This window comes from Oryctolagus cuniculus, chromosome 9 (genome assembly GCF_964237555.1).
Source record: "Oryctolagus cuniculus chromosome 9, mOryCun1.1, whole genome shotgun sequence".
In the NCBI taxonomy this organism is placed as follows: domain Eukaryota; kingdom Metazoa; phylum Chordata; class Mammalia; order Lagomorpha; family Leporidae; genus Oryctolagus; species Oryctolagus cuniculus.
In genome coordinates, this window is record NC_091440.1 from 75924232 (window position 1) to 75996320 (window position 72089).

At 34.6% G+C, this 72089-nt stretch overlaps 1 protein-coding gene across 6 annotated transcripts; it reads left to right on the forward strand.

The window, feature by feature from the left end:
* The first annotated feature begins 15071 nt into the window (after window positions 1-15071).
* POSTN (periostin) lies at window positions 15072-50128 on the forward strand. Of its 6 annotated transcripts, XM_002721081.5 has the most exons (23): window positions 15072-15392; window positions 16685-16783; window positions 20744-20808; window positions 22446-22603; window positions 23603-23767; window positions 24988-25134; window positions 25631-25772; window positions 26841-27053; window positions 27638-27772; window positions 29098-29246; window positions 30712-30848; window positions 31363-31493; window positions 33192-33322; window positions 33463-33565; window positions 33671-33738; window positions 34448-34493; window positions 37405-37485; window positions 40545-40634; window positions 41705-41794; window positions 42487-42564; window positions 42940-43023; window positions 48293-48334; window positions 49357-50128. In XM_002721081.5, the coding sequence occupies exons 1-23, from the start codon at window positions 15274-15276 to the stop codon at window positions 49392-49394; spliced, it is 2511 nt and encodes an 836-aa protein (XP_002721127.1). In that variant the 5' UTR covers window positions 15072-15273; the 3' UTR covers window positions 49395-50128. The 6 variants fall into 6 exon arrangements, with proteins under 6 accessions (XP_002721127.1, XP_002721129.1, XP_002721128.1 ...); XM_002721083.5 differs by lacking the exon at window positions 42940-43023; XM_002721082.5 differs by lacking the exon at window positions 37405-37485.
* Window positions 50129-72089: the final 21961 nt, after the last annotated feature.

Here is a 72089-nt window from a genome sequence, read left to right on the forward strand (position 1 = left end):
GGACAGAACTGACACTGGCACCAATATGGCTCTCCAATCAGCTTGAAGATCACAGAGCTAGGGTTGCTTTCCAGGTGAGCCTAGGCCACACTCGGGAACAGTTTACCTAATTGGCAGAAGGTTAGGGTGGGGAGAAATGTGCCTAAGGGTTCCCACCACCTGCCAGCAGTCAGGCTAACTGCATGGGCTAGGCAGGTAGCCTCACGAGATTGCCCACAACAAGTTTCTTTGGAACTTTCCCAAACTTTCCTAGAAGAACCTAATTCCAAATTAAAATATCATAAACTCATTCTTTTTTTTTTTTTTTTTTTTTTTGACAGGCAGAATGGACAGTGAGAGAGACAGAGAGAAAGGTCTTCCTTTTCCGTTGGTTCACCCCCCAATGGCTGCTGTGGCCAGCGCACCGCGCTGATCTGAAGCCAGGAGCCAGGTGCTTCTCCTGGTCTCCCATGCGGGTACAGGGCGCCCAAGAACTTGGGCCATCCTCCACTGCCCTCCCGGGCCATAACAGAGAGCTGGACTGGAAGATGAGCAACCGGGACAGAATCCGGCACCCCGACCGAGACTAGAACCTGGAGTGCCGGCGCCGCAGGCCGAGCATTAGCCTATTGAGCTATGGCGGCGCCGGCCTCATAAGCTCATTCTAACATTAAAAATAAACAGTTGCTAAAGGGCATTTGGCCTAATTAAGAAGCCTATATCCCATTTCAGAGTAACTGGATTTGAGTCCCACCTCAGCTCTTGATTCCAGCTTCCTATCCTGGTGATGTCTTAGGTAATTGAATTCCTGCCACTGACATAGAAGACCTGGACTGAGTTCTTGAATCCAATCTCGTAGGCTCACTTGGCCTTACCCCTAATGGTAGAGCTAGAAACACGCCAGGGGATTCTAATTCAATCCCATCAAGGTGGCACATACCAATGCCATCTTGCTTGTTAAAGTGGTTAGTTTAAGTTCATAATTGACCAAAAAGTTAGGATTAAGTATCAAAGGGATTACATAAATAAGACCAGTGTCTGCAAATAATATTTCATTGAATTAAAAAAGGAGAGAATGATCCTACATGGGAAGCAGGAAACACAGCAGACTCATAGAATGGCAAATGCCCTAAACAGCACTCTGGCCTCAGAATCAGCCCTTAAGGCATTTGGATCTGGCTAAAAAGGCCATGAGAGTTTCGCAGGCATGGAAAGCTAAGACAATGTGGCAAAAAAAATAAAATAAAAAAATAAAAAAAATAACAAACAAAAAAAACACCTAAATGAAAGATCTCTGTGAATGAGATCCCAGTGGAAAGAATGGGCCATCAAAGAAGGAGGTACCTTTCTCTGAAGGGAGGAGAGAACTTCCACTTTGACTATGGCCCTGTCTAAATACGATCGGAGTTGGTGAAGTCAAGAGGCTTCCACTACCTTGGCAGCTCATGACAAGAGCCTCGGGTGATTTCTGATGTCATAAATAAGAATATCAATTGTTAAATCAACAACGGCAATCTCTGTGCACCTACTCCCCATGTAGTGTCTCTGTCCTTAATGTGTTGTACTATGCATATTAACAGTAAAACTACTACTCAAACACTACTTTATACTTTGTGTTTATGTGTGGGTGCAAACTGTTGAAATTTTTACTTAGTATATACTAAGTTGATCTTCTGTATTTAAAGATAATTGAAAATGAATCTTGATGAAGAATGGATGGGAGAGGGAGTGGGAGATGGGATGGTTGCAAATGGGAGGGAGGTTATGGGGAGGAAAACTGCTATAACCCAAAAGTTGTACTTTGGAAATTGATATTTATTAAATAAAGTTGAAAAAATGACTTCTATACATTAGAATTTTGGATATGAAAATAGTTGTAGGGTACTAGAAGGGTGAAGAATTTGTAAGGGAAGGAAATTATGTATCTGTGATCTCTATTAGTAGGATAGTAGGATTTCTATTTGTCTATCCAATCTTCCACTCTTTTTGTGTTCGGGGTCACTACCATTTGTTAGGCGAATCCCAAGCACCACTAACTTCATTTCCATAGCTTTCCACTCTTTGAACTGATGTAACATTTTGTAAATCAAAAGAGATCCTAAGAACAATTTAATTTGGGGCTGGCATTGTGGCATAACAGGTATAGCCACTGTCTATGGTACTAGCATCCTATGTGGGCACCAATTCAAGCCATGGTTGCTCCATCTCTGATCCAGCTCCCTTCTAATGGCTTGAAAAAAGCAGTGGAGAAGCCCAAAGCTTTGGAGCCCTGGACCCACGTGGGAGACCCTAATGAAGCCTCCCATCTCCTGGGTTCAGCCAGGCCCAACTCTGGCCATTGTGGCTATCTGAGGAGTGAACTAGCAGATGAAAGATCTCTCTCTATATATATGACTCTGCCTTTCAAGTAAAATAAAAAAAAATTTTAAAAAGGATAATCTAAACATTTTAAACAAATTTAACAAATTTTGAAAACACAATGCTCATCTTTCTTTGTAAATATTTTATCTATTTAAGAGTTATTTTCAGGGCAAGCATGTAGCACAGTGGATAAGGCTTCCACTTACGATGCATATCCCATATTGTTACAAATCTGATTCCCAGCTGCTCCACTTCTGATCCAGTTCCTGCTGATGTACCTCAGAAAGCAGTGGAAGATGGTTCAAGTCCTTGGGCTCTGCACCCATGTTGGAGACTGGGATGAATTTCCTGGCATCTGGCTTCAGTCTGGCTCAGTCCCTGCCATTGAGAATTTAGGGATTGAACCAGCATATGGAAGATTTTCCCCCTTCTCTCTGTTTCTCCCTGTTTCTCTGTAACTGTGGATTTCAAATAAAATCAATTAATCTTTAAAAAAAAAAAAAAAGCATCAAGGGGCCAGTGCTGTGGCATAGCTGGTAGGGCCACCAGTTCAAGTCCCAACTATTTACTTCTAATTCAATTCTTTTCTGTGGCCTGGAAAAGCAGTGGAAGATGGCTCAAGTCTTTGGGCCCTGGCACTTGTGTAGGAGACCTGAAATAAACTCCAGGCTCCTGGCTTCGGATCGACCCAGTGAACTAGTGGATGGAAGCACTCTTGCTCGTTCTCTCTCTCTCTTTGCCTATGTGGCTTTACCTTTCAAATAAATAATAAATAAATATTTTAAAAAGCATAGAAGGTGTTATAAAAAGAGTTATTTTCAAATATTTTTATCCACCACACTTAAAAATGTTATTAGTAATAATTGTATGTGCAAAGGAGGGGCAGTGTGATATTTCAATCCATGTATACTATGTATACATATCTGTGCTGATTAAGTCAGGGTAACTAACATTTCTGTCTCTTTGCCATTACTTTGTGATTATGTCCTTGGAGTTCCTCTCTTCTATTTGCTCAGAAAATATATAATCAATTGTTGTTAACCATAGTCACCCCACTGTGCTGAGTAACACTAAGACTCCAACATTACTTCTAACTGTGGTTTGGTACCCATTTTCCAGTCTCACTTTATCACCAACCCAAACCTTCCTGGTATCTGAATGATCACTATTCTATGTTCAGATTAAAGTTTTTTAGTTCCCACAAGAGGAGGAGCACACATAGTATTTGTCTTTCTGTGTCTTGCTTATCTCATTTAACATGCTAAATTAATTAGTAATTGAAAGCATTTGTACAAGTGAAAAAAAAATCTAACAAGTATGCTTTTTGTCAGAATTACCTGAATTTTTAGCCCTGCCTGCTGTTCTTTTTCTTGGGTTATAGCCTGGCTATTTGACTTTAGAGAAGTTCTTCAGATCATTCTGATGAGCAACTGGGATTCACAAGCACTGTTGCAGACACTTCATATAGCAGCACTTGGAGCCAAATCATCTGGAGGATGGTGGAAATATTTTCTTCCCCGTGAAGCATAAACTTCCCACACTTATGAAAGCCTAACATTGAATCTAAAGAAGATAACTCAACTTTTAGGATTTTTATTTAATGAAACTTTAAAAAAAATGATTTGACAGATTGAGTCCTCGGAAAGTGCTTCATGTTAGATTTGGTCATCTCTGTAAAGGCAAATATGGACAGTCAGACAAAATTACAAAATATTAGGGTTTATATTTACTAAAGTTCAGAATAGAAATCAACAGTAGCTCTTAACTCTGGAAAGGAACTTAACTCCAGATACGAATTTTCAAATTATAACTTATGTCATAAATTATGTGATAGTCCAATAAGGCAAAAAGAAAAGAAACAAACAAAAAATAATAGTTACCTAGAAAACCCTTGATTAGGGGAATACACATTATTAGGAAAAAGAGTATGAAGCAACTGGCCACGTAGTACAGTGGGGTAAGCCTCCTCTTAGAACATCAATATTCCAAATTAGAACACCGATTTGAGACCTTGCTTCTCTGCTTCCAATCTAGTTCCCTGCTAATGAATCTGGGGAAGTATTTGGGTCCCTGTCATTCATGGTGGAGTTCTAGGCCCCTTAATTTGGTCTGACCCAGCCATTGCCATTGTGGACATTTGGGAAATCAACCAGCACAAAGAGGATCTCTAGCAATTGGTCTAGTAGATAAGACCTGAGTTTGAGTCCTCTCTCCATTTCCAGTTCTAACCTTCTGCTAATGTACAATCTCAGAGACAGCATGTGACTTGCATAGTTAGATTCCTACCACTCATATGGGAGACCTGGGCTGAGTCCCTGGACCCTGGCCGCAACCTAGTTCAGCATCAGCCATTGTGGACATTTGAGCACTAAAGAGGAAGATGGGAACCCCCCACAACCCCGATAAATGTTTACAGTAATATTTTAAAAAACTATAGAGGGGGCCGGTGCTGTGGTGCAGAAGGTTAAGCCTCTGCCAGGATCCCATATGGGTGCTGGTTCTAGTCCCGGCTGGTCTTCTTCCAATCCAGCTTTCTGCTATGGCCTGAGAAAGCAGTAGAAGATGGCCTAAGTTCTTGGGCCCCTGAACCCACTTGGGAGACCGGGAGGAAGCACCTGGCTCCTGGCTTCAGATCGGCTCAGCTCCAGCCCTTGTGGCCATTTGGGAGTGAACCAGCGGATGGAAGACATTTCTGTCTCTATATATCATTATCTGTAACTCTACCTCTCAAATAAATAAGAAAATCTTAAAAAAGAAAAAGACTACAGAAAAAATCAAAGTCCATAGTGAATTGAGAATTATGGAAAATTGTGAGCAAAATGTTTTCTCACTTATTTTCACAGAAAAAGACCTATTCATAGTAAATGATTGTTGACACAGATAAAACTCTTCTGAGCATTTTTGTGTCTATTTACTCAATTAGAATTATCCTCCATCTGGATAGGGGTGAAACAGATTTATTACGAGCAACTAAGGTAAGCGTCAAGAACAGAAGAGAATACCTAATTCTCTTTAATTGCTTTAAATATATTTAAACCCACGAACCAGAATGAATTCTATCTCATGTTACTAAGAGGAGAAGCAGATGAGACTACTGAATGAATATCATTGATCTGTGATGAACTATGATGAAGAAGAGATAAGTTGGGAGGTAGTGTACATGTAAATGAAATCCAGATTTGAAGAAGAAAATTCTGAAGTTGATATTATATAGAAGTGTAACCCTAGACCTCATTAATATGTTTCATAGTTTGTGAACATCTAGAAAAGGAAAAATGATGATAAAGATTAAACTATTGCATTTTGTCATCTGTCTCCACATCCAAATAAATTCCTGAGTGGACAATCACATCTGCAACTAGACAAAGTTATAAGTGCAGACTTGAAACTTTTGTTTCAGGAGTTGATTTTAAAAATTAATAAATCATAAAACTGATAAGAATATTGAGATATAAGCAACAATATCCATCAATTTAATTTTATTGACATCTATAAATAGTTTATCCAACAAATGTGGAATATACATTCTTGGCTCCAGAGAGATCATGTGTTGGACCATAAAATAGTCACAATTAGTATTAGAGGCCTGAAATTGTACAGGAAATACGGCCACAACCAGAGACAAAGAGAAGCAGACCCTCCTCCCAACACAGAACTTGAAAAGTGGCTGCTCAAAATTAACTAGTGAAGCAGCTGCCCACTGTTATCTTGTCTACGGAGGGAAGAAGTCCTGTTCTGCTTCTGTAAACTCCAGTCATAAATCTGTCATAATAAATCTCCCCCTGGTATCTCTTTTACAAACATACCAAGCCCACTGACCTTTGGAAGTGTGGTCCTAAGTCACGTAGGCTACAATTTAACCCCACTAATGCTGTAACAGCTAAGGTATGATGCTGATGAATATTGTAAGAAACTCAGGATTGTCGCTCAATTCTCAGGAAATGATTCCAGCTGAGCCTGCTGCCATAATGAACTACTTCGATCCTCCACTGTCTCTGGTGTCTGTTTGAACAAAAGGAGTCTTACCACCTCAGATTTCTGTAACAAAATCATACAGAGTGAGGCAAACATTTGGTACACCAGTTAAAACCTCATTTGTACAAACCACAACCCACATCAGAGTGCCTGAGTTCAAGTCCAGACTTCAATACCAACCTTAGCTTCCTGCTCACATGACCTTGGGAGGTAACAAGTGAATGATTAGTTACTTGGATTCCTTGTACTCACATAGAAGACCTAGATTGAATTCCTGGCACCCACCAGGTTTAGCATGACCCAGCCCTAGCAGTTCCTGGCTTTTGGGGAATAAACCAGCAGATTGGTGATTCATTCATTTCTCTCTCTGTTTTTTTTTCTCTCTTTCTTTTTCTCTCCCTCTCTTTCTCTCTCTCTCTCTCTCTCTCTCTCTCTCTCTCTCTCTTTCTCCTCTTTATCCCACTCAAATAAACAAAGTACACAAATAACAATTTTTAAAAAAAAAATCACAAAGTATTTCTATGACCTCCCAAAATGGAAACCAGTATTAATAAGATATACAGAAAACATCCAAGATTACATATTGAAAGATACATATACACACTAGTATCAGAAAATTGAAAGACTAAATTTAAAAACCTACCATTTTGTGATGTTGACAAACAGTTTATACTTTCTGAAGAAGCTTCTTTGAAAATTTACAGTTGCAAAAATTAGTTTCAGCCACTAGAGGTCAGACATGTAAATCTGCAACATGATTCTCAAATCCTGAAACCATCCAACTTAGAGTTTTGTAGCCTGATTTTAAAATATTTTCTAAGTTCTCTTTCAATGTAAAAAAAATCCTTTTTCTTTTAAAGAGCCATGTCTCAGGGGGTAGGTGTTTAACACTGCATTTAACTCAAGCTGCCAAATTGCAGTGGGAAAGGCAATCCAGAAACAATGAAACTTCACAAATAGGAGGATTTTCTGCAAAGAAAATAATAAAATAACAATCAAATGTATAGTATGTAGCATATTTCATAGCAATTCCACAAAACATTTGACTATTCTTATTTATTAACTTTTAGATTTTATTTTATTTAGTCATGAGAGAGATGAGAGATGAAAGAGATATAGAGCTCCCAACTGCTGGTTCTCTCCTCAAGTGACTTCAACAGCCAGGGTTGAGCCAGGCTGAAACCAGGAGCTAGGAACTTAATACAGGTCTTCATTACAGCAGCAAGAAGCTGCAATCAGAATGGAGCCAAGATTCAAAGCCAATCTTTCCTATACTGGATGTAGGCTTCCCAAAAGGCATCTTAATCACTACAGCAAAGACTTGCCCCACCATCTGGTCATTAACCTTGTAAGAGTGGGAAGAAAGAAAAACTCTGGAGATAAACCAGGTATATGATAAACATACATGCTAATAGATTGACAACTGAGAATTGATCTAATATTTTTCAAAATTGAGGCTCCCCAAATACTCTGTTATGCTGAGGAATCATTAATTGGCTACATCTCTGGATTATACTGTTTGGATATTAAATTAACTTTCTAACTTTAACATCACTAACAACATTCACCCCAATATTGGTTTTCCTATCACATTTTACTGTGTATATGAATTTCAAAGATCACTAATATACATTAAGTCAATATGATGAATATGTTATTCTTCTAGTAATTGTCCTCTTAAGAGTTCATTTTTATTAATATGACAACTCAATATAATATTTACAATTGTATGCATGCATTTCTATGAAGACTCAAAGGATCAGAGTCTTTTCTCATTTAAGGTCAAAACTGCCATAATTATCATAGGCCTTATTTTTTTTAAACTTTTATTTAGTAAATATAATTTTCAAACTACAGTTTATGGATTACAATGGCATCCCTCCCCATAACTTCCCTCCCACCCGCACCCCTCCCATCTCCCGCTCCCTCTCCCATTCCATTCACATCAAGATTCATTTTCAATTATCTTTATATACAGAAGATCAATTTAGTATATATTAAATAAAGATTTCATCAGTTTGCACCCACACAGAGCATAAAGTATAAAATACTGTTTGAGTACTAGTTATAGCATTAATTCACATTGGACAACACATTAAGGACAGAGATCCCATACGGGTAGTAAGTGCACAGTGACTTCTGTTGTTGACTTAACAATTTGACACTCTTGTTTATGGCGTCAGAAATCTCCTTAGGCTCTAGTCATGAGTTTCCAAAGCTATGGAAGCCTCTTGAGTTCATTGACTTCGATCTTATTTAAACAAGGTCATAGTCAAAGTGGAAGTTCTCTCCTCCCTTCAGAGAAAGGTACCTCCTTCTTTGATGCATAGGCCTTATTTTTTTTTTTCTAAATAAGAACCATAGGATTAGTCTCTGTGCCCACTTGAATAATTTTCCCTTTATCCTTTACCATGAAATTTCTCTAACAAGGTCAACTTCTTTTTTATTGTTCATTATACAGTAGGAAACTCTAACATCCAAATCCCAGTGCCTATAACTCATCATTTATTTTTTTACAAGTGTGTCTGGGAATAAGATTGAAAATATAAAGAATGCTGCAAATTCATTAGCATTGAAAGGGCAAATCTTTTTTTAAAAAAAGATTTTATTTATTTATTTGAGAGGTAGAGTTATGGACAGTGAGAGGGAGAGACAGAAAGGTCTTCCTTCTGTTGGTTCACTCCCCAGATGGACACAAAGGCCAGAGCTGTGCCAATCCAAAGCCAGGAGCCAGGAGCCTCTTCTGGGTCTCCCTCGTGGGTGCAGGGGCCCAAGGACTTGGGTCATCTTCTACTGCTTTCCCAGGCCACAGCAGAGAGCTGGATTGGAAGAGGAGCAGCTGGGACTAGAACCAGTGCCTATATGGGATGCTGGTGCTATAAGCGGAAGATTAACCTAGTGTGCCACAGAGCCAGACCCAAAAGAGCAAATCTTTTCCACATTCTCCCCATTCTAACACAGTATCCTAAGTTTGATATGCATATAATTATAGCAAATAAAAACCTTTATCAGATGCACACATTTATAGAAGAGGAGACTTTTTTGGGTGGAAGTTTGAATGAGAAATCCAGAAACTCTCATGTGATACAAGAAAAGGAAGAAGGCAAATTCTTGAAGGTAGCACTACTCAATCTCCAGAATTGGAAAATCATTGTATAAAATCAGTATCTGGAGAAGTGGAGCAGTAGTTTATTTTAGAACCAAATATAGCCAATGTCTTTGAGGAGAGAAGAAATATTATTGAAAAATGAGAAATAATTCATTTGGTTGGTAGTTTTCCTGTGAAGAAGTATAAACAGCTTTTCAGATGTATTTGGAATATGGATTAAGATCCTGGAAACAGATGAAGAGAATCGGGGCAGGGTTGGATGTGGACAAGTCAGTAATGAGAAGATATCAGTAAAAAGATGAGAGGTCTAAGCCTGAGAGGTGAGAGTATTGCCATATTACAGGGAAACAGTCTGAGAAGAATGATAAATAGATGATTACAAATTATAATGGGGATACTATCATTCGTGCTGTTTTTTTTTTTTTTTAATTTTTTGACAGGCAGAGTGGACAGTGAGAGAGAAAGGTCTTCCTTTGCCGTTGGTTCACCCTCCAATGGCCGCCGCGGCCGGCGCACTGCGCTGATCAGATGGCAGGAGCCAGGTACTTCTCCTGGTCTCCCATGGGGTGCAGGGTCCAAGCACTTGGGCCATCCTCCACTGCACTCCCTGGCCACAGCAGAGAGCTGGCCTGGAAGAGGGGCAACCGGGACAGAATCCGGTGCCCCAACCGGGACTAGAACCCGGTGTGCCGGCGCCGCAAGGCGGAGGATTAGCCTAGTGAGCTGCGGCGCCGGCCCTGTGCTGTTCTTTTAAAAGATGAAATGTGCAAGATGGGACATTGAAATTTGAGTACTGTAAGAGATGGCCTGCTAGAGAGCTCATGTAATTGCAGCTATTGCCCATCCCTTTCATTGATCAGAAGAAATATTAGAAGTTATTTATGGGCAGGAGATGGATGATAATGAGGATTTTAATTGTCTCTGAAACAATGTTTTCTGTATCCAAATGAAAGAGAAGATGAAAGGCATAACGTCAGTACTATCAGAAGTGCCAAAGGTGAAAACCAGTGTATAATGCGAGAAGGAACCAATGAATGAAATCTGAGTGGAGAAGTGACTATTTCCAATCATATATTTGAAGTTTAAAAATCCAATAAATTCAATCATAATTCCTCATTCACGTGTTGCTATCCTGTGTCAGTGCAGAAAAAAAGCTCAGATAAAAAGTGAAGCCACTCATTTGTTAGTCACACGCATGTGACCAGAATTTTTAAACTTCATTTCAGATTTGACATCATTGTAACCAGTATTAATCAAACATAAGATACTTTTTGTGAGATAGTATTTATTTTCATTTACATTGAAATGTGTGTAAAATATTTACTGTTTTGAATGAATTTCCCATTGATTATTATTTTAATCGAAATGTGAAGATATCTGTGCTTCTGTAAACCTTGTATACTATACTTTCTCCACTAGATGTCTCCAGAGAAATACAAGTAAATACTGCTAATACAAAATAATGTTTAATACACACTCAGTTTTAAAATTGCAAAAAGTACCCAGCTCAATAGAGTCAAATAGTTACATCGATTGGTTAATATGAGAGTAAAAAAAGATCTGTCACTGGATAGGCTTTTATAGCTTGAGTGTAAATTTATTAGGGAAGATGGTATACTATCCACATTTATCTCAGAAAACTTCTTGTCTTTCTTCTAAGGGAATTAACATTAAAGAAACGTCATTTAATGTCTACTTTGGAAGGTGCAGTTAAACTTCTCTCTGAACATTATTTCACTAACTTAAATTTCATTGACAATATGTTAAAAAGTGGGACTTATACATAATTTGATGCAAATAATCATTCTGAATCATTCAAAATCAAAGAAATTTTGGTTTTAAAATAACTGCATATAGTTTGAGTATTCAAATTTGTTTAATCCATAGCTCTTGTCCAGTCCCAGGCAGTACAGTACAAGTTTAAGATTGGTGACAGTGTCACTTGCTGGCGACATTAAGCAAGACATTGTAATGACTTCATAGGTTCCAGAGGTCACAGGCTTATCACAAAGATCTACTATATTTCACACTGCTAGTAAATTAGCATCCTGAGAGCTAGAAACAAATGTCTCTGTCTTGCAGACACATCATTTTCATTCAGTAGCATAATAAACCATTTCTTTTCATTAATGACTTATATTTCCGGGTCAGATTTTGTAACCTTGGAAGTCAGACTTATCTTTTTGTAACTTCACTCTTCCTCCCAGCTGGTAGTAAGACTTCCTGGCCAACTCAAGGTCAGGAACTTTTCAAGGAATAGATGAATGAGAGTCCTGTATTAAAAAGAGAGGGAGAGAGAGAAAGCAAATGAATTTCTTCCTTGATGAATACTCTTAAAGGGAAGAATTGTATCATTGACAAGATTTTCCAATGTTTTATCTATAATTTGGACTCTTTTCTTCCTATTCTCTGAAATTATGTCCTTCCCTCACCCTACCGGCAAAGTGTCAGTTAAGGATTGGGGATCAACTATTAGGCTTAATGAAATCAGGATCAAAGCTAATGTAGTTGCTTGGGCTTTCTCTCACTATTCAGCATATATATACTATCCTATTTGTAGGCTGGCGTGGGGTTTTTAAGTTACACCACTATAGTCTTTTCATATTCAACCTTCTCTTGGGATGTTCTGCCATCTCCAACTTCTCAGGTAGTTTGTATGCACAATCTGGCCCCCATTTTCAAGATCCTCCTTGAAATCATTGCTAATCCTAATTGCAAATATTTGTTAAGTGCTAATAGTTGTTGACTTCCATGGGATTTATACATGTTCTAAATAATTCTCATGATGGATAAATTTAAGATTCTTATTATGTGAAACTCCCAAAGAAAGATTTAAGAACCTCTTTTTTTATTGGATGAGCATGGCTCATGCTTTTTACAAAAGTAAACTATATTCCCTGTCAGCAGGAAACAATCATCTATCTTCATTACATAGTTTATGCAATTATTTGTCCATTTAAACCACTCAGTATGGCATGGAAAGCCAAGACACGGTGGCAAAAAATGACCTAAATGAAAGATCCCTGTGAGTGAGATCCTAGTGGAAAGAACAGGCCATCAAAAAAAGAGGTACCTTTCTCTGAAGGGGGGAGAGAACTTCCACTTTGACTATGGCTTTGTCTAAATAAGATCGGAGTCGGCGAACTCAGGAGGCTTCCATTACCTTGGCAGCTCATGACAGGAGCCTCAGGTGATTACTGACGTCATAAATAAGAGTGTCAATTGTTAAATCAACAACAGGAGTCACTGTGCACTTACTCCCCATGTAGGATCTCTGTCCTTAATGTGTTGTACTATGTGAATTAACGATAAAACTAGTACTCAAACAGTACTCTATACTTTGTGTTTATGTATGGGTGCAAACTGTTGAAATCTTTACTTAGTGTATACTAAGTTGATCTTCTGTATTTAAAGATAATTGAAAATGAATCTTAATGAGGAATGGGATGGGAGAGGGAGTGGGAGATGGGATGGTTTTCGGGCGGGAGGGTGGTTACGGGGAGAAAAACTGATATAACCCAAAAGTTGTATTTTTGAAATTTACATTTAGTAAGTAAAAGTTTTCTAAAAAAATAAAACACTCATTATGAATAGAAGGCACTTATTCCAATGAATAAATCTGGCAATAAGGGGTAACTAGTTCAAATGTGCCCTTTAAAAAAATATTTTCAACTGATTGTGGGCTTCATAACAAAGTAGGTAATATAGCAGGAATTTTTTTATGCCTTTGCCTATACTCAAGTCAGTCTGTTATCACTGTGAATAGTTCTTAAGTTTGTTTTTCTTCTTGATACCTGCTATCTAAGTCTGAATCTCTTTCTCTCTATACCTCCTTCCCTCCCCTCCTCTAAAACCCCACTGGATTTGAGGAAATCTCAGCTTCATCATGAAAAATCTTGTCAATAGTTGCAACTGTATGAAAATTAGAAGTTTCCATGAATAGCAGTGAGCATTCCACTGATGATTAAAATGATTATTCATAGTAATGCTATTGAAGGTACATATTGTGATTTTTATTTATTCTTCTGCAATTCCAAATTCAACTATTATGTTTTAAAAGGTAAATAATATATTTATAGTGCATCACAAGTCTAGAATTAAAGACTTTTTTATAGCTATGTGGTAAAGAATGTTATAAAATGCTAATTTACTGATATTAAATAGAATCCTTTCATAAACAACCCTGTCTTCTACTCAATAAGCACCTACTGACCACCTACCGTTTGTACAATGTAACAGAGATAAGAAACTATTATATAAACCAAACCAGTACCATACAGATAGTGTTGGGATAGTTTCAGTCAGAGAAATATAAATGGTAGGTTAATATTCTTTGTACCACAAGAGACTATGCAAGGAATATAATTTAGTTTTGATGGTATCTTCTATTCAGCTCTCCTTTTGAATTGACAGTTCATTTTTTGTATTTTAGCCCAAGATTTTCAAATTGAAAAGAGGTATTTACATCATATTTCATTATTTGTTATTTCATTGTGTGCTTTCTTAATAAAACTAGCAGAAGTTGCAAAATTATCTTGACACCAGAAGGCAAAATCTCAGAGGAAGCTTACACATAATACTTCTGATACTTGGAATTCTTTCTGGTCCAATCCAGCCCTCTCTTAAAAGCGCTTCCAATCTGACAATATGCAGAGCACAAGTGAGTTTCTCTAAATTGCCAGTGTGAAACAAACACTGATGTTCCATTGTCGGGGAGCGCTTTGCAACAAAACATATAGAAATTGCATTTTCACAGTAGGATGGTTTATAACTTGATATTTAAAGAAACAGAATGCAGTTATAATTTCACCTTATTGTTGATTTCTGACCCTCAGTTTTCCTTTATCCAAAATGTTCGAACATTAGTCATATTCTGTGTGGCATTGTAAGAATGTATTGTCTTTTTGCTAGGAATTACATAGTATAACATTGAGAGAGTTGAGTTACTGTAAATAAAGTAATAAGAAGAATGCTGGTAATGATACCACTTTAAAATATGTATTTAATAATCTCACTACTTTTAATTAGTAATACTTGTGTTCAATAGGGACTGCTTTTATTTGTGCGTATCAGTCCATGTGCTGCCTAGAGATGCCCAATAAGCTGTGCAATATGTAGTCCAAAAACAATAAAGCACAAATGGTTATTGCCTTCCGTTTTGTTTCAAATGTTAGAGTGACTTGCCAGAAGTAGATTGCTGTTACTTCTACTGATTGATATTCTTAAAGAAAAAGGAAATGGGAGGTATTTCCCCATTTTAGTAGAACTGCAAAGAAGTTGTGGATTCTTCCATATTCTTACTTCCCATCTCACACAAGTCTTGAATCTATCTAGAATTTATTTTTAACCAACAGTCATTATTATCCTCTCAGGATGAACCAAATGCCTTTGTGTTCTGGTGACAATTAATCACCTTTCATTTCTGATGTGGGCTACTTGTGACAAGATGTGGTAAAGTCAGATAATGATCTCAGTGAGCACAAGAGCATGTACTTTTAAAGTAGATTACAGAACAGTCTATAAAATTCAAACAAAATTATTTCCATAAAACAAATCTCTGAAGTACAAAAGAATAAAATCGAAATAGAAACATGCAATAAATCAGTTTCCCTGTGAATATAAATAAGTATCTTCTTTATAATGAGAAGAAGCTCACTGTATTCAGTGATGGTAACTAACCCTTACGGAGTTGAGCTGAGGACCTCAAGTTGCTGATGTTTCTTGGAGAGAGTTCTGTTCCCAGGTTGATGCAGAGTTCCCGCCCACAACTGACATGCATATAAGCTCTGAGCTCTCCAAACACCACTGCCAGTTCTCTTCGGGGACTAACTGCAACGGAGAGACAAAAGATGATTCCTTTTTTACCCATATTTGCTGTCCTCCTGCTGCTTGTTGTTAACCCTGCAAACTCCAATGGTTATTATGACAAGGTCTTGGCTCATAGCCGTATCAGGGGCCGGGATCAGGGGTAAGTCAGTGGTTTGGTTTTATGAACTTTTTTCCTCCCTTTATCTCATTATATGTGCAAGTATATAAAATGTTCCTTACATATAACTCAGTGTTTGTAGGTTTTTTTTTCTACTTGTTGTAAAATGACAAGAAAAATGCAAAAGGAATTGTATATGATTTAGATAGGCAGTTTAACAATTGTTATCATGTTGTCTATAAAATATAATTTATTTTAAGTAACAAGATTTAACAGGGCATGCATTTCTGATTCAGTTTATTTGTGTCATTATTTCCTTCCAGTGGCCTGGCAATGGGGTTTTCCAAATTAAGGAATCTGTTGTTAGTGGCTATGTAAACATATGTAAATAGCTTTGCTATCTCACATGTTGTTAGAGCAAATTTAATTTAAATTATGTATTAAAATTAAGTGCTTGTTATATAACTAGTTCTCTGAATTCTTTGAAGCATTTAAGTAACTTTCAAATTTGATTTGTGTAAAATTCGCAAAAAATGTATTTCATAGGATAAATGCATTGACACCTTAGCAATTTAAATAATTATCAGACATAATTTACTAACTTAACCAACCATTTCTACTTCTTTTCTGAACTGGACCTTGGCATTTCTTCCTATGCCCTTACCTAAACCCAGGGGGATTCTTATGATGCTCCAAAGCTACCTTGAGTCACTATGAAAATAAAACTTCTGTCTCTTTAAGAAAGAAAAACGTCTTAAATTGTGACAGAATATATTTTGACCTGTCACGCACCTCCATTCAAAGAAATACATTTTCTTTTGTGCAACCATATTGCTTAAAGGTTAATTTTAGCTCTCATTTACTTCCATAATCACTTAGAAAATTAATGTCTTTGTACATAGGAAAGCTTGTCTCCTGTTCTCTAATTTCTCATTGTTTCAGAGGAAATTAAAGCCAACCTGTTCCCAAAATGAGCACATATTTGGTTTGACAAGGTTCAAAGTATTATGCACTATTAAAAGTAGCAAGAAATAAAAAAGTGAAATTATGGTAAATTTAAATCTGTCTTAATATTTCAAATAGGTAGGTTAATTTTTGCAACATTTGTGCACTGCTTTTAGGGAAGTATGATATTCTCTATGTCTCACAAATTTTTAACTCTACAGGGATTCAGTAGGATTGGATCAAGAGTTAGATTTGAGGAAGACTTGACTCACATCTTAGAATGTCAGATCCTTGTCTTAAGATTTTATTTTAAAAATCATCTGACCTCTAATCATAAAAAAGCAAAATAATTAGGACATTAACAATTTTTTCTTCCCTCCATCCTCCAGCCCAAACGTCTGTGCCCTTCAACAGATCCTAGGCACCAAAAAGAAATACTTCAGCTCTTGCAAGAACTGGTACCAAGGTGCCATATGTGGGAAGAAAACGTGAGTATATCTTTTTCACAATAAGCCAGTTCCAAATATGACATCATGATGCATGTGTCTTATGGTGAAAGTATTCTTCTTGAAAATACTTTGTAAAATTGTGAGTTATTTTAAAGAAAAAAATCAAGTATGTGAATAAAGGAATTCTTCCTGCATCTGTACTTTCATGAGTGAAACTCAGATTTCTCCCTGAATCTACATGTTGTTGTAAAGTAAAAGAAAGCAGATCACAGGACAATGTGACTTGGGAGAGAATCAGTGAAGAAAGTGACTGTCATTTCTACTCCTGGCTTTGTTCTCTTTTATTCCAGGCACGTCAGTTAACCTCTGTTCCTCAGTTTCCTCATCTTAGGGGGAAATAGTGAGCCAAAAGAACAAATTGACCTGAAATATAAGGGTTTTTGAAGCAAAAATTAATGTTCTTTCAAATCATTTAGAAATTCTTTCAAGTACTCCAATTCAACTCAGAATTTTCATCAGAGCTTACAGTTGGAAGAAACATGAGTTTCAGCTCTTCATTTAATCCACTGATTCCAAGCTCAGGCTGTACATCCCAGGGGCCTGCAAAGGTGATCACAGAAGCCCATTACATCTTTTAAGACTTCAGTAGTCCAAAGGACATGACTCCTAACCTTAGTTATGTATGTCACTTCTCATTTCTTCCTAATTTTTTAAAAATATTTTATTTATTTATTTGAGAGGTAGAGTTACAGACAGAAAGAAGGAGAGACAGAGAGAGAGGTCTTACATCATCTGATTCACTCTCCAATTGGCCACAATGGCCAGAGCTAGGCTGATCCAAAGCCAGGAGCCAGGAGCTTCTTCCAGGTCTCCCACGTGGCTTCAGGGGCTGAAACACTTGGGCCGTCTTCTGCTTTCCCAGGCCGTAGCTGAGAACTGGATCGGAAGAGGAGCAGCCGGAACAGAAACTAGCGCCCGGATGCGATGCTAGCGCTGCAGGTGAAGGCTTAGCCTACTGCACCACAGTAGTAACTGAGTACCCATTTGAATGGCATAATGTTATCTTTATTTCCAAGCAAGCATCATGTCTACTAGGCATACGACCTTAAATGGACAATGTCTCCCCAGTCTAGGACACCACAGAAATTTGCTGTGGTTCCTTGTTCATTGACTTAACGGAGTTTCAGCTTGAGGGCCTTGTTTTCCCTAGACCTCATTCCTATTGGTTTTCAGATATTTGCTAGATGTGTGAGTCATTCACATATTTATAGTGCAAGTCGGTGTGTGCAATGTCTCCAGTATACTGCAAGCCAGGCCCCAGCTGGGAACTCTGAGGCTCTGGGTTCTCCTAACTTTGTTCTTCATGCTTTTGGATACTACAAGGCTTATTTGGAATGCACACTAAGTACAGAAGAAAGGACATGCTCTGTGAAACTATGGAATCTCTTTATTACATCCTTCCTAGAGGGTTAGGAAGTATACAACAATCTTACATTAGTCATCTAAATATTTTACAGACAGTGAGGCTTATATGGAGCATATGCCAGGATTCTTTTCTTGCTTTACATTAAAAAGAAATATCTGATTTGCCTTCTGGCTTTTTACCAGAAACCTAACAGTGTCCCCTTTGTTTAAGTATAATAGTTTATTTTCCCAAGTAGCTTCATTTTTACAAACACATTTACGTCTGTACACTGAAATAAGTATAAATGATAGTTACAAATAATACATATAAAATCAATAATATTGACACAAACATGTGTGGTCTGCCACCTTTTGCTTCTGCCATCTTTAAGATTTTATGTATTAGTCGACAGAAATGTTTGTCTTTCTGTTGAGCGGTTGCTTGGGGAATTTGGGAGAAGTAAATTGGGCAGGCCTAGTGAAAAAAATGAAGTTTCCTAGGTTTAATATTTCTCCACAGTGAAAGTTCATTGGTCTAGTAAAATATTAGTTTGCAATATCTCCTTAGAAAATGTCAGTGGCATTTTCAGTTGACATTCCATGAAACTTTAGATACTATTCAGTAAATAATGATACATTTCCCACATTCACAGCTGTGCATCGTAATGACTTTTCCTTACTCTTGCTTTGTCCTATAGACCATGTGGAAACACTGAGTTTTATTAATCATAAATGTTTTCCAGATAAAATGAAAATTGTTAAAGCCTCTACTCAGATAACTACATTATTCAACTATCAGTTGAAATTACAGTTAACTGTGTTGAAATTTTCTAACATGGTGCCTAAATTCTCTATATGAAGCCTGATTCATGGATTATATAAGCATGTGCTATAGATAATTTGTGATTATTATTTTCTCTCAAAATATAACTAATAAGGAAAGGTGTTTTAAATGTCATATTTTTAAAATTTTCTAACTTTTTGCCTTCATAATACTACCTTTAAACTCAACACACTGTTAACTTTGAACAAGGTAGTGTTTTCTTGAATACTTAAATTTTCTAACTTTTTGCCTTCATAATACTACCTTTAAACTCAACACACTGTTAACTTTGAACAAGGTAGTGTTTTCTTGAATACTTACGTAAACTGTTGTTTCAAACTTTACAATTAAAATATATAGAATATTCTAAATGTTGCATTGCACTCATATAGATTGTTTGTTGTTGTACTTATTATATTGTATATATTAGCTACCTCAAATCAGACAACACATGACGTTTATCTTTTTTGGGTTTGGCTTTTGTTGCATCCAAGTGACAGGGTTTCATTTTGTTTTACAGCTGAGTAGTATTCCATTGTGTGTGTGCGCATTCATTTTCTTTATCCAGTCATCAGCTGATGTGTGTCTGACATCTTGTGATTCAATTATTGTTTAAAGCCCTTGTCTATACTCCTGCAGAAGGGTGGTCTTTCTACTTTTTACTGGCAAAACTCTTTATTTAGAGGAGCATTAAGCCTGGGTTTATAAGGTCAATTGAAAGTACAATGTCGCAGTTGAAATTGTTGTAAAGCAGAGTATATGTGTCTAATAAGCCAGTTATGCATGAATAAGGTAAATTATCTTACTGTTTTCCTCCAAACAAAAATCACACATAGTGTCTCAAATGGTTTTAAGGATAACATCTCAGGAAAAGATTCTTTTTTAATTTAACCAGCATAAACTCTCATAGCATATCAAAATTTTTCTTTCATTTTAATGTAGAATTTTATTCATTGTAATCTGTTGCAATAAGAAAAAATATGATTTTCCAATATATGTTATTAGGAATACAGAAGTCAAAATTTCAATTTTATTTGTAAAATAAAAGCATCTTTCACTTAAAAAAAAGAAAGTACATTGTCACAAAATATTTAAAAAAAACATGGAAGGGAAGAAGGTAAGAGGAAGGGGTGAGGGACAAAAGTATCATTATATTCTTAGACTCATATCTTTGAAATACGTGAAATCTCTTGTTGATATTAATAAATTAAAAAGTGAAACAATAAAAAGTTACAATTCATATGAATAAATTAATAAAATTGCTAAAAATTTAATTCTAAAATTGTATTACGTATTTCAGTGATGAGATAGCATTTTTTGACTAAATGGATTAATGTACTTTCTTTTTCTGAGAACCTTATACTATTTAACATTTATAGCACTTTGTAGTTGACAAAATGGTTTTAAAAGCATTGTTTTATTTGAGATTCACAATTACTCTTTGAGTAGGTATTATAGCTCCATATCCATATGAAATAATTGGGGAGACTTGATCTCAAATTTACTAAATTACTTGTTCAAATCACATGTTTACCAAGTAGTGAAACTGGGACTCAAATTCCATTTTTCTGGATCAAGAGTCTAGAACTTTTCCATGGTCAATAAGACTGTAGAGGAAATCAAACATACAAATATCTTGGTACCAGAGGGAGAAATCCTCATTTCAAGACTCTCACTAAATTATGCAAACAAGTGATATGCTTTGTCAGGTGTATCTCAGAATCTATCCTTGTAGTGCTCCATTTTAATATTGATTTTCTTCCAATATTCAGGACTGTGTTGTATGAATGTTGTCCTGGTTACATGCGAATGGAAGGAATGAAAGGCTGCCCAGCAGGTAAAGCATCCAACTATTATAAGTCAAATGACAAACTTGTTTTCTGTGAAGAAAAGAGTTGACATAGCCTTCGGAGAAACCAATTGTGTGTGTGAAAGTGTCTGTGTGTGTGTGTGAGTGTTCTTAGCACCACCATAAATCTGAGATATGCCCCCATATTTTTGTGTTAATTATACATGTAACACAGTGATAAATATTAGAACAGTCTTTGCATGCTCAGGATGCTAAACAAAACAAAATAAGCTTAATAATAAGTAATTCAATCTCCCTTCAAGAACAAAAATCCTCTCCGTAAGTTTGTTTAGAAACAGGACACTCAGCTAGTTTTCAAGGCATCATCCCTAATTGAACAGCTCTAAATCATACATTAAAGTTGTGTTTCCTATAGCTATGAACAAATACAGAATGAGAGTCCATCTAGTTCTTCCTTGAGATGACAGACATTCAGATTCGTAATGCCAATCACCACCCACTTCCTCCAGCTACTCCCTCTTCCCCAACAGAATCTTGTCTTCTCTGATTTAATCTCACTTCTCTAATGTGACATAGACTCTGATGCCCTCATTATCATGGCCACCCAGCCATAGAAAGTCTGTAATCTTACTATCATTTTCCCTGAGTGTGATCTCAGCGTGGTATGTACAATCCACTTGTGTCTGAGCATTTAGGGAGACCATGCACTTTAATCGATGCCATTGGTGACCATTTCAAATGATTACTTCATCTTGGATCTGTTAGCAATTAAGATTGATTACAATTATTGCTTTTATACATAAATAAGATCATGACAATTCTCTAAGATTTGTTTTTTCAATTAGGACATAAGAATTAAATCATACCTTATTAAATTTACCTTGTCCATTTTGCCTGAATTTCCACATCTTAGTTCTTTTTAAAAAGCTGAATTTATAATTAAATTTGTTAATTCATGTCACCTCATCTTGAGGTGTTCACAAAGTTAGCAATCATGTCTCTACTATATTATCCAAATTATACTATTTTTAAATCAAATAGGGTTGGAAAAATAAATTTACTTCATAATACTGGATAAATCCTTGAAATCTGACATTATACAAGAATCTCCCAACATAAAGAAGAAATATTCTGGAGTGTTAGAGATTTTGATCTATATCCTTACCGAAATTATGATTAATAAAAGCAGATATGTTATATTCATTTTACAATAGTTTACTACTTCGGAATAACAGTAACAATAACAATAGTATACTACTTCGGAACCTGAAGCCAACATGAAAGAAATTATTACTTTTTCCATTGACAATGAAAATTGAAAAGCATTTTTTAAGTGAAATAATGAGAGATATCTTTTGATCATTGTAACTGAGCTATTGGTGACATAGCAAAATGGGAATCAAATCAGTTTAAATGTTAAAGTAGGATGGTAGTTTAAAATTGGTTTTCCTTCACCACAAAAGATATACAACAAAACAGTTTTTGATAGTACTTTGTTTGATAGTATTTTATTATTTGGTACTCAAAAAACAACCGTCATATAAAATTGATGACTCATGATATTTTATTGCTAAAATCATCAAGGTTGTGAAAACTTTAAATGATGGTTAAATTATTTACTAAAATGTTATTTAAAACACCTATTTATTTTTTGACTATTTCAGTTATGCCTATCGACCATGTTTATGGAACACTGGGCATTGTGGGAGCCACTACAACACAGCGTTATTCTGATGTCTCAAAACTGAGGGAAGAGATTGAAGGAAAGGGATCATTCACCTACTTCGCCCCCAGTAATGAGGCTTGGGACAACTTGGATTCTGTAATTCATGCCTTTTGTTAAATATTTATTTTCTTATTATTGTTATTTCATGCCAGTTGACTTACAAACTTGGATAACTCATACACATTTTGCATTTTCTATTGTACATATGTGAGATTACATAAAAAGATGAGTTGTGAAGGAAGGTAAGCATTTTAATATATTTATTTATAAGTGCAATAATATCCCAGAAAACTTATAGCTAATTTAAAAAATAAACAAAACCATTATAAAGTAAATTCAAAGTATGTTCTAGCAAAAAATTAAAAGAAAAAAGAAGGAAAGAAAGAATAATATTATATATTAATAAATTTTAAAAAGTAATAAAAAGGGAAAAATTGAAAAAATAATAAACCAAGAATTGATTGAAGAGTAAATATCACATCTTTACCAATTCAAATTTATCTATCCTTCCAAGTCTGTCTCTAAACCATTTTAAGAATAGTCTTTCTCATTTGAGCTGTGAAGACAATTTTTCCTCTTTCTGTCCTAGATCCTACTATATTCACTTCTACCTATTGCATACAAATCATATAGGTTAAAACTTTATCTTACTTATCATTGTATTTCCTGTGCCATCACTAAAGCCTGATATAACATGTTGATATAGAAGTTACAGGATGGTTGAATTCTTGAGTTTGTGAATAAAAACATAATACCCTCATTTAAATTTGTGCTGTAAAAAACTCATCGATTTTGATTCCCATTTATAGCACTTAAAGTATCTTTTGATTCCAAAAGCCTTTGTCCATGATTTACATCAATATTGTCTCTTCAACAACATTTCCATTTAAACGATTATTTTGTCTCTGGAAATGTCCAAGGAGTATCTGAACTTATAAAACTCCTTAATCAATTTGAATAATATAATTTCATGTTATTTGTCACAACTTTATGACTATATGAAACTGTAATAAGAAAGTAATGAAAAAGTAGAAATGTGATGGTAATAAGACTTCAGTAAATAAAATAAACGTGTATCATTTCATTTTTTACTAGGATATCCGCAGAGGTCTGGAGAGCAATGTAAATGTTGAATTATTGAATGCTTTACACAGCCACATGGTTAATAAGAGAATGTTGACCAAGGACTTAAAGAATGGCATGGTTATTCCTTCAATGTATAACAATCTGGGGCTTTTCATTAACCATTATCCCAATGGCGTAAGTTTCATTCATAAAAATTAGGTTTCTGAATAATATTTCTTTTTTGTCTGAACTTTTAATGTAATGTTCATGGTAATAATAAAATGTTATTGAGTATAACATAAGTACAATTACCATTACCCAAATGAAGAGCATGTAAATTTCCACTCTAGTTACTGTTTTTTTTACCAAATAATTTAGTAAAGGATAAATTACATTGGCAATTCATTGACAATGTATTTGGTGTTCTAAAAAGGAAATTTTAGTAATTGGTGTGTTTTAAGTAATTTTTTTATATAACAAAAAAGAATGGTAAGAGAATGAGTAGTTATTATTATTATTATTATTATTCCTTCTATTCTTTTGATGTTCTTGTATATTCGGATAAGTCTTTGTGGAAAAATGCCAACAACATCATAGGATTATTTTATTTTATTTTTATTTTTTTGAAAGAATTACAGAGAGAGGTAGAGATAGAGAGAGAGGTCTTCTATCCACTGTGTCACTCCTCAAATGGCCACAATGGCTGGAACTGAGCTGATCCGAAGTCAGGAACCAAGAGCTTCTTTCCTGTCTGCTACATGGGTGCAGGGGCCAAGGACTTAGGCCATCTTCTGTTGCTTTCCCAAGTCATAGCAGAGATCTGTATCAGAAATGGAGCAGCCGGGACTCAAACAGGTGCCCATAAGGGATGCTGGCACTTCAGGCTGGGATTTTAACCCACCGTGCCATAGCATCAACCCCTAGGATTCTTTCAACAGTAAAATTCCTAGGGACAAAAAGACCTGTGGTAACACAATACTTAGGAAGTCATTTTAATAGGGCAGATTATATTTATTCAATAATTATATGTTTTTCTCTCTCAGAACTTATTTTAAGACCAATTAAACTCCTTCATTCAATTCATTGACCAACATTAGAAATAGCATATGACTGTATAAAAGAAAAAAAAAAGACTAGAAGCAATAATTCCAATGAAGGATATACCTTTGCTTTATACTTCCTGATGTTAAGTGTAATTGGACATAGATTCTGAACTCATTTATTTCTGTCTTATAGTTTCTTTGGTAAATATAGCTATATATAAGTCTTCATCCAAACATTTACATTCAGAACGTGGAGTCTTTCATCTTATAGTTATTACAATAAATAAAGACTGGAAATGATGTCACAGTTTTAGTTTTAGTGGCCAATGGATAGCTCTGATTTCAGCACTTTATTTTCCCAAATAATTATAGGTTGTCACCGTTAACTGTGCTCGAGTTATCCATGGGAATCAGATTGCAACAAATGGAGTTGTACATGTCATTGACCGCGTCCTCACACAAATTGGAACTTCAATTCAAGACTTCATTGAAGCAGAAGATGACCTTTCATCTTTTAGAGTAAGCACAAGAGCAGACCATCTTGTATCATTGAAATCCTCCTCTTTCCCTGTTGAAATCTAAGAACAATACAATGCCATTAACAAATATGGCAGAAATGCAATAAATACATTTCCAGAAATAAAACTATTCTCCTCTAGTACAGGAAATGTCATCTCCTCATTTGAAATGATAATATTGATTGGGAGTGGTACATAAAGAGTGCTTAGTTATGTGAATGTAATTTATTCAATATGTTTGGAACATGCCCATCTCAGTATAGGTATAGATGGCTGTTGCCACAGTCACCCAAACATTGGAAAGAAGTCTCAGTATTGCAAACACAGTTTGAAGAAAGTTGGAAATAGGTTGTGCCAAAAATGCAGTATTTTAGAGATCTAATAAGAGTAACTTGTATAGTGAACTAATCAACTCTCCCATATCAGCCTAGGCTATTTTGTGATTTTGTTTTCAGTTTGCAATATGCAAGCCTCTGAAAATCTCATTTGCATTTCAGGCAGCTGCCATCACGTCTGACATCCTGGAGACCCTTGGAAGAGATGGACACTTCACACTCTTTGCTCCCACCAACGAAGCTTTTGAGAAACTCCCACGTGGTGTACTAGAGAGGATCATGGGGGACAAAGTGGCTTCTGAAGGTAGGAATAAATTTTCATCTCTGGGAGGTCTCTCAGAATTCCAGGATGCAAAGGAGAAGAAAAAGAGACTACCTCTTGCCAATAATAACAACTTTGATAGACAAGGGCAAAGAAAACTTGCATTCTGAGTTATACTATGAAATGTTATTAAAAAGCGTAGGCAGAGCAAAATTCTTAAATAATGAAATATCCTAATGATCACATGCTTTTGTGCTATTAACAAAGAAATAAGTGGCAAACATTAATCAGGATTTTAAGTATTTAAGATATTGCATTAGAAATTTTAATATTGTATATATATATATATATTACGCAGTCATTTTAATTCTAAATGTACACTAAGATATACAATTGAGGCAACTGCAGTTTTCTTGAGCCACTACTTATTTATACACAGAATTTTGTTTCTTTCAAGGCTCTCATTCTGTACCCAAGTAGACTACATTTCATGTACTCAGCCTGTCCCAAAATATATATTTAATACATAATTTCAGAGTTTTGAGGATATAGCTATGGAGATAACCTAGAGAAGATACCAATCCCTCCATGTGTTTTTCAAGGAATCATTTTCATTTTGGCTGCTTTCTAGGATATTGAGAGTATTATCTCTCTTACTCTCAGCCTCCACCAGCTTCACACAGATTAAGTAAAGATGTGTCACTATGAGTAGCTAATTGAGGATATTACTTAGGCTTTTGGAACTAAGAAATAATTTCATAGGCTGTCTGAATGGACAAGTTTTTCTTGTTTCCACGTTAGAAATTACTTTGTTAATATAACTGGAACTTTATTTACTGCATTATCTATCTAGTGCTGCAAAAATCATTTCCAAAACTGATCTTTTCTTCTTACTTCCTATGTGAAACTACTGTATACTTGATGGAAGAAACATTCATAGAATGCAAATGGTTAAGATTTTAAGATTTGTTGGTCAATTTTTAGGACTTACACACATACTTGTATATAAATATTTCTTAGGAAGACTTAGTTCCACAACAAAACACATCATCTTTTAAGGGTCAACTGTTATTTCCCTTGCTCTGAAAGCTCACTCTGTTTCTCTTCCAGCTCTCATGAAATATCACATTCTAAATACTCTCCAGTGTTCTGAGGCTATTATGGGAGGAGCCGTCTTTGAAACCATGGAAGGAAACACAATTGAGATAGGCTGTGAAGGTGACAGCATAACAATAAACGGAGTCAAAATGGTCAACAAAAAAGACATTGTGACAAACAACGGTGTGATCCACTTGATTGATGAGGTCCTAATTCCTGACTCTGGTGAGCAATAGCTTCATTTATTGTTTTACTTGATATTTTTGACCAATTATGGTGTCTTCTGGAGTACGCCCATGAAAAATACATATGAGTATAAAAAAGGGCACGTGAAGCACAGACACAAAATGAGTAGAGAGCTAGCTAAGTGTAAACCGTGTGTATCCAAGGACACTCCATGAAGGGAAGTTGGGCTTTCCAAGTTCTCTAATATCTAATATTTATAAAGTCTCAGAGTGCCAGAGTTTTTAGGGGAAACAAAAGGAAGGATGAAACCATATAGTCAGCTTTCACCAAATGAAGAGGTATGGCACTCACAAGGGGGAGAGAGAGATAAAAAGTGAGTAACAGAGAATTAAATAAGACTACAGTAGGAAAATAGAAATATATTTTCACTCTGAAATTCATTGTGCTTATCAGTGCCTCAGAGTGTAAACTTGAACCCCCTTACTAAGGAAGGGTGTGTGTTTCTTTACATGGAAGCTACAGTGAATAGCTTACAAGTTTAAAAACCAGGCAAGAACTGATTTACTAGTTTCATGATGATAACAATGATGACATTGTTGATATGGTAATGATTTGTTTTATAGCCAAACAAGTGATTGAACTGGGTGGAAAACAGCAAACCACTTTCACAGACCTTGTGGCCCAATTAGGTCTGGCATCTTCTTTGAAGCCAGATGGAGAATACACTTTGCTGGCACCTGTGAATAATGCATTTTCTGGTATGTACAGGACACTGTTGTTCCCACACTGCCCCACACAACTTTTCTCTTCATCATTGTCATTTGCAATAAACCCTAATGCAATTTTTACAGGGTGTTGATTAATTTTTAGACTAGCTACACATACAAAGTATTATACCACATTGTCTCTACTAAAATGTTCTTTATTGCAAGCATTTCCTTTTAATGGATAGTAGTCTACATGTAATGAGAGTTTGTGATGAGGAATATTCAGTTATTCCAGGAGTCTAATAATGTTTCCAGCATACATAGTTAACAAAAATAAATCTTATTTTTTGACACCAATACAATCATATTTAGGAATAATTATGTGTAGTTTGAATCTCAGAAATTGGGCTTTATGCATGTCAGATTATAAATAAATTTAAAAATGTATATTTTATATCATAATGTGAAACAGTATATAGTATTTCATCTAAAAATTGCTATTCATTTGATTGAGTCAACCTACCACCTTTTCCAGAAAAGTGATTTCAAAAAGAAATATTTAAGTTGATAGGAAAATTAAACAATTGAAAAACTATCACACTTTTTATATTTTTCCAAGTACTAAATTATGACTGAAATTATATTTTTACAAAAATTAAAGAAACAAAAGAAAGGAAGAAAGAAGGGGATTGAGGGAGAGTGGGAGGGAGGTAAGTATGGTTATCTTCTTAGACTCATATCTGTGAAATACATGAAGTGTGATCTTATATTAATGAAAATTAAAAAAGAAGAATGGTTGAATAAATTATGGGTTAGCAATACTAGGAACAATTATATTGATATTAAAAAGAATAAATAAATATGTATATATAAGCCCTGGAAAACAGTTATTAATCATTAAAATTCAAACTTCTAGTAATATTCCTTTTCTTTTTTGTAATAATGATGCCCATATATTTTAGCATTAGCTCACTTTTAAGAGGATGTGTAACTGAAATCTACTAATAAAAATGAATCTAAAAAGATTCACCACTAGCAATCAATTGTGGTTACTGAATATTTAATTTTCAGAAAAAATCTTGGCCATCATTTGAGTTTAGATTTTGCCGATGACCACCATAAAACTCCATAGCCCTACGGAGATCAAGAAGGTCTGAATCATGTGGAACTGCTATAATCATTTGATGCAATAAGTTACATTTTCAAACTGTTGAATTGAGTTGCTAGAATTGAACATTTAGTTGACTTTTGCTATATGAATGTAGGATCCATAATTTCCACAGTATCAGAGATTATCCCATTTTATGATTTCCTGTTACTAGAAGAAATTTTAATGTTTTCTATATAAAGTTCTTTCTTAATGAATTTATTCATAGATGATACTCTGAGCATGGATCAGCGCCTTCTTAAATTAATTCTACAGAATCACATATTGAAAGTAAAAGTTGGCCTTAATGAGCTTTACAATGGACAAATACTGGAGACAATTGGAGGCAAAAAGCTCAGAGTCTTCGTATATCGTACAGTAAGTGGTCGGAATCAAACCTGCACATTTCCCTGTCAAAAATATGCACATGTCAAAGAATGATGTGACAGCAAATATTTTCAATAATTTTTAAAAAGATGTATTTATTTATTTGAAAGTCAAATTATAGAGAGGGAAAGAGATAGAGATAGAGATAGAGATAGAGATAGAGATAGAGATAGAGAGAGAGAGAGAGAGAGAATCTTCCTTCTATTGGTTCACTCTCCAAATGGCCACAACCACCAGGGCTGGGCCAGGCTGAAGCCAAGAGCCAGGTCTCCCATGTGGATGCAGGGGCCCAAATGTCTGGGCCATCCTCTGCCAATTTCCCAGGCCTATCAGCAGGGAGCTGGATTGGAAACGGAGCAGCTGGGACTTGAACCAGAGACGGTGACCCAACTGAAGAGCTGATCCTTCAATAATTTTCTTAATGTGGTTTTAATAGGAAATATTCATAGGAAGTTCAAGGAACTTAGCTTGGATGACTGACTTTCAGGAAAGAATACAGAAAGTACTAAGTAATAATAACTTAGATAATTCTTATCTTTCATTATAAACAGCTTTATGTTCTAAAATGTTAATTATTTTAAATCCCACAAAACGTGAAAACTTATCTAAAGTAAGTACTTTGTATAGTACTTCATAATTTATCAGGTACTTCTTATATTGAAGTCAAGTATATAAGATAATATATTGCTATGATATCATCTTTCAATGAATGAATTCCTTTGAATGATAAGTTTTACAGATACATGGAGATGTACTCACTCTAAAATGACTCTAAAGTACTTTTATCAGTGAAATAAGAACTTTAGAAATATTCCTTTTCAAAATTACAGTACAATTGGTAGTATTGCTCAGTTTTTGTACAGGGAACAAACATGGATACAGCTGAATGGTTTCACAGGACATCAGGCATTACCTAGAAGCAAATATAACACACAGTCGCTGCCCATAGTGGCTTCACAGTTCCAAGGCAGTCACTTTAAATTATTTAGTATTTTGGTTTATACATATGCAAATATTATTACAAAAATATAAATAAATCAATGATTTGATGTAATCATAAGGACTTATAATCCAGAAAATAAAATAAATATTTCTGAAGATCAAAAAAGGGAGCAGTCAAGAAACTGTAGTTAACATTGGCCTAATGAAGGTATAAAAAATGGTTAGAACCTGGGCAGCATGCATGGAAAAATGTACAAGTGGAATTCTATGAATTTGTTTTCTAATTTCCTGGCAAAATTACCTGATTAATGGGTAGGGTAGCTTAATTAGTAATAGAAAATTTAGTGGTCAGATTGTACAAGATATTGAAAATAGTGGAGAGAAGCTGTTGACTCTGGCCTCAAGTTAGGTGACACCTGTGAAAAGCCAATCCAGAACCAATTACCCAGCTACACCCACATGAAATATTTTCAGCAAGGAAGAGGACACTATGTGACTTTCTTTCCTTTCTTAGGGTGTCTGCATTGAAAATTCATGCATGGTGAGAGGAAGCAAGCAAGGAAGAAATGGTGCTATTCACATATTCCGAGAGATCATCAAACCAGCAGAGAAATCTCTCCATGAAAAATTGAAGCAGGATAAGCGCTTTAGGTAAGCTCATTAATTGCACCTCCACAAAAGAATGAGAACTGCCAGTTTATTTTTGTTTCACAGTTAATATTCCTAAAGACATTCAGTTTTTTGAGAATATAATTTAGTCCATACAACTATTTTCAGAATTGATTTATGTGCTATTTAATTTGCTTAATGGGGCACTATAATAAGATTTGGTGAGTTAATAAGAAAGTCAAATAGACTAAGCTTCGTGCAAATTTTCTTCTATTTTAAATGATGAAAAATTGATTAAAATGATTCTGTTTTGTTACAGTTGTTTAATTTTTTCATAGATAATAAATGTAAGTAATATACATTAAAATTGTTTCCCCATGATCAAACTTTGTTGCAAGTAGATTACATTGGAAACATATAAAAATATATGAGCAATCTTTCCACAATACACACTTCTATTCTATTCTGTTGTGTTCTGTTCTATTCTATGTTATGCATTGAGGGTGAAAGATCTAAATGCAAACCCAGTAAAATGAACATACTCCTTCTTGCTCAGCATCTTCCTCAGCCTTCTGGAAGCTGCAGATTTGAAGGATCTCCTGACACAACCTGGAGATTGGACCTTATTTGCACCAACCAATGATGCCTTTAAGGAACTGACTAATGAAGAAAAAGAAATTCTGATTCGTGAGTTGAAGTGAATATTAGACATTTGCCCCTTCATTTCAGATTTTCACTCCTTTCTCAAGCTTTCCTGCCCAGGTGTCTACAAAATGTCTTCTTTTGTGGGTGTTTGGAACTGCATGGATGTCCTCATCCCATTTCAGAGTGCCTGTTTTGTTTCATTTTGTTTGTTTTAACATTTATTTTATATTTACATAAAAGGCAGAGTCACAGAGAAAGAGAGACAGAGAAAGAGAAAGAGATCTTCCTTCTTCTGGTTCACTGCCCAGATGGCTGCAATGGCCAAGGCTGGGCCAGGTTGAAGCCAGGAACCAGGAGCTTCTTCTAGGTTTCCCTAGGGTGCAGGGGCCCAAGCACTTGGCTCATCCTCTTCTGATTTCCCAGGCACATTAGCAGGAAGCTGTGTTGGAAGTGGAGCAGGCAGGACTGGAACCAGCACAAACTCATGCCCATAAGAGATGCCAGTACTGCAGGCAGCAGCTTGATCTAGAACAGTCAAAGTGACTGGTTTGAGTCTAGCCTTTTCTTTTCCAATCAAAATTCCTGCTAATGTACATGCTGTGTGACAGCAGGTGGTGGTTTAAGTATTTTGTCCCCTGACACCCACATGGGAGACCTGGATTGAGTTTTAGGCTCTGGGTTTCCCCTGGGCCTAGCCCTAAATTTTGCAGGCATTTGAGGAGTAAACCTGTGGATGAAAGATTCTTCTCTCTATTTCTCTATCTCCTTCTGTCTCTGGACCTTACAAATAAAATGAAAATAAATAAACAATTTAAAAATACCATTTTGGGGCCAGCATCATGGTTCAGCAGGTTAAACTGCTGCCTGCAACAATGGCATCCCTTATGGTAGCACTGGTTGCAGAACTGGCTCCTGGCTAAAGGGCCTGAAAAAGTAGCAGTTGATGACCCAACAACTTGGGTCCTCTGCCACCTATGTGGGAAACCCAGAAGGAGTTCCAGGCTCCTGCCTTCTGCCTGGTCCAGCCCTGAACATTGTGGCAGTTTGGAGAGTGAACCAATAGGTGAATGGCCTCTTTCTCTCTCTGTCTCTCCCTCTCTCTGTCACTCTGCATTTCAAAGAAATAAAATAAATCCTAATAAATACCCTTTCATATTTATGGCTAGCTGTGGTTTTCTTTAACTCACTTTGAACATACAGAGTCTCTTATTAATATTCTTTCACAGCTTACTGTCAGGTGGCTGGACTTAAAGTTCACTTACATTGCTTCTATTAAAGGTCTACAATAAGGTGACAAAGAATTTGTAAAAAATTCTATGTTGCAAAATTTGCAATAAAAATCTCCTGAAACCACTTGGAGCTTAGATCTTATTTGCTCCAATGACATTTTGAGAAATAATGACATTATGAGAAAATTAACTGTGGAAATATTTATTCAAAACTACTTGAGACAAGTCATTTTTCAGTGTTACGGTAAACATTAAAGTGAATTTCAAAAATAATTTGATTGTTTTCTCCCAATAAGTTGGGTTATATTTTGATTGAAATAATTGAAGTGATTGTATCTTTTGACATAGCAATGATATCAACTTGAAAAAATAATGACATTATAAAAATACTGTGTAGAGAAAATAAAGACAAAAAATATTTGCTCCTTAGTCCTTTTACTATCAAAACATCAGAAAATATAACATATAATGAAATAAAAATATATATACATATTAATATCTTTTCCCCTAGGGGACAAGAATGCTCTTCAGAACATCATCCTTTATCACCTTACACCAGGAGTGTTCATTGGAAAGGGATTTGAACCTGGCGTTACTAACATTCTAAAGACCACACAAGGAAGCAAAATCTACCTGAAAGGAGTAAGCTGTCTAGAATGAATTCATGAAAATGTCCATCCATTATTAAATTCATAAAAATGCCCATAATTATTAATTATCTTTAAGTCCATTCTTCAGCAAACTTCTCATTGGCATCTCCCCCATCTCTGTTTGGTTGCTAGGTAAATGATACACTTCTGGTGAATGAATTGAAATCCAAAGAATCGGACATCATGACAACAAATGGGGTCATTCATGTTGTAGATAAACTCCTCTATCCAGCAGGTCAGTAAGGAATGAACTTATTAACAGGCTAAAGCTTTTTGCAATAAGATTAAGATTTTTTATTTCATTTTTTGACTGATAGTCATTTAATATTCCTTTTCTTAGACATACCCATTGGAAATGATCAGCTGCTGGAAATACTTAATAAACTGATCAAATACATCCAGATTAAGGTACAGAATGTTATTCGATTTTTTTAATATGTTGAACAAGCATTTAAGATTTAAGATAAAGGACTAGAAACACATGCAGCAATTAAAAAAATGTACACTAGATTGGGTTTGTTCTTTCTTGCTTATGCGCCATGAACCACCTATAAAGAAATGATATAAATGTTTTCATCAACAAGTATCTATTCAAAACTACTTATGACCAAATAATATTTTAAAGGTTAAGGAAAATATTAAATTAAATTATAGATGCCTTTTATTCAATAACTTTTTAATGCAGCATGGAAGATAAACCTGCATATAGATAACTAAAATTTTTATATCTTCAAATACTCTTGCTAATAAATGTAATGGAAAGGTAAAGAATTTAATTACAAAAACGTCAGTGATCACATTAAAAACAAAGGAATATTTTAATCTTAGCTCTTGTAGGGTCAAAGAAGCAAAGAACAGGGAATAGAATTTAATAATATATATTAAACTTTTTATTAATAACTGTAAAACTTTTAAAACTCTAAGTAACAACCCAATGACTTGTATGTCATCTGGCCTGATAAAAGTAATTGGAAGATGATTTACATGAAGACTTAATTTATAGAACATGTAGTAACAGTTACATGATTTTAATTTTAGTAAGAATTAAAGTGGTGCTGTGCTTTCATTAGTAAGACTACTACTTTTCATGTTACTAAATAGAAACATTTATTTTCAGTTTGTTCGTGGTAGTACCTTCAAAGAAATACCCATGACTGTCTATAGTAAGTATACAACAAATATTTACTACATATAAGTTGTCAGATGCAAAAAAAAAAAAAAAAAACCACAATAATTTTCTTTGTATTTACAATCAGAAAGTATTGATAATCTGGTATTTAGAATCCCAAACAATGGCAAATCTCATTGCATTTCAAATGGGCTTGAGGTCTGAGTGATGCCTCTGAGACTTGACAAGAATATTTCAATGAATGGCTTCCTTACTCATTGGACTAATAGGAGAAAGTACAATACTAGCATGGCAAAGAATGGGGGATGAGAGAGAAGGACACACAAAGGGGAGGGTTAGCTAAAAGACACTTTGGAGTCACTTGCAATTTCAGATGTCTGGACACAGAAACAGCACTGCCAAAGCACTGCCAAAGGACTTGTCACTCTACTCATAAGCCCTGAGCTATCTAATGGCAGGGTCTCAGGCAAGTGCCATGGAATTCTAATGTTTATGAGACAGCACTTCAAAAATTTTCTTTTTCTAAAATTGAAAAAAGGAACCAAATTTTTGTCAGAAAATCAGTGTAGAGTTTCTATATTACAAGGCTCATTTATCCACGACATTACCAGATTATCAAAATTAAACCTCTACTAATTAACAGTAAAGGGTATTTCATTCTCATAAATGTACCTCACAGGCTATCTTTCTCATTGAGGCTTCTTACTCCTTTGTCTTCTTTCTTTCATTTCTTTCTCCTAAAGCAGAAATTCTTTTCATTTTGTTTTGGCTCTACAACTGAACTCTCAAAATATATCAGTAGCTAAAACATTACTTCAATTCCCACATTTATTCTGGCTAGAAAATTATTCTGTTTCATATCATGGACATCCAATTAATGAAGAAAATTTTCCTTGAGATTTATGGTAGATATGGAAAAGCAGTAAAATCAGAATAAGGAGCAAAACAAAATGTCTGCTACTCTTATAGATTCCAGTTATGTAAAAATAACATGTAATTCTAGTATCAGGCCAGCTCGGCATTATTTTGAGGAATTAATTGTAATATTTATGATTCTGCCTGGTATAAATGCCAGCTTGGAAATATGCAACATTATTAAGAATGTATTTTACAACAATTAAAGAATGGACATGGGCTCTATTCATCAGACATGTTATGTCATCTTTCTCCACCAAAAATGTGTACCTGCACAGCATTTCTTTCCCTTTGCTGTTTTATCAATGTCAGTTCCACCACTCTCCATATAGGACAATGCAATAGTTTGTTTGCGATGAGCCAAGATATTATAAAAAAAATCCCCTTATTTTCTTTTGATAAATTGCAGTCTGACTCATAGAGCACAAACTACATTTTATAAAATTATGCAAGTCTAATGACTCTTGCCTACCTATTCAGAGCTGTTGAAAGACCTCTGAGATTTACATTTCAATGTTGAATTTTTCTTTTATTCCTTCCAGGATAAGTATCCTGTTATTAAGAAGCATTTTAAAATAGAGGTAGGGACTTATTAAACCAAAGATTTTGTTTTTATGCTGCTTTATTGATTTAACTCTAAAATTTCTTTGCTGCACATTATTATTGTGTCCAAAATATCATTCATTTTAAAATGCATTGTAAACTATATTCTTTGGTTTAAATTGTCCTATACAGATTTGAGTTGGAGAGCATTAATATCAGTAAATCTTTTGTCCATGACCTATTGAAACTATCAGTCTTCTGAAAAACAAGACTGAAACAAAACTATTAACCAAACAAACAACCTAAACTTCAAGTTTGTTAACATGATGTAAACATTTTAAGTAAAACGTAATTCACTCATTTTGGTATTGGCAGTGGAGATCTCTGTACATTTGACCTTCCTGAGAAGGTTCCTTTGTAACAAGAACACCTGTGGAAACAATAATACAACACATAGATTTTATATATTCCAGAGCTTCATAATTTGAGATCTCAAGATATGAAATCTTATGTCATCTCTATTAAGATACAGAACCACATTCATTCAAAAAGTTGACACAGCTTAACATCTTAGAAACAGGAGGTGAGAATGTAACAGAAAACTAAGTTGTGCTAGTGTCTTGCCTCTAATGTACTGATGACATCTCTTCACTGCCCAGTTAGCTTTGGTGAAGCCCATTATCTAACAGAACCATTTTTAAAACTTCTAATTAGAAATAATAAAATCCAGCATCTCTGGTGGTATGAATTCAGAGGAACATTTCCAACCAAAGTCAAACAAAATAAATCAGAATAATTGGATGCTGCAAGTATTTTAAGTAAACTTTGAGCATTATTATCTTACATGAATAAATGGCATAAATGTAAAATATATACTTTTAGATTTTAAAAAAGATGATGACTCTTAAGATTAAAGACATTTTAACCTTTAAATATCAAAGCATATCATATTTGTTGCATAGAGCTCATGGCTGACTGGTTAAGATTTATTCTTACTTTTAAGTATTCTGAACTAATTTTTCATATTTTCCTTTCTATGTCACTGGTTTCAGATGCATGAAAAACATTTTAAGGATTTTTTTTTTCACTTTTTTTCTTTCTTTTTATTAAGAAAGAATCCAACAATGCAACTTAAGATATTATGAATTTCATGAAATTAATTATGTTTGTCTTCTGTTGCTATACAGCCAATATTTTCAAGAAGTACAAAAGAAGGTAAACAGTTTTAGTGGTGCAATTCAAAATTACAGATTTCTAGATAGACTTTCCCACTGAATACATATCTCGCAGGAAGAAATCCAAGTCATTGGACTTCAGAATTCAACATCCAACATAAGAAGATAATAATTGTGCATCATAAAGTTTTTCTGTTTCTGACTGCCTGAACGTATTACCATACTTGGTATTTTACAAAGACAAATAAGGACAATTTCATTCAGGTTATTTTTATGTAAATATCATTCATGTTCCACTTTCTATACTTTCAGCAACTAAAATTATAACCAAAGTTGTGGAACCAAAAATTAAAGTGATTCAAGGCAGTCTTCAGCCTATTATCAAAACTGAAGGTAAAAATTAATGTTCTACAAGGTTCCTTTTATTGTGAAAAATCCATATAATATACTGATTTCTATGAATGTATCTACATTCTTTTTAAAACTAACATGCTAAATATTTCTATACCAATAGCATGCTCATGTAATTGCAGAATGTGGAGTGCAAATTATGTAGCAAAGTAGATGGTGCATTCCTAATAACCTTCAGTACATTTGCTTGTACTTGATTTAATTTTAATATGATTGATGTGCTAGCACTAGTACCCAGATATTGACTAAACAAATAAACAAAAATCACTGAACTTTTCTTTCTTTCTTGTTTTTTAAACTGTCTTCCTCAGAGAGAAGACTCTATTTTTTTTTCAGCTTTGTCTCCATTCTCCCTATATGGTGTGTTTTGGAGCATTACAAAAGTTCCTCCAAATAAGTGCAGGCATTTTTCATTTAGCAACGTAAGAGAACATAGAAACTGTGACTTGCTGAAAGCTTTTAAAATTGCAACCAGACGTGATATATTTTATAACTAGAACATCAGAAATAGAAAGGAAATAAATCACTTATTAGAATACTTAATTTCCAGCCTGACTACATCATTTATAAATACATATTATATATATATATTTCATATATGAGGTATATATGAAATATGTATTCTTATCTACAGGTATTAGAGATTAGTTATTAAATAAGCAATCACCTTTCTTTCTACTCTTAGTTTTTATGTCAGTTCAACATCTTTGTTCAAGTTCAACATCTTTGATATTACCCTAGTTTCATGTATTTTAAATATCTCCAAGAATCAGACTTTAAGAAATTTATATTTCTGTACTTAAGCATCTAATGTGATGACTTGATATGGAGAAAAAATCTGGTTATCTTCTTTATTCTAGAAGAAAGACAGAAACAATCTTCCTAAAATAAATATATTATTATAATATTATCATCAATAATAATAACAATATTATTATTGTTTGGCTCTCAGGAAAACTATCACTGTTATCTTTGATTCGGTATTTTTTATTCTGTGGATTAGTTAGAACTCACTGAATATTTTGGTCTGTTCCTCTTGGAGTGAGTCATAACTTAAAACTTAGACATTGAAATGATTCAAGTAAGAGCTGATTTCCTATCTAATTCATTCTTGAGAACTAAAATTGATTGACCATGTGAATTGGTGCTTAGTTTTTCTAGGAAAACTAAACTTTTTATCATTTGTTTGTTTTTATGTTGATGAAGATCATTTGTATTTTCAGAAAAAATGAAATTCCTGATTTTTTATACAAATGTTTATTGATCATTTCAATGAAAATGACCAAATGATCCCTGCCAATGCAATGGGTTTTAAAATACTCATAGTTTTTAAAAATATGATCCCCTAAAATTTTGTATCATAACATCTATATCTGTGCTTCTATATCTGGAATCTTTCACATGTGGTTTTGTTCTTGTTTTCAGATTTCTTTCTCTTTCAATCCTCTTCATATTCTCAATCTTTCTCAGCAGGGCACTATCCTATTAATATTTCTTCACTTAGGATCACAGTGGATAAACATTTCTGACTTTTTCTTATAAAGGAGACACAAATAAAAACCTGGATCAGGTCATCAATAATCTTCAGTTCAAACATTCAGAATTGCTACTTCTGTGTAACATAACAAGGGAAGAAAACATTTACATTGGCAGTAATTTACAATTGTTCAGCCTCTAAGATGGCTCCTAGCATTGCCTTCTTATTGTTTGAACTTGTAAGCAATTATGACTTTTGAATATTAATAAATTTACTCAAAGATACAATTTAAGATGTTTCTTTAAAAGATCCAGAAATAAATTTTAGAATTGAGAATAAATCAACTGAAAATGAATGGCTAGTTACTGAGCACCTCTTGTGTTGTATGTTCTTATGTCCTAGATATTGGAAATAAATATTAAAAAAAATTTCTGCCTTCACAGCCCTTAACAATAGAGGATGTTGTTCAAAGCTCAGTCTGGCTTTTCTAGTGAAGTATCGATTTGGTTTATTAATTCATTTATTGATCTTAAATTCCTTAAGCAAACTTTCTTTTTGAAGTCATCTTACATTAAAAGCTTAATCTCATGTTTTGTACTCAATATTCCCTGACTTCACAGATTAAGTATTATTGTGTGAAATATTCATGATTTGAAAGAACTATACTTTTATTTTTATTATTTTCTTTATTCTATTTAATTCTGGGTAATGGTGTACATTGAAAAATTTCTGGACAAGCAAATAATTCTCTCAAAGATAAGCAAATGTAGTTCCACTATTGAAGGGTAATACAGTATGAGTTAAATGTACTGAACTTTGTTTTTCTTGTTCTCTATGAAGTAGTCGTTATTAACTAATGTAATAATCAGCTTTCTAACATTCAAAATGCTTTTCTCCATGAGAAAAGCCATTTTGCAAGTCAAATGCAATACTTATTTAACTTTTGCATTTGAGGGACTAATTATTAATTTAGTTAATTTTTGCATCATTCTTGTATGCAAGGTAAGTAGTACAATCCATTTTCCCATGTGTCCCAAAACTCAACATCTTAAAGGTGGGTACAAACTTGGGATTTTTTTTTTTTTTACTTTTAGCCCTATGTTTATTTATTAGATGAAAATATAAGGTACTCAGTGATTAAAAGCAGAATTGAAACATTTTAATGAGGAAGAGTAACAGATAGATATCAGTACGGTAAATTATTATATAGACTAATTATCATTAGAACAGCTAATATTTGTACACACTCTATGATTCACAAGGTATATCCATATATAATATTTGGTGTGATCATACTTGTTAACGACTACTGAGTAAATGAGTTGCCACAAAATCTTAATGAAGTTGAAAGCTATTTTAGTGATACACCAGTAGGCTAAATTATTTGCTTTCATCAGTATTGCTTAATGTGAAGACAATGTAAAACCTTTAAAACTAATTTCATAAAGCCTGAAAAGCCACTTTGATATTTAAGTAACACTAAATGTTAAAGCAAATTTCCTCTTCTGGTAAATCTAAAGGGCGGGTTTAACACAATAATTTGTCTCCTAAAATAATGTCTCAGGACCCAAAATAACCAAGGTCAACATTGAAGAGGATCCTGAATTCAAAGTGATTACAGAAGGTGAAACTGTAACTGAAGTGATCCATGGAGGTGCGTTTTGTGAATTTCTTGGTGTCTAATTAACAGCAGTGACTTCTTTGAAATAGAGTTGTTTTATAAATACTCAATATCTGATATATTTTCTCTTGGATTTTATTTTGGATAAATTGTGGGATTCATTTTCTCAGCCCTGGGTTCTTATTAGCCAGTCAGAAATGAAATCTAGTTTATCTTTTAGTGGATCTAGCCGGAATTAATTTAATCTTTTAACTCTTCAGATCTAAGGAAACTATCATTATTTCTGTATATGCACATGATGATTGAGAAATACCATAAGAGCAATGTCAATGCAGAAGGTCATATTAAATTCAAAAACAGGAGAAAAGCAGTTTATCTAAGACTCTACTAAGAAACTTGTAGAATTGTTAGAGGGTTTCCATTCCAGTAATAATTAGTTCACCAACTGGACCTCTTCCTTACCCAATATTCAGAACAAAACTGATCACCTTTTAGAATCCCATTGATTTGAATTTGTTTGAGATGTGTACCAACAGTGATTACCAACTGGCAAATTTTGAGAAATATACTTTTTTTAAATTCTTTTTTTAACTTTTATTTAATGAATATAAATTTCCAAAGTACAGCTTATGGATTACAAAAATATACTTAATCATTAAAATGTCTAGCTCATATAAGTATAGACACCATATAAGCCAGTCCCACAAAGACAAATATCATGTTTTCTCTGATTTGTGGTAAGTAATATATGGTGTACACAAATATTAAGCATATGAGTGAAATTGACATGTTGCAATCTGATTATTATTTATAACCCTTGTCTAGACTCCTGAGGAACGGTGGTTTTTTTCTTTAATGTCTGTTGAATTTTTTATTTAGTAAATGATTAAGCTTATAATTATAAAGTAAATTGAAAGTACATTGTTACAACAACTAAAAGAAAGTAAGAAAAGAAAGAGGTGGGAGGGTGGGAAGTACCATATTCTGAAAACTGTTCATATGAAATACATAAAATATGTCCCCTTTATATAAATATATTAATATTTAAAAATAAGAAAAAATTAAAAAATGAATGAAATGCATTTTTCTTACCCTGCTTTCAGAGCCAATTATTAAGAAGTACACCAAAATCATTGATGGAGTGCCTGTGGAAATAACCGAAAAAGAGACACGGGAAGAACGAATTATTACAGGTATTTAATTCACTCATGGAACTATACCCAGATGATGCAGATTAAACAGTAGTTTATCATATTTTATCTTTATTAGAATCGTGAAAGACTAATGATGCATGGCGGTTACTCAACTTACACAATTTCCTTTTGTGACAGAAATAACATTACTCTAAATATATAGGCTATGTTTTACTCTGAGCTGGAAATTTGTAGACAACCTATAAGCATATGCTTGTATTGAATGTAGGCATAGATCTCACATAACATATATGATTAATATTCTCTTTATTAATGAGCTATTGGATTCTAGAGAAGTCATTTCCTCCTTTGAGTTTACAAGAACAGTAGTCTCTACATCTATAAAACAAAATAGATGGAAGTTTGTATAAAACAATTGATGAATAATTTTGGTAAACTCTCTTTATCTCTCTCCCACATGTGAATTATCCTAGCATTCTAAATTCAACTATTCTGTAAGTATTTGTGTAAATAAATAGCAAGTACAGTCTGTACTACCTATATCTGTAAAGAAAGGTTTATTGGAACACATTCATTTATGTAATGCCTATGTCTGCACTCACTACAACAGTGTCGAACAGTGACAGCACAGTCCCTATGCCCTACAAAGTCCAAAAAGCTTACCCTCCGGCCTTTTACAGAAGAAATTCGCCACTCCTGTTTTAGACCTTTTAAAATTGTCTTTCCTTCAGGGCCTGAAATAAAATACACTAGGATTTCTACTGGTGGTGGAGAAACAGAGGAAACCCTCAAGAAGCTGTTGCAGGAAGGTCAGCATGCCTAGCAAAATAACAATGTGACTTTACCTAAACTGTCTGTATCAAAATCTAAATCAACCTTCAAGGCCTTGTACCTGTGTTCTACCCTGTCATCCCTTTGTTCAAGTTCCAAACCAACATCAGAATATGTCAAAACATATGGAAATAAGCAACAATGGCAGTTATGTTAATTGCTTTGTTATATATTACTAAATGTTTTGTAAGAAAATAATGATATCAAAAGAAAAAGAAAAATACTGAACGCAAAGAAAGCACTGAATGTTGGTCTGGAATTCACCACGGGGCAGAAGCCATTATTTAGCATATCAAGTCTCCTATCTTTTTATTATATAAACCAATTTCTGCTATAAACATGTATCCTCTCAGAGGTCACCAAGGTCACCAAATTCATTGAAGGTGGTGATGGTCATTTATTTGAAGATGAAGACATTAAAAGACTGCTTCAGGGAGGTCAGTAAAAGGGCAACAACTAACCCCTTAACAGGTTCTCATAACAGAGTTCTTCAACTTTTTAAAGACTGAGCAGGCAGGTTTTTCTTTTAATTAGGTTAAAAATAAGACAATAGCAGGTGTTGTCTTAAGAAATCAATTGGTTATGGTAGTTTAAGTGATAGTTATGAAGAAATGATTTCCAGCTTTAAAAGTCTTTAAAAAGTTCTATTATCTAAAACGTGGGGAGCAATGAATATTTTTTTCTTGTTTGATACAGATAATTACAAGGGTATTTTAATTATATAAAAAGGGAATAAAATTGAAATTGCTAACTTGTAAAGTCCAAATTTGACATATTTTTATAGTTCTTAAAAACTTATTCACTGCCCCCATTACAGCAATAAAGGCATGTTTCTGGATTTTGTAAGTGCATAGATACAGCCAAAAAAAAAAAAAAAAAAAAAAAAAGTGCATTTAGTAACTATCTTCTCCAAACTTTTATTCTTGGGAGTGGGTATATATTTCTTCTAACAATTTAAAGTGATAAACTAGACTTGGATTTGTTAATCATTTTCCATTTGAATTAATCACAAACCTTAAGGTATGAACTGTTCTCTGTTTATGGCATTAAATGGATCTACTTTTAAAAGGAAAGGAGAAAAAAAAAGAATTCAAACTCTTACACAATCTCCAAATTATAATTACTCATATAAATAGTTAATGTTAAGAAAGTAGGTTAGGATTTTTGACATTTGCATAAGTAGATTTCTAGTTCAATTCATTAACAAAATTGTTAAACTGACAAATTGTTTTAGAGAAATATTTAAATTTTTTATAAAAACAAATATGTTCTTTGAAATATACTTATTGTGAAAGACAACTATACCTTAGTATTACCCCAAATATAATCCAAATGGTTTTTCCGCTTATAATCTTAGAAGTTGTATCACCATGTCCAAGAAGATATAAATTCTCTTGAGACTATATATATTTTCAACAATTATTGTTTCCTTATTTTAATATAGATAGTATCCCTATATTATATTTACAGACTTGGCAGATATACTGAAATTTTTACTTTATTCACCCAGTGATCAGATTACCCCTCAATGGAGATACATGTCTAAAAAATACAATATATTTTTTCAGAATACAGGAATTATATGACATACTCAAAGTCATAAGGGAACCAAAGATACCTCTGAGACTTCATAGAGAATTCACTCATCTATTCCCAAATGCTTACTCTCTGCCAGGAAATCATCAAGGAATCCAAGGGAAGAGGCAAACACATTATGAAGATTAAGTTGAATTCTTTTTTTTAGTCCTTGCATAGTAAGCAGCTTTGTAAATGGCAGTGCTTTTTAGAAAATAATCAATTAGTAGTTGCATTTGTTTTATATTGCTTTAATTCACTTAGGCTTAAGCTTCAGGTAAGTATGTTTTCATCTTTTTTAAAAAGTCCCTGTTAATAAATCCATTATAAATAAAGCAACTAAGTACCAAGGAATTGTTTCAACTAAGAAAATGAGACACTTGCTACAAGTCAAGAAAATGATGTTCTACTTTTAGTTAGTAGGCTCCTTTCTTATCTCTCATTTCTGTTCATCCCTGAGTTTGATTCTTTTAGTTCTTAGAATCTGATTTCTGTAAATGTCTACTAGACATCAATGTCAACAATGCTTGCATATCTTTATCAAAAAAATTCTAAGATTTTCCTTCTCATAGGGAAGTACAGTTTATTTACAAGTAAATGGACAGTAACTGGACATGCTATTACTTCAGCTAGCCATTTATAACCATTGGATCAACACTGAGTCACAAGTATATTCTCCACTAGATTCTACGAGACATCAATTCACACAGAAGTTGGTGTGAATAAAGCTTACATTATACAACATCTGTATCCAAACTATGGTCTTCATCCCAAGTTGGAGTTTCCTATATGACCTGTCTATATCATGAACATTGAAGTACATGCATACATTTTGTTAAACTGAACATCTTCCCCAATCCGTTAAGACATGACTGTTAACACGGCTAAGTGGTCCATTCAGTATTCATTTTGTGATTTATCACTGAAATAGTTTAAAACCTCTAAGTGAAAACTGTGCCTAAAAAGTGCACAAAATGTTTCACTAGTAAATTAGATAGTGGTGTGCATATTGAAACTACTTTAATAGTTAAAGAAGGATCTCAGGCTATGCAGAAAGAGACAAAGTCATTTTGGAAGATTTTGCAAAATCTGCCTATAGGAGTTAAGATTTACAGACTCTGTAAAGAAGAGTAGATCACACCGTAGTTCTGGCTTCAATCTGAGCTTCAGTTCAAGTCTAAGTGGACTCTTCTCTGCCTGTTTCCTTCCTCTGCTTATAAATGAATTAACTGGTTTTGGACTAATGTTCAACACATAGCAAGTTATCAGAGAATTTTACTTTGTGTTATCATCACTCAACATTACCATGGTCAGTGAAGGAATATCCTCCATTCTATTTTGTGTCCAAAGTCATAGACATTAAAGAATTTTAAAAATAAAGCAAAACAAGCACTGTGGCACAGTAAGTTAATCCTCAGCTTGTGGCACTGGCATCCCATGTGGGTGCCAGTTCTAGTCCTGGCTGCTCCTTTTCCGATGCAGCTCTCTGCTATGGTTTCGGAAAGCAGTAGAAGATCCTCCAAGCACTTGGGTTCCTGCACATGTGTAGGAGACCCAGCAGCCCCTGGCTCCTGGCTTCAGATGGGTCTAGCTCTGGCCTTTGCGGTCATTTAGGGAGTGGGCCAGCGAATAAAAGACCTTTCTCTCTGTCTCTGCCTCTCACTGTTTGTAACTGTACATTTCAAATAAATAAATAAAATCTTAAAAAAAAAAGCACAAAGCAACACAAAAAGCAGTAACTTACAAATAACCATGCTGACCTGCTTCACACGCTTTAGGAAGCATGATGGAGAAATTGCATTTGTGCCAAATCTTTCAGATGATTGGATTATTTTTCCAAACATTGCTTCCTTACACATAAGCTGAGACACACTAATTAATTTGAAATAACAATCAAGCTTTCCTTTTGAGGTATTTGTTTGCCACATTAATATATTTCTTTTCTTTTTAAAGATTTATTTATTTATTTGAAAGGCAGTTACAGAGAGAGAGGGAGAGACAGAGAGAGATCTTCCATCCACTTGTCACTCCCCATTTGGCTGCAAGTGCCAGGCTGTGCCAGGCCAAAGCCAGGAACCAGAAGCTTCTTCTAGGTCTCCCACTCAGATGGTAGGGGCCCAAGCACTCCAGGATGGGAACCGATGCCCAAATGAGATGTCAGCACCCCAGGCAGCAGATTTATCTGCTTTGCCACAACACTGACCTCCCCCCACAATAAGTATTTCTAATTTGATATTATCCTAGAAAGACAGGAAAAATTTAGCAAAAAACTCATTAATGAAATGTTATGGTTTATAAAAGGAAAACTGAGTTCACTTGACATGATTGTAGACTAATTTTGTACATATTTCTATGTTTTCATTCATTTAATAAACTATTTTGAATTTAGTAAGTCCATTATAAACATTTTATAGACAGTGCTCTTATTCCTTAATTAAAGATTGGATCTAACTCTTCTTAATATTTTAGAAGCACATTATTTTGTTACCAAGTAAACTTGAAACTAAGGAAAACATATCAACTTGGGAATTTCCCATAAGTCACACTTTCCTTTTTGGCACAGACTTTCTCCCACTTTCCAATCTAGTAAGTGTTTCCATAGTTCTATTTTTCACTATAGAATTAATATCATTATATGGTGAATGATTATATTCCTACATTCTACAAGAGAAAAGGAGATGCTGGAGATGTCCTAAGTAGATACAAGCAGAATTTGTACATTTATCTGTTTATATTTTTAAAAGTTTAATGCACACATAAAAATGTACAAATTTATAAGGTACCCATAAATATTGAATCATTTCAATAGATGTATACCTTGCATAATGTTCAAATCAGTATAAATATAGAGTGCTTATCTGCTTCTCAAACGTTTATTAGCTCTTTATGATGTAAAATAGTGAGAAAGTCAAACTACTACCTTGCATCTTTTTAAAGATACAATATTGCTTTCTATCATCCTAATGTGCAATAATAGAACACCAACCTTTTTTCCTTTTATATAACTAACCATACAACTATAGTGAGTACACAGTATTCAACTTTGCCCCTCCCTTTATCCATCATGCTCCCCTCAGCTTGCATCCATGTTTTTAGATATATAAATTACTTATATATATAACATATATATAAGAGAATACTGTATATATATATATATATAATACGTATTATATATAAAGTACTCCCTTTTTAATTTGCTTGGGGTCATATAGTCACAATTACTCTTGGTGATTGTTTCATGGTTTATTCTTTATGAGATTTCATTGTGTTTATTGTGTGTACATTTTGACTTTATTTTTGCATATAGATGATATATTTTTAAAAAGTAAAAATTCGGAGAAAAATAAGAAAAGGCAAGCTTAAAAATGAAGTCATACTAAGATCGACATTTACTTTTTGATCCCAAATGCCCAAAAATTACATGAAAATGTAAATTGAGACCCATCATGTAGTCTTGTAGATGAATTAAAAGAAAACCAAAGAATTGATAAATATTTTGCAACCATAGTAACACAAAACAGCACCGTTGTTAAACACTTACAGTTCTTAAATATGAAAGCTAGCTAGCAAATTAATTTTTTAGAAAGGTCTCCTAGGATTGAGCTTTAATAGGGCAATGAGTAAATATTACTTTTTTCCTGGATTGCTTATTACATTCAAGAATCACCAGGCCAATGTCCTTTTGTCATACTCATATACAATTAAACCATCACAGATTGATTTACAATGACAACTTTACAGAGGCCTACATTCCAATAAGGATGACTGCAAAGATACGTGCTGTCTCTAGGAAGATACACGCACTAAAGTTTATAAAATATTAAAAAAAAAAACATGATAAAGCCATGCTTATTACCCAAAACCTGAGAAAAAAATCAGGTAAGTTATGGGCTACAAAAGCCATAATGAAATAACATTAGTGAAAATTCAGTGTGATATATGGAAAACAATGCCTTTGTTTCCCCTTTGTCATTGCAAAACTCTAAGAATCATAAAATTTACTACTCCAAAAATATCTGCATATTCAGGTAATGCTTATTTAAAACTTTTTAGCTTCTTCTTACCTGTGGTCTCCTATACTATGTTAGCTGTAATTTCAAAGTATTTCTAACTGCAACTATTTAATTGTAGACACACCGGTGAGGAAAATACAAGCCAACAAAAGGGTTCAGGGTAAGTGTGTTGAATAAAGTAATGTGAGTATATGGCATATTTTATTATGATAAATGAAATCAATGAAAAGGAGAACATTTTAGCGCATTTTATTGAATTTTGCCATCTGCTAGGGAGAAAAATTAGGCAGTTTTGATGAAAAGTATTTTGAAAAGAAGAATCAGAAGATTAAATTTTTCATGTTATACACTATTACAGAATCTAGGAAAAACAATCATTAAAGGGCAGGCAAGTATATTCATGTAAATTGCTCGACATACTGAACCAATAAGGCAGATTCAAGTTCAGTTAAGTAAAAAAAAAATCTTAAATAGCTGAGCCATGTGTGCACTTATATGTTGCAGAGGGACATTAATCCTTGGAAATATTATTATATGTATTGAGGCTACAGTTTGAGACATAAGTAAATTATTACTGCACACATGGAGAAGGCTTTTTAATATAACTATAAAATTCTATATTAATATGTTGACTATATATATCTCATATATAAACTTAAATTTTCTGTATATGTTTATTCATTTTCTAATTTGTGCATTTGTTTACTTTACATTCTATACAGTAAAAGAACAAAAATTCCTCTTGTGGAATCTAGAGTAAATCACAGCCAAAAATTACAAGTTCAGAATTTCTGATAGTCAAAATAATTTGCAAGGCTTATGAATTCACTATCACCATGTCTGATTGTAAGGCTTTCCAGTGTATAAAGGTTTGAAATTAAAGGTTCAACTGCACACATAATTTGTAACTGAAGGATGCATCAGAGAATTTCTTCTAAACATCCAAATACATCCAAGTATTCTTTTATAATCATGACATTTTAAATTGTTATCTTCACATACTTTTGATCAAAAATTATCTAGTTTCTTGGCCATAAACTGAGGATATTATTTAAGATACACAATGTAAAGGTTATTACGATCAGAAGTATTGGCCTTTGATAAATACACAGAAAACATATGCTTAAAGTCTGAGGTTTCATCCCCTTTACAATCTGTGCATTCTTCCTTCTTTCTAATCAGGATCCAGAAGACGATCAAGAGAAGGTCGCTCTCAGTGAGAATCGGAAGCCCAGACACCAAGTTTATACCACCTAAGTCAATAACCTGACCTTGAAAGAAAATTATCAGAGCCATGTTGACTTCAGGAACTGAAAAATCAGCACAAAGGAAAAATCATCCAACAATTTTGAACAATTTTAATATTATTTTCTGAATGAGAAACATAAGGGAAAGTGTGAGATTAGGCTGCTGTGAGTTAGGAACTGAAAGAAACAAAGCAAATTGTGGCCTTTCAACTTGGCATTAAAGGTTGACACTAACTCTTGAATCCATCAAGGAAAATCCCTGTTACTACATTCATTACATTTCAAAGCGTGGAGCTAATCTCATTGAGAACACTGAGTCTTGAATGTTTGTAATGGATAAATAAAATGCCTGCAAGCAGTTACCTCTCCATGGGAAACTAGATTTAAAAAAATGGGTGCTCAGAATAAAACAAAAAATCTTTTAGGTCAAAAGGCTTTGCACATTTCTAATACAACGTGGGTTTACTGGTAAATTATGTTATTTTTGCAGTTAATTTTATACTCTTAAAATGTTTGTCATATACTTCTTGCAATACATATTTTTTATCTCAAACATTTCAATAAAACTGTTTTTAGGTATAAAGAGAATTACTTCAGATTGGGTAATTCAGAAAACTCAAGGTTTAAAAAAGAGTGGTTTGGACTTGGGAACAGACTTTATACCTCTTTTATTGTAATGAGTATTCATTAAAGGAAATTAAATGAAATGAGTTGTTCTTGAATTTTTATATTATATTATATAAAGAATACAACAGAGTGCCTATACAAACCTGGGATTGTACAAAGCTGTAAATATTCAAAAGATAAATATGACAAAGTTACTGACCTCAGGAAACAAGTGAAAACATAGCCCATTATCCACAACCGTACATGGAATATAATAAAAAAATAAACAGGACTACACAGGCAGGAATTCATATGTAAATTATTCTTAGGCTAGGCCTTATGTAAGAGGAGCTAGAGAGGTGCCCTATTACCAAGACTCGAAGTAACATAAGAATCCTTTGCATAGCAAAATAGGAAAACAAAATATTTCTTTGCTGGCAATGATTGACATTGGCTTGATCTGTTGCGTTCTCAACAACTCTCATCCTTAGCTTGTAGAAACTGAAATAAGAGCTTTTAGCAGACGGAATCTATACTGATCAGAAACTGGCTGATGATAGTATGACAGAATTGTATCTTGGAGGACACTCATTAGAAGAGTGTAAAACCAAGGAAGGCCAAACTGAAGACACCAGACTTGCTCACACATGTGCAGCTTGAATCAGAGAAAATTAGACTCACTAAAATAAAGACCACTAAAGAACTGAAACTTTCTGGATGGCTGAGAGATTGAGGAGTGATTGATTGGAACAGGGAAGCTTGATATGAAATTCTGAGAGTGCTATTTACTGAAGTGTTTGATAGCTTTGATTTTCCATAATGTTTCCTAGACTAGGAGACTGATAAGATTTGTGTCTACCATTTAGAGGCACTACCAGAAAAGAAAGTATCCTATCAAGTAGTTAGTTCATTACTCATGGAGAGGATCTTAGCTGGAAGGATGTGGTTGTCATCCTGCAAGACAGTTCAAGAGAGGCAGCTCCAGAGGGTAGTTCTGGTACAACACACAAAACACCAACACAGGGGCTTTCTCAAGTAGATACTGTGGCACTATGACAGTGGCACTATGATAGTGCCCCAGAATATTACTGATTAATTATGTCAAATGAACAGTAGATAAAACCATTCATTTAGCACCCTTCAATGTGCATTTAATGAGTCAAATGTCCCAAAGCTGGGTTTGAACATGATAATCTGGGGCAGTAAAATTTATTTTGAGGTCTTTTTTGAAAGACTGATAACTTAGACTCTGCTTTTCTACCACATAATAAAAAAGAAGTCAGTACGTAAGTCTAGCATATCTTTCTGGTAAGATATAGTAATATTGTGAGTGATGCACAAGTATGTTTTAAAGTAATCTTTAAGTTTTATTTATTTATTTAAAAGCAAAATGACAGAGAGGAAGATAGAAACAGAGACAGAGAGAGAATCTTCCATTCACCCTTTCACTCCCTAAAGACCTAAATTGCCAGGGCTGGGCTAGGCTGTGCCAGGAGCCAGGAGCAACATCTGGGTCTCCCACATGGATGTAGGGTCCTAAAGCGCTTGGGCCATCTCCCACTGTTTTCTTAGGCACACTAGCAAGAAGCTGTGTCAGAAATGGAACATCTGGGGTTCGAATCATATGAGATTCCAGCACTGCAAGAAGTGGCTTACCCTACCAGCTCACAAGGTTGGCCCCTAAAAGCCAAATTTAAAGAAGATCTATTGATAAAATATCTAAAAAATTAATAACAAAAATGACGGTTTATAAATTTGCATAAAATTAACAATAAATTATAACCCTAAAATAAATAAATAAATATCAATTCTATTGAGGCACTTTTTGTAAGTTGAAGAGGCAGAAAATGTGATTCTATGCATGATAATCATACTTTAAAAATTCTAAAATTTATTCTCTCTACTATCATATGAAAGAAGTGGGAGGGGGCTTGAGTTTGCATAACTTTTCTTTCTTCTTTTGCCTTGTACACTTAAATCATGCCACTAATCAACTTACCACATGGTTATTACTCAAGTAGTAAAAATGTGAGCATAGCAGGCAAATTTGTTGCAATTGTTCTCATTTTTGTACTTAATTTTAGTTCTCTTCCTCTGCATGAGTGGCATATAAATTCTGGTTTGGATACACTGAACTTTTGACAGTAACTTTGCTATAAATCTATATAAAGTATTATTTCTCAAGTTTAGAAATGCAACATTCTGCAGCATGATCAACCATGAGGACTTTTTTTAAAAGTGAAGATTTTGGAGTCTAAGACTCTGATAAAAAAATTTTCAGAATACCCCTCTCATGATTTTTGAATTAGAAATGCTTGTGCATGTTTATGGGCTAACGTGTGACATTTCATTACATGTATACAACATATAATGATCAAATCAAGGTGGACAATATTTCCTCTCCTTTGATATTACTTTACTTTCTTCTATGTGTTCATAAAATATATAACAAGTTATTATGAACTAGTCATTCCACTGTACTTTGTAGCACTATGAACTTGTTTCTCTATACTCATTGCAACACTATTCACAATAGTAAACATAAGAAATCAAATGAACCATCTAACATCAGATGAATAATGAATAAATAATCAGATGAATAAATAAAATAAGTAACATCAGATAAATAAGTAAATAATGAATAATAATGTGATACATATAGACAATGGAATATTATTTAGCCACAAAACTAATGAAACCTTGTTTCACATAGATTTGTTGAAGTATAATTTTATTACAATGAACTGCTAATACATAAGTGTAGATTTGGATAAGTTTTGGCACAACATAGACCTGTGAAAACCATCAGTACACTCAAGAATATGATATATCCATTACCCCAGCAGTTTCCACTTGCCCCTCTTAATTCCTAGTTTCTTGCATCTCCATGCCTTATTCCCCTAGGAAACCATGATATGCTTTCCATCACTACAGGTAATTGAATTTTTTAAACTTACAAACAACTTGAATCACACAGTGTACATAGCTGCTTCTTTGTCTGATGTTCCCTTCTTTTGGATTAATATGTAGGTATGGAATGGCTGGGTCAATGAGTGGTATATAATTAACATTTTAGAAAATTTTCAAACTATACTCCAAAATAATTCTACTACTTTGCATTCCCACCAGTATGAGAGATCCAGCTTTTCTTCCCAATACTTAACATGCTCGGATTTTTTATTTAATAATGAAGGTAAAGTAATGGTATTGCATTGTGATTTTAAATTGCATTTCACATGACATCTCTGCGTGTGTGTGTGTCTACCTCTCAGAACTCTGCCCTTCAAAGAAATAAAATAAATCTTTTTTTTTTTTAAGATTTATTTATTTTACTTGAAAATCAGAGTTACACAGAGAGAGGAGAGGCAGAGAGAGAGAGAAAGAGGTCTTCCATCCGATGGTTCACTTCCCAATAGGCCACAATGGCTGGAGCTGCGCCGATCCGGAGCCAGGAGCCAGGAGCTTCTTCTGGGTCTCCCACTTGGGTGCAGGGGCCCAAGGACTTGGGCCATCCTCTACTGCTTTCCCAGGCCATAGCAGAGAGCTGGACAGGAAGTGGAGCAGCCAGGTCTCGAACCAGCTTCCATATGGGATGCCAGCACTGCAGGCCAGGGCGTTAATTCGCTGCACCACAGCTCTTGCCCCTAAAATAAACCTTTTTTAAAAATAAATTTCATTTCACTAATACATGCGATTCATGTGTTGACTTGAAGTTTGCATTTCTTCTCTCATGAAGTATTTGTGAAAATGTTTTGTACTCCATATGGAACGCAGTCATCCCAAGCAGCAGCTTAAACAAGGAACCAAAAACTGTCCGAGTCTTCTGGCTTTAAGTAGATTGTTTAGTCTGATGTTAACATCACTGTTTGTACATGGTTGTCCTTTTTCAAGATGAGTAAAATATATCTATTCCAATCTTACTAAAAGCTTTGAAAGGTAGTGAATGCTGGAGTTCGCCAAGTTCATCTTCTTCATCTTTTGAAATGCCCATGTTGCTTTCATTTTTTAGTTTTGTTAATTTGGAGAATTACAAAGATTTAATTTTGAATGTTAAATACTTCATATCCTGAATTCTGGAGTTAATTATACTTGATCATGACATATTCAACTTGAAAAAGTTCAGATAAGAATTTTTTCATCTCTGTTCACCTTGTGTCTTTCCCCGCTCCCATCTTCTCTCCTCCTGCATTTTTAATTTTCCTTTAAATTTTGCAAAGGCATATTTTCAATTTACTTCCTAATCATAAGCTTACCCCTCCACTAAAGTTTTCATTTATTGTATTCTATATCTCTGATATTATATCACGGTAATGCAGTCCTCATGGAATAAGCTGAGGATCTCTTACTCTTTAATTTTAGAAAATATTTGTGTAGATTTGATTACTTTTTCCCCTTTAATGTTTGGTAGAAGTCACCAATGAATCATTTTTTCCTAGAGTTGCTTTGATGAAAGATTTTTAATGACAAATTCAGATTTTTTAAAAACTATAGCGATATTCAGATTATCTACTAATTAAGTGATAATTGGTCATTTGTGTCTTTGAGGAATTTAGAATTTCACACAATTGTAAAATTTACTACCATATTGTTGTTTAAAGGATGCCATTATTAACCTTTAAATATCTGTAATTATGTCACCTCTCTCATGACTCACTTTGGTCATTTGTGTCTTCTTCCTTTGTTTTTTCGTAACCAGGTCAACTAGCTATCAATCAATTTTATGAATTTTCTTAATTAATAGTATTTCAAAACCTTTTTTGTTTATTTGGTTTCATTTTATTTGTAATGGAAAGACAGAGAGATGAGAGAGAGAGAGTAGGAGAGACAGAGAGAATCTTACATCTGCTAGTTTGTACCCCAAATGCCTGCAACAGTGAGAGTTGGACTAGACCAAAACCAGATGGAAAAACTCAATCCAGGATTCCTACATGGGTGGCAGGGAACCAAGTATTTAAGCCATCATTTGCCTCCCAAAGTACTATTATCCAGAATCTATATGATAAGCAGGATACCCAGGACTTGAACTAGACACTTAACTGCTGCACCAAATTTTCACCCTCAGTGAATAAAAATGTTAGTTTCATTGATTTTCTTTTTATTTGTTTAATTCATTTTTATATAAAGAGAACAAATTTCATGTATTTCAAATATGCAACTTTAAGATCATAATGATATATCCCACCCTACCTTGTGTATTCCCCACTCCCATCCTCTCTCCTCTGCCTTTTTAATTTTCCTTTAATTTTTGCAAAGACATATTTTCAATTTGCTTCATAATCATAAGCTTATCCCTCTACTAAATAAAGAATTCAACAAGTAGCAGGTAGAAAAGCATTTTCCCACAGTAGTATAGACAAAGGCTAAAACAATAATCAAATCTCAAAATGTTGATTTCACTCACATACATTATTTTGTACTCTGTCTATTAGTTACTACAATCAGGGAAAACATGTTTGTCTTTTGGGATGGGCTCATTTCACTAAGCATTCACTGATTTTTTAAAAGTTTTTTTTATTTACTTGAAAGGCTGAGTTACAGAGAGAGGGGGGTGGAGAGAGAGGGAAAGACAGAGAGAGGTCTTCCATCTGCTGGTTCACTTCCCAAATGGTCGCAATGGCTGGAGCTGGACCAGTCTGAAGCTAGGAGCCAGGAGTTTCTTCTGGGTCTCCCATGTGGGTTCAGAAGCCGAAGCAGTTGAGCCATGCTTTGCTGATTTTTCAGGCGCATTAACAAGGAGCTGGATCAGAAGTTAAGCAGCTGAGACTAGAACTAGACCCCATATTGGATGCTGGCTTTACCCACTATACCGAAGTGCCGGCCCCTCACTGACTTTCTGTTGTATTTCTATCAAGAGGGGGCACAGATGTCTGGCTGATTCTGGATAGAGGTAGGCAGAAAAATCTTCAAGAGTATTGTTAATGGGGATTCTCCCGCTTACATTCTAGGAGTTCCAGGCTTTGTTGAAATTCACAAACTTATTTGAAATCTTAAGTGCTTTTTTTTTTTTTAATGAGATCATTGCCTTTGTACTAGGATGTATTTTGGTTACGAAAACAGTTTAATCTGTCTTGCTCTTGCTTTTAAGATTTATTAGGTAAGGGCAGATCTATGTAGGGTTTGGGGATAATTACTTAGACAAAACTCTGTGAGTACTTTTTCCAGTGTCTAAAGTGTTTTTCAGTCTGGGTGGCAGGATCAAGTGCTTTCCAAGCTCTCTGTGGGTGTGAGGTACTGTTCCTTCTCATCTTTTTGTGGTTCTTTCTCTGATTTTTACTAGTTTGCTCACATGCAAGTGTTGATCAATACTCTGCTGAATACGTAGGAGACCTTTCACAGATCTTCTCTGTCCTGTGAGCCCCTGCCAACATTCCCTCCCTCACACCCAGTTCCATTTCATTTGCCAAGCTCCACATGGACTTTCTCTTCCCACACTGCAGACTGGAAAGTCCCCCTCGACAGACAATGGGGCGGTCACCTGACTCACGTCACCTTCCCCCCATCTCTCAGGCACTGCTGTCATTTTCTGCCTGATGACTAGTATTTCAAAAAGGAAGAGAGGAGGGAAGGAGGAAGGCAATATCATGTTCTTAGAATTATATCTACAAATCACATTGTATCTATTAAAAAGATTAAAATTTTACAGATATATCTTTTTTGATTGTTTAAAAGTCGATTCAGTGCGGAATGTAAATCTCATTCCTGTTATTGCATTTGCCCACGAGTACAACGTAATCTGCCATATAATTTAGTTATATAAATTTCATTTCATAATCCTGAACTGCATCTTTGTCTATTGTTTTAAGATTTATTTATCTTTTGACAGGCAGAGTTACAGAGAGAGGGAGAGAGAGACGGAAAGATCTTCCATCTGATGGTTCACTCCCCAGATCGCCATAATGGCAGAGCTGGGCTGGTGGTACCAAAATCAGGAGCTAGGAGCTTCTTCAGGGTCTCCCATGTGGGTGCAGGGGCCCAAGGACTTGGACCATCTTCCACTGCTTTCCCAAGCCATAGCAGAGAGCTGGATTGGAGATGGAGTAGCTGGGATTCAAACCTGTGCCCATGTGGGATGCTGGCGCTGAAGGTGGTGGCTTTACGAACTATACTAGCATCCACCTGCAGGGAACCACAACTTGAAAAAGGAGCAGTTAACTTGAAAATGCTAATCCTCAGAGGAACCAAAAGGGAAAATGTTGGTGTGATACGCACAGATCATAAGTAACAGAAAAAGTATCCATGATGAACTATATTCTCCCCTCAGGAATTCATTGACAAATTACTAAACAAAACATGGTATCTGAATTTTATTTATTGAGATTTCTTTCCCTATTTTTTGTCTTCTTCTGAAATTTAATCCTGCTGCCTTTTAAATTTTTATTAAGAAAAAGAGAACAGATTTCACATATTTCATAGGTACAATTCTAAGAAGATAACCAAATTTTCCTCCTTCCCTTTCTCTCTCCCACAACCCTCCTCCTTACTACCTTTCATTTTTTGTTTTTTTTTTTTAATTTTTGCAAAAACATAATTTCAATCCACTATATAATCACAGGCATAATGCACCACTAACCATAATATTCAAAAAGGAAAAAGTAAAAAGACCACAGTTTCACAGTAGTATAAACAAAAGTTAAAACAACAATCGAATTACAAGGTGTTGTTTTATTCCTACAAATTTTTATGTTCCATATTAACTATCATAAATCAGAGAACATATGATATTTTTTATTTTTTGGGATTGGCTTATTTCACTAAGCCTAATGGTCTCCAGTTGCATCCACTTTGTTGCAAAAGACAGGATTTCATTGCTTTTTTATGGCTGAGTAGTATTTCATATACCACATTTTCTTTATCCAGTCATCAGGTGATAGACATCTGGGTTGATTCCATATCTTAGCTATTGTGAATTGAGCTGCAATAAACATGAGAGTACCCAATTATACTGTTGGAGGAAATGTAAACTAGTACAAAAATCATGGAAGACAGTATGGAGATTCCTTAGAAATCTAAAAATAGATTTACCATATGTCCCTGCCATCCCACTCCTGGGAATTTCCTTTTATTTTTAATGGACACATACAAGTTGCATGTATAAGGGGCACCACATGATGTTAGATACTATATACACTGTGTGATATCCAATCAAGGTAAACATATCTGTGAATGTGTTTATCTCCTTAAATATTTAACATTTCTTCATGTGGAAAACCACTTCTAAGATTTTCTTAGAGAAATATACAATGCATTATTGTCCTGAGCAGTTATTTCTTTTAATTCACAAATATTGGACAATTTCTTAAAATTTTAATTAGCTATTCACTTTTTTTGGAAATAGGACATCTGCTTACATAACAAATATTAAATAAATCTCATTGATGAGATTTCTCCAACATGATCAGAAAAAACTGAGGATTTTCTAGTCAACCTAGTTTCCAAAAATGACACTTGGAAAACTAGACTATATGTGAATAAAACTGCTAAATCACTTTCATTTTGAGCAATAAAGAAATAAACCTATATACTTTGTAAACTTGTACAGAGTCATAAAAATTATGGAAACAGAAAAATCTTATAGATAAGAAACTCAATAAATAATAAATTAATTAATTTCATATTACATTCTTCAAGTAGTTGGGGTTGCCTATAACAACCTGAATTATTTAGGTAATCCCCTCAAGCCTAAATAATCTTTGGTGTTTATAGCCATGTCTTTTCAAAAATTGGAAAAATAAGACAGTTAACCCATTTAATGCTCTTAAATACAAAAAAAAGGTATGGTCTTGACTATGTTTATGAGTTCCATTTTTAGTTTTGTGAGTAATTTTTGAAATAAATTACTTTTTTGAAAGACCAAACCAAAAATAATTCAATCTACTTTGATTAAAAAATAAATGATAGGCAAATTATAGCCTCCAAGCCAAATCAGGACCATTGTGTGTATTTGTAAGAAAAGATTTTTATGAATATAGGTGAGTACATTTGTCTTCAGCCCTCTATGGCTATTTTCATGTTACAAGGGCTGAGGTGAAGGATCGTGACAAATATTATATGGTCCATTCAGAGTAAAACATTTTCAATCTAGCCCTGTGCAGAAAACTGCTAATTCCTAGCAGAGATTCCAAACTAGAGAATATTACTGTAATCTTGTATTTTAAAAAGTTTTCATATTAAATTCATAATTTCCCACCTAATTATAAATGTACACACCTAAATGTTATGTGGTAAATATTTCCCTTTTTAAAAGCTAGCTATATTTTAAAGAGATTGACATGCTAATTGAAGAGTTCATTTTCATTTATGGCAATTATGAATTCTCCTTAACACTAGAAAAGGAAAACCAATTTGTTCATTAAAATAATAGTAATTTTCTATTTTGACATGTAATCAATCATAACTCATTTATCTTTGGAAACTATTATCGAGCCTGAAGGGATGTGAGAACCTGAAGGAACAGGATTTTTTACTTATTTTTTTTTAACTTTTTTTCAATGAATATAAATTTCCTAAGTACAGCTTATGGATTACAATGGCTTCCCCGCCATAACTTCCCTCCCACCCGCAACCCTCCCCTTTCCCGCTCTCTCTCCCCTTTCATTCACATCAAGATTCATTTCCAATTCTCTATATACAGAAGATCAGTTTAGTATATAATAAGTAAAGATTTCAACAGTTTGCACCCACATAGAAACACAAAGTGAAAAATATTGTCTGAACAGGATTTCTAAAGGAGACACTGAGTATGAGCTTCCAGTTCAGATAATTTATTGTTCTTACTGATAATTTACATAGTCTGTATTTCTAGTTGCAATATGTCTGATGTAGAAAACAGCATTGGCTGAAGTAAATATCCTTAAGACATATAAATATAAATGCAAGCTCTTTCCCTGACCCCCTCCCCCTTAGTTCTTCTATGTCCAGCTTAGCCTCTAGGTCACAGTTGACATAGGCAGTAATCCTAATGGATAAATGAAGGGATTGAACTGCTTCTGTACACATGGAGTTTGGAGACAAGCTCTGTTTACATGCAACTGGAGCTTTCAATGCTTCACTAATTCCAGTTCACAATGTTTTCAATTATGCTTGCTTCCCTCCCCCTTCTCCTCCCTCCCCTAACCACCTGTGGGGAGGATATATTATGTAGTCTTCTAACCGTTAATTTCAAAAAATCATCTCTTTATACAAAGTTCTCTTTTTCTTCTTCCTACCTCCTCTGCCTGCCACAATACACGTCATACATCTTCACACTTCATTCTTCAATTCTTATGCATCCCATTACTTGCTACACATAAAACACTGACTTCTTATCTCCTTATCAAGACTAGCATCTTCATTTATTTCACATATGTGCTCCTACTGCTTACCAAAAACAATTAGATAAGAAGCGTAAGTAAGAGAGAGGGAAAGAGATCTTCCATCCACTGGTTCACTCCCTAAATGGCCTCAAACAAGCCAGGAGGTAAAAATTCCTTCCTGATCTGCCAAGTGGTTAGAAGGGACCCAAATACTTAAGCCATCTTCTGCTGCTTTCCCAGGTACATTAGCAGGAAGCTGGATAGGATAGGAGAAGCTGGGACTTGAACCGCTGCCCTAACAGGGGTACTGGAGTCACAAGTGGTGGCTTAAACGACCATGCCACAACTCCAACCCCTATGAGTTTCATTTTTATATAACACATAAGTTTTTAGAGGCCAGGGACCTTGCAGTAACATTGATGGTATCCTGTATAGAAGCATGTATTTATACCTAGCATAATCATTAATAATATGTGCTAGTGCAAGCACACTTTTTAATAATCAAGTTCAAAGTATTTGAATAAAAGTAATACTTTTATGAATGCCAACTAATCTCATTTTTGAGACAACAGTGTAGCAGGATTCGTGTACTGAGTGAGACAAGACACCAAGGCCTCTTAACACGAAGTAGTCCTTTATTATGCTGGCATAAGGCCCAGGTGGAATTTCTTATCCAAAATTCTGAGCTGTGAACAAAGAAATATGGGAAGCTGGCAAAAATAAAATAAATCTTTTCAAAAAATAAATCTCATTTCACTAATACATGCAATTCATACGGGAACACAGAAGGGTTTTCTCTTATATGGTTTTAGCTTCTTTGTCTCCCTTATATGGTTACCTGTGAACATTTGATTGGGTATTCTAATGTTACATTGTTGCCGCAGGATTGATAATAATATTGTACATGCAGACCAGCTACTAAAGATTTTTTTTTAACACATGCTGATCCCTAAGCTGTCTGGCAAGGCTTAACATCCTAGCTCTGTACTAAAATGGTTACATATAAGCTGATAAGGACTACAATTGAAGAATTCATAGGCAAGCAAATAACAACTACATTTCATTCCCAGGACAGATTCCTCCCTTTTTCTGTTTCTGACCTTGGGAAGACCTCTACCACAACTTCAGTCATGTCAGTTAGAAACAAGTTTAATCAAAAGACAAAGGCCTCTGCCACAGCAAGACCCTGTTTTGCTGTTTATTTTTTTAAAGATTTATTTAAATATTTGAAAGTCAGAGTTACACAAAGAGAAGGAGAGGCAGACAGAGAAAGAGGTCTTCCATCCATTGGTTCACTCCCCAATTGGCCACAATAGCCAGAGCCATGCTGATCTGAAGCCAGGAGCCAAGAGCTTCTTTCAGGTATCCCATGTGAGTGCAGGGGCCCAAGGACTTGGGCCATCTTCTGCTTTCCCAGGCCATAGCAGAGAGCTGGATCAGAAGTTGAGTAGCTGGGACACGAACCGGCGCCCACATGGGATGCCGGCATTGCAGGCTGTGGCTTTATCTGCTACAACACAGAGCCAGCCCCAAGACCATGTTTTTGAATATGTTGATGATTATTCGACTTCCGTGTATAGGAAAATTAAGAAAAAGTTGACTCTACAATCTTCAAGAAGTTCATCATAAGTTTTTTTTTTCTTTCTAACCTACATACCTTCTAACCTTCTAACCTTCATAACCTTAATTGTGAATTTCTTGATTGCTGATTTTGTGTTGTCTTATGTATTGCTGTTTTCCATTAAAGACTTCTGGTTTTATTTTCCGGTTCCTTATAGTACATTTAATACATAGTATAATGGGAAAATTGCTAATTTCCACAGACAACTATATTTCTTTTTTTTAAATTTGACAGGTAGAGTTATAGACAGTGAGAGAGAGAGACAGAGAGAAGGGTCTTCCTTCCGTTGGTTCACTCCCCAAATGGCCGCCACCCATGCAAGTGCAGGGGCCCAACCACTTTTGTCATCCTCCACTGCCCTCCTCTGCCACAGCAGAGAGCTGGACTGTAAGAGGAGCAACCAGGACTAGAAACCGGCGCCCATATGGGATGCTGGCACTGTAGGCGGAGGATTAACCAAGTGAGCCACAGCGCCAGCCCCAGACAACTATATTTCAATTTGCTTGATTGTGGTTTTTAGTATTATTTTTGCTGTTTTAAAACTACTCTAATCCTAATGCTATTTGTAGCCTACAGCTGAAAGCTTGGTTATATAATTAACTTTTGGGTACACTAAAGACATTTACATTGTCCTAATGTTGAGTCTAGTTTCTCATCCTGCTTTCCACTTTGCTGAACATTTTTCCTTGGTTTTCTCTGAATCTGGTTGTTGTTCCCATTAATATTTGATGTCTGTCATTTGGCATTTTGTCTATAGTAACTGTTTTCCCATATCTTCCTACTTCTAGTGTCTCCCTGTCTTATTTAATTTGTAAAAATTCAACACATTGTTAGCCTAAAACTCAGCTCTAAAGAGGTGACTCCATTGCTTAGTAAGTCTGAAAAATTTTCCTTTACTATGGAAGAAAAAGGAAGCCTATACTTCTTTTCAGAATTCAACTTTAATCTAACTCACTCTATGTCTTCACAAAGACTGTATATATCACCCTAAGCTATTAATCCTGATTTCCTGGATATGCCTGGTAAAATATTTACATGTTTACTTCTTCTTCATGTTGAAGGTTCAGCTAAAATCCTCCATGATCTATGTCACCCTCTTGTTTACCTAGTCAACCATATCTTCCTGTCCAGAGCTCACAAAGCACTTCTGTGGAATCTCTTTTGGCACACATTATGGCCAATCTTTTATTTCTCCTAAATTAGTCCACTCAGAAAATACAAAACTATTTATGTATGTCATCCCTCCCACAAAATTTTAGGTCTTAGATAAAGCATTATATATTTTTTGCAATGAAATATCTTATACTGATTATATTTAGTGATTAATGATTGAAAAAATTTGTTCAAAAATGTGAAATAAGTAAATATTGAACTTGTGGCAATGTAGGGGAGAGTGTTGAGAGGAAACACATGGGTATATGTAAATTATCATCAATATTTTGGGTCCTGTGTTCATAGCAGATTAAAGGATGTTTATTGGGTTTATTAAATATGGATTATAAATTAAAATATAGAAAACAATTTTAAAATGGTATCATTTTAAATTGTTATCACAACTATTTCTCTAGAAACAGAATTGTATTCTTTCCAGTTTTGAGTTAATCAAGTTTCTCTTCAACTTTAATAGTTATTCCTAAATAATGACTATAAACAACACATTTTGAAGAGAAAGGGCCTTAGAATCTTCTCAAGCTGTTATTCATCCATACACCCCTTTAGTGATTATTAGTCACAGGAAAATTTCTAAGAGTTTACAAGCTTTATTTTAGTTTTCTTCAAAATCTCTCCATGTTGGCTAACTATTATTAGATACTAACTTACGTGAGCCCCTTCCATGTACAAAAATGTTGCTTCCTGCTCTGTCTTCCTGCTCATTTTTTATATTATTAAAGCAAGAAACCACATGATGTCATGTTGAGCACAGTTCTGAGAAATCCATATGCTCTTTTCCTTTGTTTGGATGGAAATATTACATTGAAATCACTATAGGTTTTTTTTTTTCCATTTTGTGATTTTGAGGACTTATTTGGCTCTTAACACAGTGTTACTAATGAGCAATTATATTCGCAAAATGCTGACCCCATTCTAAAGCTAATCTCAGTAGCTGTTATAAATACTTAATACTGGTAATTTATGAACATTTGAGTTCTATTCTCCAGAAACTGAGATTGTTATTTATTCTTAAGCTTAAAAATAAGTATTGGTCTGGTCTACATATAGCGTACAGAAAAACCATGCACAAAGAATTCAGGCTGCTACTCAATTCAATGAGATATCTCATTTTTTTTTTTACAAGTTATCACAATAAGAAAACAGGAAAAAAGTAACATTAGGCTATCAAGTCATCTATTTGACTATAATACATCATTTTTTAACGTTTCTTGATTTTTTTATATTCATGTGTTTGTTAGTCAGAATTCATTACCTTGCAAATAATAGAAAAGCAACTCATAGTAAATTGAAGATTACTATAAAATTAATATAGACTAATAAATATATTAAAATGACTCACAGATTTCAAGAACTAAAGACTAAGAACTTATGAATTAGAGCTGGGAACTCAATGGAAATAAGCTCTGCCTCTCTCTGGTTGATGCTCTTTTAGTTTTCTTCTGTGTGTATTTCCACGATATAGTACATAGCAATTGATGATCTCAGTATAGAAACACCAGAAGAAATTAAAGTGCCACATCAGCTCAAAGGAAGGAGAGCAGTTGATCTTCCCTGAGTTATGTGTCCAGTCTTTGGGCTGGGCACTGTGAGCACAAGAATGTTCTGATAAATAACGTATATAACCTTACCAAGAACCAGACTTCTGCCATAAAGCAGCTGCCTCAATGCACAATGTGGTGTAACATGCTGAGAACTTCTGAGCTGAAGTCAATGGAGAAGAGAGAATAGAACATGGCAGGGGGCAGAGTAATCAGGAGAGTCTACACTCCCTTGAGAAGGTAGGTTTTGGATGAGCAACATGGTGTGATGCTATTTCATCATATATAATCAGATACAAATGAGTTCCTAGGTACCAGACAGCTTAATAATAGCTCAGAGTTCTCTCATAACAAGAGATAAAATGTGCCAGAGCTTTCTATAGATGCCTCACAGTCTGTTTTTATAGATAGTGCCCCAATTCCCCAATGCAGTAGTAACCTTTTCCCAGGTGTCTTTTGTATGTGTCATCACAGCTTTTTTTTTTCTTTTCCTTAGCAGGAGTCATTGCATTAGTCCAGGCAATGGGTTGGAAGTCATGAGAACTTTAGAAAATGCTTAAAACTTGTATTTCATCTTTTCCACTCATCACCAAAAACATGAGATTTAACTTCTCACCCAAAGGCAAATTTCCAATCTAAATTGACATAATATGAAATGAACAAAAGCCCATGTCTGCCTAGTGTACTAATAAGTATTATTATTAAAATCCTTGCTATGGTGTGAATGTTTGGAATCCACCCCTCCACACTCACATGTTGAAACCTAAACCCCTGATGTGATGGTATTAAGAGGAATTTAGGAATTTGAAGAGGGCACTAGTCTATGGGGCGGAGCCCTCATGATCAGATTAGTGCTCTTTAAACTCTTGGGGTCTCTACACATTCAAGTACATACAGAAAGTTAGATTTTGTGTGTAAAAACTTTTGAAGTCAAAAAAGAGAATCTAAATAGAGTAGGAAACGTAATTTGTGCACGTATTGTCACAAGGATACATTTTGAAATAAAAAATGGATTATATTAGTGAAAAGTAAGGAGTTAAGATACCACAAAAGATACCTTTTTGATAAATTTGTCTTTGGAAGAAAGAGAACATGAGGTTCTACTTGTAGAAAGCTGAGGAGGTAAGGCAGGTTTTCTGTTCAGGGAAACGTGTGAGTATGTTTATTGAAAGGACTCAGTAAAAAAGAATCAATATAAATTATAAATATCTAAAGCAATATATTTCTATCAAAAATTGTCAGTGAAAAATTTCTTGAAGGCAAACAGATTGAAAACACCTCTAAAATATCCTTTTAAAATTGTCATACACCCAGTTGTGTGGTTTCTATATTTTGTTTTCATTATCTTTTACTCATTACCACTCTGATTGTTTTTCCACCACAATTTCTCACCTGGAATGCTATATTAGCTTCTCACTGCCTGCAGCCTTGTTCCTCAGTTATCAGTACTCTTTCACAATCACAAATAGGATTGACTTTAAACATTGTTTAAGGATAAGGATGAACTTCATTTGGCTCTTCTTAATCAGTTCCTACCTCCTGAGTATCTTCGCTCACTTTGCATCATTTTCACACATTACAATGATGCACGTGGTATATTCTGATTGTTTCCTTTAAACTTTTACTTATGCTTAGAATTCATATATGCTCAGAATGTTCTCTGTGGTTATCCCAAAACTCAAACCACATTCTTAAATTCATACACTCTCACACTTAAAATGCTATTTTATACCAGTTAACAGTGATCTTTCAGCCCTTGAATTAAATGTATTATCCTCTCATATATTTTCCTTAACCCATAAGTTTGTTCAGATTCTGATTCCACATTGTGCTCATTATGGTGTTTAGCCATTGTCTTATTATCATTGATTTTTCTCATCAGAATTGCATGAAATTAGAAGATCCTTTAAGGTAAGAGTGATTGTTTCTAACCTTATAACCCTGGAATATGGTATAATACCTGGCAATGGTTCTTGGAAGGAATTTCGAAAGAGTATTGTGGGAAGAACAGAAGGATTTACAATTTATAGAAGGTCCTCAAGTGAATCTGACCTTTAATATGCCAAACTATTTCAGAACTCTTGTTTTTAGTGAATATCCATTTCTGGGAAGCAAAAAGAAAAAAAAATTCCTCATTGTTTTGTTTATGGGTCTGAAATCATACCTAATTAAATGAACACTTTTTTTTTAAACATAGCATATACTGAGAACTGCAGATGTCAAATTTTGGCACATTTGTAATATACTTACCAAATAGGAATTTAAAATTCTCTACTTGAATCAGATAGACGATTGCAGGAATATAAAAAGTAACATTGATGATAACCATATTTTCCTCAAAATTACTTGCACATTTTTGAAGAAAACTGTTATTCCATATGCTCTGACTAATCCAAGTGAGATAATCATTGTAGGTTTTCATGTAATGTATTTCTTGGTCTTAACAAAAGGGAAAAAAAAAACTAAAGTCTTCACCCATTAAATAATATAGCAAAGTAAAAACAACAAGGATAATTCTTTGGCACAATCTTATCTACATGTCTTTTAAACTCATTAAGCTTTTAAAATCTAATTCTATTCACCTCTGGTTAGGAAACTGTTTCTTTGGGTGCTGCTGTGGTACAGCAGGTTAGGACACTGCTTAGTTCACTTGTATCACATATCAGACTGCATTTGAGTCATACCTCCGTTTCCAGTTCAGCTTCCTGCTAACATGCACCTGAGACAACAAATGGTGGCTTATGTACTTGGATTCCCATCACCCATGTAGGAGACCAGGATGCAGTCCTGGCTCCTGGTTTTGGTTTGGCTGTCCTGACTATTGTAGGTATTTGAGGAGTGAGTTAACGGATAGACAATCTCTCTCTGCCTCCCTGTCCCAGTCTCTGGCAAAGAAATAAAAAAGGAGAGAGAGTGAGAGAGAGAGAGAGAGAGGAAGGAAGGAAGGAAGAAAGGAAGGAAGGAAGGAAGGAAGGGAGGGTATGTCTACTCACATTATGTATGTATACACATTAACTATTTATGTCTTCTTTAATTCTCTTCAAACAGTGGATAAAATAGCCATCTTCTTGCTGTAACTACATTCACAAAGTTAGTTATTCCTCAAAATCAGGTCACCATGAAAGGAGAGAGGAAAAGAAGGAGTACAATCTGCCTCTCATTTGTTATCTTCCTGTTTGTCTACAGTCCCTGAACTTAAAAAACTTGATTGTCATTTCAGAATTATTTATCAGAATTTTATTTTTACTGGATGGTTGTTGCATATCAAACAATACAATACTAGGACAACAATTGCTTTAAAATATATTTTCCATTTTTAATTGAGACATAGTAATGGTATAGATTCATGGGGTACGAATTTGATATTTCAATACATGTATACAATGTGCAATGATTAAATCAGGGTGATTGACGAAAGAGGTATTCAAAATCTCCTCTACTAGCTTGAAATATTAAATTATTTTTGTCAGTTGTAGTCATCCTACTCTGCAATAGAACCTTGCAAGTTATTTCTCCTCTCCAACTCTGTCAATGCACCCATGAACCATCCTATTTCCATCTCTCTCCTCCCCACACACATCTCAGATAGAGCTACTATTTTTAAAATGAAGCAAATTGATTTTCATTTCTCCTGTTGTTCTTCTTCATTAATGTCCAGATCTCTTCACCTCAAATTCTCACTTCACCCTTGAGACCACCTCATTTACTTACTCAAACATGCTCTTGTCTCCCTCCATCATGATATCTGTGACTTCCTGCATCCCAGCCCATACTCACGGCACATACTCAGTTCTTGCCCTATTCCTACACCAGGCTCAGAGCTCAATTAGAAATGAATTGAAGGGCATGATGTCTGATCGTCCTTGAAGAGGTCATATCATGTTGGTCATATTCAAGGCAATGAGCTCCCAGTTGCTACCACTACGAGATTGCATTATTTCATGAACAAGTAAAGTTTCCCTCCAAGAATGTAATTTGCATGTATAGAAATATGGTAAACATATGGGAAATAATTTTCTTATTATTGAATGGAAATCAATAGCATTAAAATTATTACAATTAAATTCATAATTTCCTTTGATCACATATACATTTTTGAAACACTTGTTTCAGATATGTAACACTCTTTTCTTTTTCCCATACCATTATTTTATTTATGGCCATGGTCATTTGAGAATGACAAGATCTTCATTTGGACAATTTGGAGAAACCCTCAAAATTTTAAATCCAAATACTTGGCTTTTTAAAAATACAGCTTTCTGATCAAAATTATATAAAATATTTACTTATGGCATTGAATGTGATAAAATATAATGAATTGGAGTAATTATATTAACCAATCACAGTTAAATCCAGTTTTCTGTGTTATTGGTATTTAAAATACAAGAAAAAAAGAGCAGGAAAAAAAGCAGAAGAAAATGTACTAGAGAATAGTGCACTGACCTCCATGTGACTAAAAAAAAAAAAAAACTGCTATGATGAGTGCTATTAAATGTTTTCAAATTATGATGTTTTTCAATATGCAAGGGAAACATCTAGGTTCAGTTTGATCTTCTTTCCAGTTCTCCAAGGGAAAAAAATCAACCACATTAGTTTTGAATATCCACAATGTTTCATGAAGCATCATCAAAAAAGTCATTACATTCTGAGACCTTTCCCTGGACTCAAGACAATCTAAACATTGCTTGACACCATCTGTGCAGGGCTCCATGTTAATGCTTCCAAGTTTCAGAGCCCATAGAGTGATCTACTCAAGCCAAACCCTGAGAACATATGAAGGACCGTATAAACAGCCTTCAATGTTTTGGTAATACACAGATGAGAAAAACAAAAGCTCAAGAGTGTAGAAAATACATCAAGAAAGCCAGCACCAGTTGGGGAAAAGTCTGGCTTGAATATAAGATAAATAAACAGAACCCAATAAGAGTTTATAATACAAAAGCACATCATGAGTTATTTCAGTAAAAAGAATGTATCTCTTCCATATTCAATTTCTGAAGAAAACCAGATACTTTTGTAATATTCTGTAATTTTATTGTAACTGCTGAAATGACAAAGCCAGCTTGGTCTTTATGAATAGAAAGCAAACTGATCTATTGTCACGGGATTAAGTGGGGTAGACTTGGCCCCAGTGTCAGAAAACAGTAACAGAGGTTTAGCAGAAACACAAAGAAAATGGCAAAGGAAGTTGCCAATTTCTCAATGCTGAAAAGGCCTTTGAACTTTTAAGCTCCATTTTCCCTTTTGCATTTTAGTTGTCAGACTTTTTAACTGTATGTATAACTGCAGCATAACAGTAATTGTTTTGTACAGCTAATGTTCATTCATGTTCACCAGTGTGTTTATTCTGTTCTTTATTCCCCCTTGCTCTTCTAGGTTTTCAGCCTTCTTCTCTTCCACTATTCTCTTCTGTTTGGACTGAATAATGTTACATTCTCTCTGTTTCTGTTTGTCTGAAAATATTTTAATTTCACCTTTATTTCTGAAAGAGATCCGGATAGTACAGGATTGTGTTATGGCACTTAATTCCTTTCAGCAACTAAAGATGTCATTGTATTATCTTATGGCTTCCAATATTTCTGTTGAAAAGTTAGTAGTTTTGGTATCTTTGAGGATAATTTATCTTTTTTTTCTGACTGTTTTTAAGATATATGCACAGTGGAATGCTACTCAGCCAAAAAAAAAAAAAAAAAAAAAAGAAGAAGAAGAATGAAATCCTGTCTTTTGCATCAAAATTGATGACTGTGCTTAGTGAAATAAGCCAGCCCCCCCAAAAAAAGTCATATGTTCTCTCAAATATGTGGTAGTTAATATATAATATTAAAAAATTATAGGAATAAAACTGAGAGCCAGCATGGTGGCACAGCTAGTTAAGAGACCACCTGCACTGTTGGCATTCCCATAGGTGTGCCAGTTTGAGTCCTGGCTGCTCTACTTCCTATCCAGCTCCCTGCTAATGTGCCTGGGAAAGCAGAAGATGGCCCAAGTGCATAGGCCCATGCACCCATGTGGGAGACCAAGAAGAAGCTTCTGCCTCCTGGCTTTGGGCTGGCCCAGCATGGGCTGTTGTGGTAATTTGGGGAGGGAACCACCAGGTGTAAGATCTCCCTCTCTTGATGTGTGTGTGTGTGTGTGTGTGTGTGTCCTTTCTCTGTAACTCTGATTTCAAATAAATAAATAAATAAATCATTTTTTAAAAAAAATAGAATGAAACAGACTTGATTTGATTATTACTTTTAGTTCTTGTTTATACACCTGTGAAACAGTGGTCTTTCTACTCTTTACTTGTTGAATATTATGGTTAGTGGTGTTTAACCCTATGATTATAAAGTGAAATGAAAGTATATTATTGCGAAAATTAAAGGAAAAAATAAAGCAAGGAAGGAGTGGGACTGACCAAAGCAGGAAGGGAGGGAAGTATGGTTATATTCTTAGAATTATATCTATGAGGGCTGGTGCTGCGGCTCACTAGGCTAATCCTCCGCCTTGCAGCGCCGGCACACTGGGTTCTAGTCCCGGTCGGGGCGCCGGATTCTGTCCCGGTTGCCCCTCTTCCAGGCCAGCTCTCTGCTGTGGCCCGGGAGTGCAGTGGAGGATGGCCCAAGTACTTGGGCCCTGCACCCATGGGAGACCAGGAGAAGCACCTGGCTCCTGCCATCGGATCAGCGCGGTGCACCGGCCACAGCGCGCCTGCTGCGGCGGCCATTGGAGGGTGAACCAATGGCAAAGGAAGACCTTTCTCTCTCTCTCTCTCTCACTGTCCACTCTGCCTGTCAAAAAAAAGAAAGAATTGTATCTATGAAACTCGTGAACTCTGTTCCCCTTATATTTATAAAATTAAGAAATATAAGCTTCATTAATATTCTTATAAACATAAAGTAACAGAATCTAAAAACAAAGATTTTTTTCTGTCTTTGGTTTTCAACAAATTGCTTACTCCGTGTACAGGTGTGATTACCTTTTACTTAGCTTACTCTAGATTTCCTGAGGTTTTCAATATGTAGGTTGATACCTCTCAAATATTTGAAATATTCTTGACCATTAACACTTCAATATTATTCATGTTTTGTTCTTTCTTATTTTTTTGAATTTCTAATAGATGTATGCCACAAGACTGACATGCCTAAAACTTCTACTCTGTTTAATGGTTTCTGTGACTTTCATTCTCTGTGTTTCAATTCAGATCTATTCCATGGTCTCTTTTCCACTTTACTCATCTTGTCTTCTCAGCACTCCATTTGCTGGTAAACTCATCTATTTAATTGGTGATATTTTATATACATTTTCCATTGCAGAATATCAATTTTATTATTATTATTGTGAAATTTTTTTCTTTTTATTGGTAGTCATTTCTTTCTATCAGCTTGTTTAAATGGTTAATCCCAGGGCTGACACTGAGTACAGAAGAACCTCAGAGACTCCATATGAGCTATTCTAT

What these genes read in the sequence shown, in the direction of transcription:
- POSTN (XM_002721081.5), top strand. Translation starts at nt 15,274, where the DNA reads ATGATTCCTTTTTTACCCATATTTGCTGTCCTCCTGCTGCTTGTTGTT. An exon ending in ATGACCTTTCATCTTTTAGA is followed by an intron (nt 25,135 to 25,630) that starts GTAAGCACAAGA and finishes TTTGCATTTCAG; the next exon opens with GCAGCTGCCATCACGTCTGA. An exon ending in GAGTCTTCGTATATCGTACA is followed by an intron (nt 29,247 to 30,711) that starts GTAAGTGGTCGG and finishes TTCCTTTCTTAG; the next exon opens with GGTGTCTGCATTGAAAATTC.